The 72,089-nt window shown below is 40.2% G+C and overlaps 1 protein-coding gene across 2 annotated transcripts; it reads left to right on the forward strand.

The window, feature by feature from the left end:
• The first annotated feature begins 11,712 nt into the window (after positions 1 to 11,712).
• Positions 11,713 to 41,018, forward strand: dag1 (dystroglycan 1). Of its 2 annotated transcripts, XM_043222369.1 has the most exons (4): positions 11,713 to 12,126; positions 13,065 to 13,201; positions 30,675 to 31,201; positions 37,357 to 41,018. In XM_043222369.1, the coding sequence occupies exons 3-4, from the start codon at positions 30,881 to 30,883 to the stop codon at positions 39,637 to 39,639; spliced, it is 2,604 nt and encodes an 867-aa protein (XP_043078304.1). In that variant the 5' UTR covers positions 11,713 to 12,126; positions 13,065 to 13,201; positions 30,675 to 30,880; the 3' UTR covers positions 39,640 to 41,018. The 2 variants fall into 2 exon arrangements, with proteins under 2 accessions (XP_043078304.1, XP_043078305.1); XM_043222370.1 differs by lacking the exon at positions 13,065 to 13,201.
• The last annotated feature ends 31,071 nt before the right edge of the window (positions 41,019 to 72,089 follow it).

A 72,089-nucleotide genomic window follows, 5' to 3' on the forward strand; every position in this document is an offset into this window, starting at 1 on the left:
CCCTTAAACAGGTGCTTACGGTACTTATTTAATTATATTCATATCGCGTGATAGCGGGTACCATATGCCGATCTAATCTAGTCAAGCTCTCCAGGCCCGCCACAGATACAAGCAATCATTCTGTACAGATTGAGCCTTGATTTATCAGAGGTCCGGTACACTTCCGAGTCATTTAGCCCCTGGAACGCCAGGTGAGATCAGCAAATGTCTTCTTCAGAGGTAATTAATACGTTCCGCTGTCCCCGCGTTGGGCGCCAAGTCTCGGCCTACTTCTGCAAGCCAGAGAGTGGTGAAAAAGCACAAGGGGTGTCTTGACTAATGTTTCTCACTAGTAAAAAAGGTACGGCCAGCGTGCTTCCAGCTTCTCTGTGCGATTCCAGACTTCCCTTCCAGATCATTACAGCTTTAGGCACAGTGTCAAATTTGGCGTTGGACCCCGCATGCTTAATTTTAACCAAAGCCAGTAAGTACGAGCGGATACTCTCAATCAAATCCTCTAAGTTCAATTAACGAGAAGCCAAAGGAAATTAACGAAATTCTGAAGCAAATCTCTGCCGATATTTGGAAGTTCCCCACTGTTCTTTACTTTTATCGATTTAGCACCATCATCCTGAGTCATTTTTCAATCAGTATATACAGGTTGTTTTCATGTTTTACGCATTCCACGATTTCGAGAATGTAACATGCTCTTTTGACAAACCCTACATTTATGATTTATGCACTGGGACCCGTCTTTTCTCTTTGTAAGAATCGAAAAAGACAGAGAACTCTGGTTAAATTGTTCTTTCTGTATCTCTTACAGGTTTTTTCAATGCGAGTAGTTCTAGCTCGAAATAATGCTGCAGTGTTTGGTGCGCACCAAATTATTAAAGCGTATATGTTCATCGGAGCCCAACCTTGGTCTTGTTGGTCCCACTTGTTCTCCACAAAAACGCCTATAAAGAAAACTCTGCCTAGCAACACCAGAATAGACTTGCCGGTCTCACGAAGTTTAGCACGACCTCCGATTCGAGTGAAAAATTTACTGCTGTTCACAACTGGGCCATTTGAAAGAAAGCTAAGATTTGTGAGTCCTGGTCTGCCGAGAAAGGCTTGAAAGCATTGTTCTGGGAAAAAAATTAACTGCTGCTCGGGCGCATCTGTTTGGTCAGAGCAACACAATCAGGATTGTGGCATGAAAGGGCGGGGGAGTGCAAACCTGTCAGCACATCTAAATAACAATGACCACCCAATAACAGTCTGGAACAGAGGCGACCTGGTGGCATAGGGCCAATCTCTTCTCACTTCGCAATTACAAAGAGCACAAGGTTTGGAGTAATCACCATTGATCTACTTCAGAACGTCCAAATTTCATCGATCTGGTTCTGGGAGATTCTAAAATAACACTGTGAGGCGTGTTCATTTAGAATTCTGCATCTTTGTATCTGGTATGGAAGTCTGCAGTCTGTTCAAGGCCTCACTCCCTCTTGACTGTGGGAGTATGTGGAATTCGTTGGGTTGGGTGGTAGGCGAGGTTTCAGTGGGGGTTGACCTTTCCTCCATGGTTCAATAAGTTTTAAGCAGCCGTGACTGAGTTACTTAGGCCTCTGCGCCGTGGAGGGGGTGAACAGGTGGTCAATGGATTACCCACAACCATGAGAATGCGCATGGACGCAATGTGAAATCAATGCATTTTGATCTTGAGCAGAAAATTGCCCAAAAGCAAGTCATGCAAACAGATTAATTTCTGAGAAATGGGTTCTTGTCTTTGCTTTTAAACCCACATGACCGATGGAAAGCAATAAAGGAAATTTTCCTTTTTGAATTCTTTTAGAGAAAGTGTTCTATGTTTGTCAGAAATTCTGTTTAAGTTGCACTGTTTTTTTTTCAGGGGGTTGGGGGGTTCTTAGCTGTTTGAAATAGGAATTAAGTACAGGTTGGACATTTATGAATTTGAATGTTTTGTTTTGAAGATGTTCAACTGAATTGCATTAATTCCACCTTTTACCTATTACATTTTGTTAACCCTTTTTATGATGGAATCTTTACTTTTTTAATCAGAGGTGCTCACCATTTCTTAGAATCAGTTTTATTTTATTATTAATAATATACTGTTTATGGATATTTTCATTTAACTTTCATTTTAGTAATTTTGTTATGTGCTTTTTTTTTACATTTACATATATAGCATTAATATGCAGTTTTTGATTCGCAATTTAGTACTTCCAAAAAAAATTATTATTGAATTTTAACTTTCTTTTAAATTTTAGTTATTATTTTAAGTCAACAATCACAACACTGGCTATTATAACTATAGTATACATTGCACAAAATCAACTACACTTATAAGCAAATACTTACACTGTGGGTTACGTGGGGAGCAAAAGTTGGTAAGTATTTGTTGAAAAATAGGCTTCTTTGGTCATGCATAAAAAAAGAGTGCTAGCAACAGTAAAATAATTTTCTTGCTTCAGCTTAGTTTTTTAAATGGGCTGTTATGCATTTAGGCCAATAAATAAAATGAAAATAAATATTTTCTCCTCCAACCAACAGTATTCTTGTACGGTCTCTGGCCATTATCCTCCACGACCCTACTCATAAAACATGCACTTTTGGCCTCACATGATTCTGCGTCCACATGCACTAATTAAACATATAATTAGAATGTAGAGCCATCATTTTGGGTAATGACATGCATGCAAGATAACAGAGCCAAATTATATGTTGCCTAGCAACATTCCATCGTTTTAACCTCTAATGTTCACTCTTGGTCCTTTCCTCACCCCTAGAGCAGTGCTTCCATCCCACAAGATTTGCATTGCAAATTAATCCCAGATATATTCAATTGAATTAAATTCAATCGAATCCCTCAAGTACAAATCGAGTCTTGTATTGTACAAGGGGTGTGGCGTCAACATCCCGGATCTCTTGAATAGGCATTTGGGAATCTTTAATAATAAGGTTGGTGATTTTACATAATTGATTTGAATACATATTTATTATTCATAATAACGTACAGGAGTACAAGACGAAATACCCTTAACGCAGGGCTAGATTTAATATCAGCGAAACGGCAATGCAACTCAACATATTCATTTCAATTATCATGATCTAATGTAATTACTGTACTGTCAGCTCAGAAACAGAGACGTTACTCTCTGGCTTGTTTACCGACTGTAAGTCTGGGCCGAGTTGACATTCCCAGACAGCCAGTTTCAGCACTTTGCGTCATCCGTAGCGCTCCGGTGCATCTAGAGCCCGGGCTTTATTGTGGTCTCAGGCAAGTAATAAGTCCCTTCCTATTGAGTGGAACCACGATTTGGGAATTGATCAGAAGCTTGATACGCGCAAACAGCCCCGGGCTTCAGAGAAATGTCATAGCGAGATAGCCGAGATCCAAAGCAACTGATTTTTGTCTTGCCATTGGACAGGAGCGCTGGTGCAAATGTTGGTTTAACAAAATGCAAATGCACTTGTTTACTCTCCAATCGATGGATCATACGCTCGCATTCAAAGAGCGGTATCTCCTCCACTCCAAAGTGGCTCGCTCGCAATCTGCTTGAAAAATGCATTTACGGCCAAGAATTCCCATAAAGGATTCAAAAGAGCCAATTACTTACTATTTACTTCATGGCTCATTGAATACGCCCAACACCCAGAGAGTCCCGCGAGTGTCTTTTTTTTCTGCTTTACAAAGATAGTGACATCATATAACGCAAAACAGAGTTAAGGGCGCTGCTTTTGCAACCCACTCCAGTGCACAATGACAGTAATTTCCAGGCTGAATAATGAGATGCGCGGCTGCGAAAACTCTAACCCCTTTCATATGCGACTCGGGGAGGTGACTGTATTTTGCAACACCGTCTGGGATTGAAATGACTCTGGAATGCCTCCACGGCCCAGAGGCTTTAAGATGCTGTTTTTTGAGGCTTCTCTGTAGGGATCTTCTGGCGCTAAACAAGCATTCCCTTGGTCTCTGCTAAATGCAGGGGAATGTTTGGGGATAAACAAGCTTCTTAATGAAAGAACGACTGATAAGCAAGGTGAGCCTCTTCTAGTTTTGGTGCCCTGCAGACGTACATGCTTCTCTCAAAAGAAAAGGCCTACAAAAGGCTGGAATTCCTCGGGTTGCCTGAAAATACCAAAGTCAGGTCAGGGCTTTTGAAGGAATCTTCGAGACAAAAGATCAATGGATCGGCTCCACATGTCGCCCCACTCAAAAATTTTAGTGACCCATCCTTACACCCCAAGGGAGCAAAAAAGAGAAGATTGGGTGTTACTTGTAAGATAATCAGGTCCTTACCAACTTTCCCATTGCTGAAGGTACGCGATTAAGGGCGGGTCCTTTTACCCCCGGGTAGTTATTTACAGGTACAGGTACACATGCATTTCAATGGGAGCTAATCGTGTTAAGAAGGATCGTACGAAATAGATCCCATTGAAAAGAAGGATCTCTTTGATATGCCATTTGTTTCTTCTGCGTCCCTGGATTGTCAGACTTGACTCCAGAGAAACAGACACTTCTCTCTTAAAAATCTGCATTCTTTATTGTGTTCCGCGAAGAACCCTAAAATCCTTGGAAACGAACAAAAAAATGTTCAGCTGAGGCCCTGAAATTGAATTCAGTGGATTCATTCTAGATCAGTGCAGATTACGATACTGTAGACTTCTAGATGAAATAATCGCAGCTGCTATTCAGATTCAGTCAAATCTCCAATCAAAAGTCAGAGATCTTCAAATGAACTCCAGCAGTGTTAAGTCTTGATGATCTAAGCTATTAAGGTAACTCTTAAGGTAAAAAATAATAAGTCAACCCAATAGGAAATTGTTATATCAGCAGTAATCTGGAAATGAACTGTACAAGGACAAGTTAGAGTTAATAGAACAATTCTTGTCATTTTTTTGGAAGCTCCTCAGATACCTTTGATTCCAAAAAGTCTTTTTCGATGTACACTGAGGAATTTATTTGGAAAATGTACTTCAGTTGCAGTGTCTGCACATTTTTCTAATCGGATAAAAAGTTTATCCTACTCAAATGAGCGCATACGTTTTGAACTCATCCAGCGTCGTTTTACGCAATGTTCCAAAATGCATGAAAATAGGTGGATGAAAACACAGCTGACGTAGACGTGGAAACTCCTCTTGGTCTGCGCGTATTTTCAAAGTGAAAGTAGCCTTGTCACCTGACCCAGCGCTCTGATTCGCTCAGACTGATTTATGCTGTTCAAAAACGACAAAGAGCTTGTCGGCTTCAGCAGGAAAACGTGAACTCGTGATGTTTTGAAAGTGGACCATTTTTTTTTTCTGAAGCAGCAACATTTCTGACAACGCACTTAAAGGGACAGTACACATTATTTATTCATTATATATAGTATTATATACTTTGTTTGCCCATGCAATGAAAGTCAATGGGGTCCAAAACACATGTTTTCATTGTATGGGCAATAAAACACTATAAACATATATATATATATATATATATATATATATATATATATATATATATATATATATATATATATGTGTGTGTGTGTGTGTGTGTGTGTGTGTACACCCAATATTCCCTAAAATTTGATTATGAGGAACCAATGTCCCTACAATCACAGCAATACCAGTTTTTGGACCTCGTTGGACATTCGCTTTGATTCCTGTGCGAGAAAACAGCATAGAAATCATTAGAAAGATCTTTAATAAATAACTTTTCTCAAATAGTTTTGTGTGAGGGGTATGCTTATATATATATATATATATATATATACCTTACACCTGGAAACCCAACAAGAGACAAAACCGATTATGAAAAACGTTGATTTTTAGGCGAACTATCCCTTAAAATCAAACATAACTGATCCCCTTTGAGTACGGCGTGCAGTAAACATGTCCTCCGAACCCCCATCTCTTTCACGTCCTCTCAGATGTTTATCTCGGCCCCGTGTCATACGATATCAGAGCCTTCCAGCTACCTGAGGGTGACCCTCCCATTAGACGCGGTGTGAGGAGACGTGAGGAACGTGGCTGTGAAAGAGGCATAATCAGAGCGATTAGTTCTCATTGTTCCCTCGTTGTTTGCTCAGCTGCTTGAATGCAAGTCTTCCGAGGCGTTTTCTGAACCCGACTGCCGATGTCTACAACACCTTTTAAAGAACGAGACGACAGCAAATTAATCCAAAGGCAAATTTGTCTGAAGATTTTAAAAGGAAAGCAAAGATGTCAGCGTTCCAAATAGAGACTTTTTATGTTATGCGTACCTAAAATTACCGTAAGACTGCGACTCGAAGACTAATTGCTTTTCTCTCGCCTGGAAAAACGAGATTTTCATTTCGAAAATATTATTTGGTTTGTGCATTTTCTGCAACCCACCTTACTTTACTTGTAAAGTTTATTTTGTTCTGTTATGCTTTGGTTTTGATTAGTTTTTGGTTTTTGTTTTATTATTTATTTATTTATTTGCTTGGCTTTTCATTAGTTTCAATGAACTGGTGACTTTATTAATTTACTTTGATTGTGTGTTCTGTTGTGTTTTAAGGAAGTAGTACGCAACTTCACCCATGTTTTACAATCAATTTTATATTAATATATAAATATAATGAGCTGTGATATTATACTGTGATTGTTTTTATTTCTTTATGCTTCTACTAATTATGCTTAGAGCTTCTAACATTAATTCATTTAATTTTAAAAAAAAAAAAAAAATATATATATATATATATATATATATATATATATATATTTATTTTTTTTTTTTTTTGATATTATCTTTAATGATCATGTATGCAAAGTTTTATTTTTTTTTACATTTCTAACACAATTGATATTTACGGGTCAATTCGATCCCCATTTAATACAAGTTTTTAATATTATTTATTTATTTATCAAAAAATGTTTGTTTTTACGTATTTATTAACTATATTCATGTTAAAGGTTTTCCTGGCAGTCATGCTGAATCATATCAGGGTCGGTTTGGCCCACGACGAAGGGCTTTGACTGCACTTGTTTCACTTTGTATTCCCATCTTTTGACCACATTCTGACAAGTTAACTAGGTGAGTGATGGATTACGACAGCGTTTGTCTTCATATACGAGTTAATGATGCAGCTTCTCTAACAGTAGGACGCGTGCGCTCTAATAGGATATATAACACGCTATAGATTACATATTTATGTGATTTCTCAGCCTCTGACACACCATTTAGATGCTAATGTGATTCTGTTTTTGCGTGCACTGGAAGCGCCGGTCGGGTCAGCTGCTCAAAGCATCACAGCCATCGGGAAAAATCATTTAAATCAATTGCAATTGTTTGATAACGTTCATTTGTTTGATTTATTTGTGGAAGATTTTTCCCCTCCAAATACAATCGTAGTGTTTGTAATTTAATATGAGATATATGTCAACATCGGGTATAAAACGAAACGAATTATTTAAATAAATTAACGTCGTTGCAACACATTATTTATTGGTGAGTTCAGAAGTAACATTCGGTGCCAATCACGGTCATAAATTATGTTATTAATTAACTTGCCTTCGTTTATCCAAATCTGAAAATGCACATCTCCTCTGAAACGACGAGTCTTCTCTGATGACGTCAGTTTGACGGCTTGGGCGTGACATCGTTAACCACGCCCCTCAAACGCGACCATGTTATGGGCGTTTCCAAATCAGGCCGTTTTTACACCGTGTTACCCGATTGGCTGACGTCGCAGATCGGGGAGGGATCTTTTTGATTGCTTTGAAAACGCCCAGAAGTTGAGAAACGCCCCACTTTTGCAGAGACCTCAGTCTCCGTAAACGTCCGGACTCGGTAACTCAGTACAGAAAGACTTTGCCGATATCGTATTGCATCATTTCCCCAACACCGTAAATACATTCTCACTGGGTTAAGAAATCATAGTATTTGCCGCACATTATTTATGTTGACAGCAAGCTCTGTGTTTGCGCAACTGTGTGGAAAATACTGCGTGTCAGGACGGGCCACCCACAAACGTGTGTGTGTGTGTGTGTGTGTGTGTGTGTGTGCGTGCGTGCGTTGTGGGACTCCGCACAGATTGACGCTATGCATTATGGGCATGCCTCATCGCGCGTGTCAGCATTCATATTGCAGCTGTTTTGATATTTCAGCCGCGTCCCGGTGCGCTCCGCTGAACTCGTTTAACCCAGAGACAGAGACGCTTATAAACTGACCATCAGGGCCGCGTTTCTCTAACAAACAGATGCCGTGGAAGACGCGCGAACGCCCTAATCGAACAGTTGCCGCGGAGCGAAGAAGCCAGGTTTTTGGCCGCTCAGCTGTCCCCTCCGTGTCTCCGCTGTGCAGCCGATAAATGATTAATAAGAAAGGCCCGGTGTGACCGGGTTAACGGCCCCTGGCTCCGGTAGACGTCCGGGGGCCTCCTCGCGCGCGTTACGAGCCAAAGCACGCAGACGACGCTTCCTGGCTTGAACACAACCTGAGCGGTGAACTTAACCCGTGTGTTAGATATTCACGACGCTCTGTAACCCGGGAACAAACCCGCGCGTTGACTTCCTCGAGACAAGCGTGCTCATAATTAAGGCCATTTTCTCCGACACTTCCTTATTACTGTAGGGTTTCCGGATGATTTGCTTTTGAGTTTTGCTTGTAAATGTAATTATTTGCTTTGGTGATTCTAGCTGGATCCTCATTACTGCGAAACAATTAAATATTTTCCCATTTGTTTTAATAAAATATATTGTATTCGGCATTAAGGCAGGAGAGAGGCACTCTGTGTTAGAGTGATGGGTTTGTAAAATATGAATTAAAGATGAATGAAAATATACCTTAAAACACACACACACACACACACACACACACACACACACATATATATATATATATATATATATATATATATATATATATATATATATATATATAATAAATGTATAATATTAAGCATAACAATATAATATAATGTTAAAATAACACATTATATTTATACTTTTAAAACACATATCTTAAAACCTATAAATTATATATAAATTAAATATAAAAAAATATATATATATATTAAAACACACACACACACACATATATATATATATATATATATATATATACACATAAATGTATATTTAATTTATATAATTTATAGGTTTTAAGATATGCTTTAAAAGTCAAATATGATGTGTTATGCTCAACAACAAACTAACGCAATAATAGTAAATAATAATAACAAAAATACTAATAACTGTTTAAAGCTGAAATACTAATAAATACTATTAGGCTAAAGATGTCTGTATCTTTGGGGCATGTTCTGGGGCTCTGAGAGATGATCCATGTTTCCCGCTCGTTTCCGAGGAGGTTCCCGGGACGTGTGTACAGTACGGGGGTACAGTATTAGATATCATCGCCTCAAAAAAGCTGCATCTGAAAGAGCCGAGAACACTATTGTTTCTGGCTTGTCGTTCCTTTTTAATACCTTAAGTGAAAAAGCAAATAGGATTTGAAGCCCTGCAAACATGGCTGCTCTCAGGGACATTGCTTTGTCACTTTACATTAGACACACTCAAGTGGATTTCCTCTGACGAACCTGTAACTGTGTCCTGCTGGAGCTCCACGTCAGCCATACGGCCTCGTCCGTGTCAGTGTTTTAACATCGTATCAGCCAATGACATCTCCTCTTATTTTCATTTATTGATTTTCTTTTTGCCTTTCCTTAGAAAGATTCAAACCGTGGGGGCATCATCTGAAATTATTTAAAGGGACGGTTCACCCCAAAAAAAACGAAAACTCTGTCATCCTTTATTCACTTTCATGTCGTTCAAAACCTGTAGCGGGTCACTGACACAGACCGCGTCTGCGCTTTTAAAAATGCAAAAAGCAGGGTGCTGCAGTGAAAAAAGAACTGACTTTTACCTGAGTTCAGCTTTTTTAGAAAGCCGTAATGCCATCTAGCATAAGTTTACATAGAAATGCAAAAGCAATATTTAAAGCAATGAGGTAAAATGCAAAAACATATATATATATATATAGTGCAAAATGTTTTTGCATTTTACCTTTAAATGTTTTTGCAATAAGGTAAAATAAAATTTTACACTATATATATATATATATATATATATATATATATATATATATATATATATATATGTATTTTATATATTTTACCTCATTGCTTTAAATATTGCTTTTACATTTCACACACACATATTAGCACACACACACACACACACACACACACATGGTATGATTCTATTCGGGCATGTTAACTATCTAGTGGTTCACAGCTGCTTAAAACAAGAGTTGCATTGGTCTGAATAAAAACAGAAGTTTTTCTGATTGAAAATGCAGATTCATTCTCTACCAGCAGGTGGTGCATTTGGACCGGCGGAAATATAGCGGTGTCCACCGGTAAAGAAAAAAAGCAGCGTAAATACTGCATTACGAGTAGATAAAATGAAATGAAAACCTCTGAAGAACGTTGGTTGCCTACACAGATGTATTTACGTAAATGCTTATCGGCTTCGAAATGCGCAGCGCTTATATGTATTTAATAAAACCATAGCCTTTGTGGTTTAATCCGGACATGCTACGAACCGAGTGCCAAGGTCGGGCGTATTTCGGCACAGAATCCAAAAAAAATCGGCACAGTGCAATACAAAAAGTCATTCTGTGAGATTTTTCGGTGCACATAAAAACAGATGCTTAGCAGAATGCCCAAGCTGCTCTAATGACCTGGAGCTATTCTACAATCAAATTCAAATGTTCTTATTTGATCTAAACTCTTCCGCGCTTCTGCTGAATTTAGATGAAGTTATGTGTAGTTTTCCAGGTTAAGTGACCTGCACTGCTTTCTATTTCCAACCAGCTCTCTGGAAGCTTCCAGGCGTTACCCCATCAATCAAACGTCTGGATGTTTCTGGACTATTTCCTTTAAATGTGATCTCAGGTACTGTCGGGGACATTCGCCCTTATTAAAGATGGCCTTTATTGATCGGTGATAGCCACCCCGGGTTGTCTCTCAGATGAGCCCCCTTTATTTCCAGAAATGGCTGGATATTGATTGCAGAATGAGAAACTGTGGAGATGTTGCTAATCTTATCCTCCGCAGGGACCAAAGGTCTCCTCGTTTCCCTCAAATCTGGGTATTGGGCGTCCGGCTCTGGACTGCAGCGCTGCTGATGATATCTGAGCTGCTGCTGAGACAAACATGAGTGTGCCACTGCTTCCCTGCGTCTGAGGGGATTACGGGACCTGTTTGAGACATCCGGGGGCCCCGAGACCTCGTGAGGAATGAGAAACCTTATCTTACTCCGTCTTAGTAAGACATGTAGCGTCAAAGTCAGGGAAGACGTAAGGTTAAGCCTTAACATGAGCGTAGAGGTTATGAATGAGTGGAGACTATATCTATCTATCTATCTATCTATCCGTCTGTCTATCCATCTCTATCTATATATCCGTCTATCTATATATCTGTCTGTCTATCTATCTATCATCTCTATCCGTCTATCTCTCCGTCTCTACCTATCCGTCTGTCTGTCTATCTATCTGTCTCTCTCTCTCTCTATCATCTCTCTATCTGTCTGTCTCTTCGTCTCTCTCTCTGTCTCTCTCTATCCGTCTCTCCGTCTCTCTCTATCTCTCTATCCGTCTCTCTCTATCTCTCTATCCGTGTCAGTCTGTGGACAGTAGTCGAGGTGGAGTCGTGTGAGGGTGGAGTGTGAAGGTCCTCCTCCTCCTCCTCCTCCTCCTCTGAAGGGGCAGATCTTCTTCTCGGCTCAGACAGGGAGTCAGACAGCAAGTGCGGAGCCGCTCTCACACACACACACACACACACAGCTCACACACAGCTCACACACGCCGAGGCGCGAGGCTGGAGAAACCCTCGACATGTGACCGCTGCCGACACCTACTTTCATTTTGTCTTTCTTTTTTAATTTGATTTCCTTCGTCGTAAAGACTCCGGGCAGGACGCGTAATCGAGCGCCGCGCAGTCGTCCCGTGGATTTGCCGGGAATATCTCATCCTCGTTTTGGCGATTGTTGCTCGTTTCTCTCCCGGATCCTCCCGAAGGACGAGGAGCGAGCGTCCCACCGACCTCCGGCGATCATAACCCGCCCGCGACGACACTGCTCTGAACGGGATTTTATCGCTTTCGGAGTGAAGCCGGTTCGTGTCCAGCAGTGTGAACGGTAAATATCTGCTTGTTTTGCTGCGGTGTGGGAAACGATTCGTGAATCATCTCGATGGCGGAGAGGACAGACTCTGCTGGTCGGGTCTTGAAACTGGACAGGGGAACTTTGTTATCTGTACAAATCTGGACTCACTCTCTATTTGTACTATAAGGAAAAAAACTAAAGCTGCGGCTGGAAACTACAGCGATAACGGAACCGCTACGACTCATAATAACGACTTCCTTATTTTTCTTAAACTAATTAAGTCTATAAATAGAAAGCGTGCATACTTATTATTGCCTGAATTAAGCAGGGGGTTAATTTCAGAGAGGCCTACGTGTAAAATAAATAAATTAAGAGTTAATTATTTTTATTCAGTTAGTAAGCGAATTAAATTATGTTCGTGAAGTTGAAGAAAAACATCAAATCAATTAATAAATAAAATAAAATAAAATCCAAGTTGAAAGTTGAGGCGATATTTTACCTTAAACGTATTTTTCAAAGGAGAGAAAAAAACGGCATAGTTCAGAGTGTGTTAAAAATAAAAATAAGATCAAAATGCAATGTAAATAAATTCAGTAATTAATTTTCTAAATTTCTAATTTAAGAGTGTTTTTAAGAACAAAGATCAGCATTGGTCTCTGTATTAAATGAGGTTAACTGTGTAGGCTAATTGATGATAAAAAGCGCGGTTTTGTAAATGCAGTCAAATCAGACTCCGTTTATTCGTGTGTGTGTGTGTGTGTGTGTGTGTGTGTGTGTGTGTGTGTGTGTGTGTGTGTGTGTGTGTGTGTGTGTGTTGTGGACAGTAAAGCTGTTCGGGTCGGTGTGTGTGATCTGGGCTCGGCTGGTCGGGTCTCGTGGCTGTTCAATCGATGCAGGCGACTCCGGGCTCGGCTGCTCGGGTCTCGAGGCTGGACAGTGAAAGTGTGTGTGTGTGTGTGTGTGTTTTGCAGATTGATTCGTGTAGATGGAGAGAGAAGAGAGCTAGAAGGGCGAGATTTCTTCTCCTCCTCGCGCTCGGATGCGTTTATAAGCGTGACATCCAGGCGCTGTAATAGCTGCGATGCGACGCCGATCCGTTCCGACCGAGGTAAGGCACCGCGCGGAGGACGCCGGGCTGAATTAGAGCGATATTTTTAGGCTTGGCTCCGTCCGTGCTGCAGAGAGACCGACGCTCCCGAAGCGAAGCGAACGCAAACAGGTGTAAGACCCACGGAGCGCCGACGCGACGCGATAAAGCGCGTCGGAGTCGAACGCGCTCCGTGCGCCGCTCGGTTTGTCGCGTCGCGTCGCGAACGGGGCTTCTGCGATACGCTCGCGTTTAAAGCGGGATTCAGATTGGATTCGGATCAGCGTCGCTTTTGTTCGCGAGCTCAGTTTTGGTGGAGTTGCTAATAATAATAATAATAATAATAAACGCTGGTTATTTTTGGAGGTTTAGCTAAACGCAGATCAACGCGTCGAGTTGGTTATCAATTCAAATCGACGAGCTGACTTTTGAGATCGTGTGCTGAAAAGCCTACATAGATAACTCGCTTCCGGTGTGGCGTTCTCGTTGTTGTCATTATCCGCCGATTTATTCCGCTTATCGCTATTTTAAACGACATTATCGGGTCGTTTTGGACGCTATCGATCGCCGACGGATAAGTCAATGCCGTCAGCCCGAGCAGAACTAGGCTGGGGTCTGTTTTTGTGGATGTTGTGGTAAATATGGTGCATGGTATTTGAGTTTGGCTTCCAGTGCGTTTCTTTGGAGTTCCTAACGTTTTCTTGTGACCACTTGGGCTTTTGAAGATTGTTTTAGCACACTGTCTCATTCATGGCGGGCTTTGATGTAAATAACATGGGTGTTTTGGTGGATGAAGGGGTTTAAATCTGACTGTAACTTGTTTTGGACTCACTCACACAAAAACAAAGTGAGCTCAGTGTGCGAGACCGATGGAGCAGGATTCTTTTTTACTTATTGGCTTGTTTGGCTTTTTAGCATGTTCCTCACGTCTGGCTCTCCATGGAGACGTTTTTAAACCTTTCAGCTGTGCGAGGGGTTTTTTCCCTCCTTGTCTTCGTGTCCCTCGACCTCCAGACGCTGGGTTTCCACGCTGTCCTTCACCGCTTGGCTTCTTGGTCCTGCGCTCCTCGGCGAACTGGAGAACGCTCCCCGTGTGCGGTGGGTTTCGAGTACAGGGCAGTGGTTTGTGAGGGGAAAAAAACTGAGAAATTAGCCTCTTAGCATTGTTTGCATCTTTACAGTAGTTGTACGGTGACTCTGTAGTGACCAGACGCTCTTGAGTACAGCATATAGAAAAATAATGCTGTTTTCGTATTTAAAAGGCCGAATAATCAAACATTGGAACGCGACACGAAATATGAATGTCGTTAATAATAAAATGCCATGATATTTCTTCACAGCAAGGAGTTATGTTTAAAAATACCCAAGCAAATCAGCATCTAAGTTACTTCGGCTTTGGAGAGACCGCAGAAGCCGAACGTTTACAGTTTTTTTTTTTAAGTCGTGTTCGGTCTCTCAAAGCCGTGTTTATTAAAAACCCTCCCACACCGCTTTCTCCGCGTTGAGTCGGCCGGTCGTTTAGTCACCGAACGTCTCCTACGAACGAGGTTTAAAGTGAGTTGTTCTGGAATAAGGCCATATCTCTGCCTTGGCGTGCAGTTGAGTCTATTTTCTGCAACCCCCTCGTTTCGTCCCAAGGGAAAATCCGGTGAGTAAAGGGGGATAAAATTAGAGGACAGGTATACGTTTCCTTCCTGGCCTTTTTTTTTTCAATTTCTTGTGCAAGTCCCTCCAACGTGTTGAGTTTCGTATTGTTCCTAGCTCAGCCCGGGATCTCTGTTGAAAGTCCACGGTGGTGGGAGACTAATTTGGTCCAATTTTTTCTCAGGTGCCCTTAATTTAATTGCGATTGCAGGTATCGCAATACCCTTTGGGCTGATCGTCTTGCAGAAGATGTTCTGGCCTGTTGTACTGTTGCACTTGTCAAGTGTTATTGATTCACTTGCCCCTGAGAAGAACTCTCTCGGCTCTGTAATTGCATGTTCATTTATGCCTTAATTTGTTTGAGCTAACCAGTCCACGGAGATATTTATTCCTGGTGTACCTCGTAAAACGCCCTTTTACGGCGCAATCCTTCTGAAGGAGCGCTGAGAGAACGTTAGCGGAGGGTGACGGTATCGATTCGTTTCCTGCGCACGTGACTCGGCGGTTGTCGGGTTTTAAAAATAGACGAGGTGCATGCAGGTGCCTGAAAGTTTATCGTAGACGCTCGCACGGCCGAGTCTGCGAAGCGCCTGCTTGGGCTTTGCACAAATCTCTCGGCGCAAATAAAGACTTAGCGTTGGATTACGGCCCGCCGGCGCTGACCGCGAGGCGAGGCCGCGTGGAAAAGGCGCAGATTCCCAGCTTGTGTAGAGTCATGCACCGGACCTCTCATAACTCCCGTGCTTTCGCAATCAGACACGTAATCTTGCAGGGTGATTGGATTTGAGATGACGCCGCAGCCCGAGTCGGTGGCTGGCTGCTCCTACCGCGAGCATGTCTTTTTCTTTCTTTCTTTTTTTCCGCCGCACGCATACACATGCAGATCTCTTGTTTATTTTCCAGTAAGCTGCTTCGGTCTTTGGAGGCACTGTCTGCTGCAGTGTGCAATAGTTCACACTTCAATTGCAGCCTAACCTAGATTTCTGTAGCACTGCTTGTAAATAACCCTGGGGCTCTGTTCTGAGGGTGGGGGCTTTAAAGGCAGCGGGAAACGGCTCTAATGCAAGGCTGCGTACTATCGCTGCTGTGATAAGACTTGCATCATCAGCAGAGGTGTGGTGCTGAGAAGAAGAAAGCCGAGAAATATCCGCGCTACAGAGCGAATGGATTTTCCGTCGAATACCGTGCGCTTCTGTAATGTGCAATAACATGCAGTCCCGCCGCGGAGACGTGCGTTTGCTTAATGAGTTAATGTTCTGCCACGTTGCTTTACCCATGTGGCCCGAGCTTAGTTTGCAATCTCCTAGTGTGCCATAACGCCGAAATTGACCAGTTGTTTCGCTGAGGTTTAGCGTTGACAGGAAATCAAACGTGACCCTGTTTACACGCTCCTGGCCTTGTTGTCAATGATTTAGCAGGGCACGTTAATATTTTTCAGCTGTTGTCAGTAAACGTTTTTTTTGTTCCCTGTTGGAATTTTTTCAGTATCAATTTGCATGCAATTTTACAATTTTTACTTTCAATTTCCAAAAATTAGAGTTGCTATCATTATCATGTCGTATTTCTTTCTATTAAATGCTAAGACATTTTGAAGAATAACACTGAACCCCATTGACTACGCTAAATAAAATCTATGTATATATATATATATATATATATATATATATATATATATATATATATATATATATATATATATATATATATATATATATATATATATATATTTAAAGTAGAGAACATTTAAAAACGTAATCAAAGTTGTCGTTACACACAAGACCAAAATGCTATTATATTATATTAGTGGCACAATTTAAAAACAAAGCATATTATATGCCTTTTACGTTTGGCTACATGTTGAGCATAACCACAGTAGAGATGATTTCATTTACGTTTCTTGCGTTTTTTTCAGCTACCCTTATTTATCTGCGTAAGTTGTGTTTTAACGTGAATTTTTTTCTGTCCGTTTAAGTCTCATGTCTGTAATGTAGTACATATATAGTGTAAAATCATTAGCACGTCAAGAAATAACTTTTGTTGTTTCCTTTTTCTATAAATGATTTTCGTGTCTACAAGCTCTGCGTTTAATGCAATCCAGCAGAATTTTAATTGGCAAGGTTCAGCTGTGTGATTCGTAATTGTTAGCGATTCTTAACACTTTCTTTTTTTTTTTTTTTTTTTTTTGGAGAGACCGTACTATTTTTTGCTTTTTCTCTCCAGTGTTGGGAAGAAAAAACACGACCCGACATGTTGTTTCGTGTAGCTGTAATGCTGCTGCACAACTCGGGTCAAGACTTTCCACGGTGGCCGAGGCCTTTAGACCAAAGCTGCACTTTGACATTTTGGAGGGAAAACGGCTTTGAGTACACCGTGCAACCTTTTCCTCCGTCCACCTCGGACACAAAGCGGCGATTAAAAAATAGCAGCTTTTCATCGGCGCTCGACATGCCGGGCTCTCGCAACGGTGTTCTTCAGGTGGATTTCTATGGGCTCAATGGAGATGTCCTGGCCTGTGGTCTCGGCAGAGGGAAAGCGGGAGGGAAGATCTGTCTTACAGAGAAGACGGCGTGATTCACCAGCTCAGCACGCTGTAGAAACGCGAGTTTAATGTAGCATAGGATGTTAACGCGATGGCCTGGAGACTGAGACATGTTGTCAGATCTGGATGGGAGAAACTGGGCAGATAAAGGCCACCTCTCGCAGACACGCTTAAATTACCTGCTTACAAATGCAATAATATTGATTTTTAAAGATGTTGTTTACATATTACCATGCCTGATGTTGTGTCTGGCTGATCGATAACAGTTGGGGGTTGCGTTTAAGGATTTGAGAGGAAAATGAAACATTGGGGCTGTTTAATGTTTGCAAGCACCAATTTGTGTCCAGCAGCCTTTTGGATGAAGGGAGGCTCTCTGTTTACCCCTACTGAGCCGCTGCTTGGAGTTGATCTTTGACTCCCACACAAATTGCCTGCTGTTTACCGAAGTGCGACTCTGTCTGTCGTGATCTTTGCGAGAATGTTTTAGGAGCGTAATTGTGGAGTTGTCTTGAGCGAGCTTAGAGCTGCCACTACCTTCAGGACCGTGCCAAGACGGGAAGAAAAAACAGTCACCGTTTGTTAACAGATTAGCCCGGTAAACCGTAAAGAGCAGGCTCGGTTGTGGACTACAGTGCCAGTTGTACACCGGCCACCTGCACGTTCACTGAAGTAGTGGCCACGTGAATGCCTTAGACCTTGAAAACATCTACTTGGAGTTAGTGATTTACAGTGTGCCGTTTAAACAATGATATATTAACCTTTTATGATTTGGCCCAGACGTTTTCTTTCCATCTTCAGCTACTTATTGCAGTGGAAAGCAAATTTAGGTTGAAACATAAATCCAGGCGTCAGTTGAAGTATGTCAAGCGTGTGCTTGCTTCTGGTGTTCGTTGTCATGTGGATTGAAGCTCTGCTTATTCTATAAATTAGTGGTTCTCAACCGGAGGGCATGAAAGTTACTTAAAAACATAAAAAAAATAGATTAAAGAATCAAGATGTTTCGTGTTTTCACCTCCCCCTTAACAACTGTTTTATTCCATAGAAGAAGAATTATTCCCACGGTCTTGGAAACCATATGAAAGTTATAATTAGTGGCGAGCAACAATTTGTCACAATTAATTGCGTCCAAAAATGATTCATTACTGACCGTCATGTCTTTCCAAACCGTAAGACCTTTGTCTTTTGAACACACTGGTGTGTATCCAAAAGCTTTCTGACTCTCCATAGACACCAATGCAACTGACACATTCAAGACCCTGAAAGGTGGTAAGGACATCATTAAAACATTTCATGTGACACCAGTCAACCATAATTTTATGAAGCTACGAGAAAAACAAAACCAAGGTTGTACCACTGATATTATATGAACTATTTAAATTATGTCCTTATTGCGTTTCTGGGCCTTGAACAGGGTAGTTATGCTTTTGTCTATGTAGTGTCGGAAAGCGTTTAGATATAATGCAGGGTTATAAAAAGTAAAATATCTTAACTTCTTCTCCGAAGATAAATGAAGGCCTTGCGTGTTTTGAAACGGCGTGAGGGTGAGTTATTAATTTTCATGTCTGGGTAAACTATCCTTTTAAGTAGCGCTGTGGACATTGGGGGGGTCCTGGAATAGAGTGTAGAGTCAGCCCACCGTTTTCAGTGGGTTGTCTTTATGACGTGCAAAAATAGCACCCTTTGCCGCCCTCGTACAGTCTTAACACTCTTACAGCGGGGCCCACTCTGGAATATTCCTCTATGGTTTTACGCTTGTTATCGATCACTGTTTTAACATCCATACGTCCTTGGTCTAGGTCATTTGCTCTTTCTTCTCACATTCAAAGATGTTTCCTTTGTCTTCTCACTTTACCCCCGCATTTATAATAAATCCAAGAGAATTGCGAAACCGTAAAGTGGACCCTTCTAAGAACATTTCTTCTGATATCTTTCCAAAGTCTGTGTTGAGCTACGCCATTTCCACTGGCAATTGAAATCAGTGCGGGCAATAAGCAGGGGGTCTGATTAGAGTTTAAAATTCAGGACGTGTGCCGGGCCGCGCTCTGTCCACTCCTTGTGAATCTTAAATACGTCAATTTAATTTTCTTTGAATGGCACTGGTGTGGAGGAGGGGGTGTCCTCGTGCTGCACGACTTGTCAATTTGTGGGATGTTGCTTGAAGGGATGGTACAGAGTACTACCTGCTGAATTTTACAGTAAGCCCCAGAAACAAACCGCTTAAAATAACTGCGTTTTAGGGATGTTGAATAGACAAGCATCGCTATTAGGGTTCTATGTTATACCTAATCATCAGTATAAGACAAATTCCCTTAAAATTAAGGTAAGAAACCGGCAGGAATCGACTGCATAAAATAGTAGTAACACGCATGGTTAAATACTGTAGTTTCGTTAACTAAGTATGCAATACACATTAATTTAATACAACCCAAATAAACCTAATTGATAAGAAAAAAGAAATTGATGAGAAAAGAAAAATAATCATTCAAATAAAATATAAAATGCAATACAGGGAATTCTGATAATGTCAGTTTACGTTTTTTCCTTGTAAATTTGACAGGAATTTAATATTAACGATTTAACAGGTGTTTACCGTTAAAATCACAGATTTTTTTACTAGTGCGTATGTGTGCCAAGACTAATAATTAGCGAGGCCTCTCTAACCCAGCAGTCCTAAAATCATTAAACAACTTGGACTGCAAACATCACGCTGGCTAGAGCTCGCTTTGGTGTTAAGATCTTAGCCTCTGATAACGTGTGCTTTAAAGAGACGCATGGAGGTGGCAGAAATGGGCCAGACCAGGTGTGTTTGATGCTGACAAACAAACTAACCTTCCAACTGGTTTGTAACTTGTAGTGCTGACCTAGTAAATGCATCAGAACCGCTATGGAACCTGAGGAACGCACGTGTGTGTCATTTCTCACACGTCAACACCACCGCGCGTCTTCACACTTCCTGGTGTCTGAGGAGTGGAGTCAGACATTTTCCTCATTATGCGAGACCACCAGGTTCTTGAGTTATTTCACGTCGGTGCATGTAAGTGCTCCCTCACACAGTGTAAACTAAAACCCCAACAGATTGCGATCCCAGCAGCATCCATTTTGTTAGCCTGCAATGGAGAAGGGTGTATTCGCATTGTTCAGATTTTCTTGTGTGTGGGAAGGTAGTTACCTTGGTAAGGTAAGGCTGCTTCAGGAATGCAGGTCTGCAAGGAGAAAGACAGTGTTATCTCATTTATTCGTTTATGAATGAAATGCAGGAAGTGGGTGGTTGGAACGGTATAGAAATGAAGGCTAGGAAAGAAAGATGGGACTGAAGTGATGTTCTGTAGCCCCCTTATAATGAGGATAAAGAATTATTTTTTTTAATGTGTATATTTATTTAGTTAAGGATCTAGTTTAAGGCTTTTAGATTTCCTAACACATGTCATCTTGAGTTTTTCCATCAATGAACCGCTTGTTGGCTACAATTATTAAGTCACTGATTGATTATCAGTGAATATTAATATTACTAAACGAATCACATATTCTCACAAGTTTGGCAAATTCTGTTAGTCTAATAAGTTACATTTTCTGCACCGTCTGATGATATACACCGTTCAACAAAGCATAAAATCTTCAGAACTGGCAGTTGGTCGATGCTAAGCCAACAGAACGTTCTCAAATTTTAATGCTAAGTGTAAAGAGTAAAATATTTGAAAATCTAAATCACACTGAAGACTGAAATTTCATTTCAGTGAATGAATGAGTCTGCAAGATGATTGGGCTGAATTCATTGCAGAAACCTGTGTGAAAAGGTGTAGCGGTGGCCTGGTGCCATCACTGTAAAGAAGAAGAAAGGTCTTTTAGTACAGTGTAAGTTATTTCCTGCAAATTTTTAGCCTCTTTCAGATCGAAATTGCAGCTCTCTTTAAGCGTGCTACAAAAAGAATAGGATCACCCGGGGTTGTCATCCGAAAAGAGTCTCTGAATGTGATTATTTTTAGTTTGCGCTCACATTTGGCTTCTTGTTGTTTTTCTAATATCTCCGCGTGTTTGATTTATGTGACTTATATTTCAGGAAATGTTTTCCTGAACAAAAAGCTATGAGCTCTTCGACTGGTGTAGGCTTCTGAAGTATCACAGAAATCTCGGCACAGTGTTATCAGTGATTTGCGCTGTTTTGTGTCCGTGTCCGCAGGGTACAGTTCGAGCCTTCCTGGTTTCATAACAAACAGAAGATATCCTTGAGAGGTTGTGTTATTGTCTAACCCGAACCCACGTGTATTCCGCATCTGAGTTAAATACACAATTGGGTTGTTGATGTCTACTGCGAGGTGTTTATTGACACAGACCATTGATCTAGGACAGACTTTAACAGTTGTGTTTCTGTTAAACAAGTCAGTGGTTATGTCTCTCAGGCCATCTGTTGCCCCTCTGTTTTGGGTTAAAGGCACTACTTACCGTTCTCGCCACATTGAGCCCGTTTACTGTTTGGGAAAACGATGGCTTTGATCAATTCTTGCCATCAAAGTTGCAGCAAATGAAAACGTGTCTCACCGCACTTTCGTTTGTTCCGAACAAACACTGATCTTCTTTGAAGAGCTCGCTTTTGGCTGCTTCTTATGCAAGAAAAACATGCGCACTTTAGTTATATGGTTAAGCATGCTCTTGCGCAAAGGGTTAATAGACACCAAAGAAAACAGAACTGCTGATTGTTGTAGGCAACGAATGCCATTGTTGGCCCCTTGTGGGTTGTCCTTCATTTTCGCACATTAGCAAACTCTGGCACCCTCCCTCCTCCTCCTATTCCTCACGTCTGCCCTCCCCGGCCATCCGTATCTGTGTGCCGAATGTGACAGTCCCAGCATTGCACTGCTTCAGCCCAGCACCTCGAGACCTTGCAGCTCATTCACAGATATTGCAGATTCACTCCCTCCCTTTGCTGCCAAGCGGCGTTAGGGCCCCGGTGTGTGTGAAGGAGGGCCATCTGGCCATCTTACGGTTTCAGCCATGATATTCTGAAATCTGAATGAGATTTCTGATGCTGATAAATTCCTAGGGCAGGATATGTGTGTTTTAGGTTTGCCTCTGTCTGAAATAAGGCCTTTATCACTTAGTTTCTTTTGTCCTTAAACAGAGTTTTATTGCTGTATCTAATTTAATATTTCTTTTCTTTGGGTCAGTTTAGCATATCGCCATTTCTGAGGGCAGGTAATTTGGTTCTCCTACCTTGTGGTTCATCATTCACAGAGCGGTTTTATTCATTTTCTTTTCTTTCTTTTTTTTTTCCCCCTAGTGTCTTGTGCTTTTTTTGATCTGACCTCGTAGACAGTATTTTTCTGCTTGTGCGTTTGTTGTTTACAGTCACCTTGGTGATAAAGAGAGATTTTTAGCAACAATAACTTTTTGTCTGGGTGGCCAGAGACAACATGCTATGTGTTTATGCACTTTATATCAATATTCCAAAACCTTCCCAGAATGCAATGCATCTCTGCAAACTCAAGGGAAACCTGCTTGTCAGCTTGACTTGCAGTCAGCATGAAATAAAAATTGACCCTTTTTAACTTCGTAATACACATTAAGGGTATTACCGTGAATGATTCATTAGTGCACAAAGGAGAAAGAATAGTTGTGATCATTTCCTTCCACATTTCACTTAAAGTATTCATTTTGAAATGTGTCAACAAAGCCACTTAAGTTCTCCACAATTCATGATACTTCTTAATATGGGTATGTAATATGTCACTGGTATAGGTGAGCTGTTCTCATAATCCAATCAAAACTATGCAATGGAGTGGAAGAAATTCGTTAAATTTTTCAGAAAAGTTTAGGAAACACTCCACTATATGGCCATCCTAAACAAATCCCAGTAGATAAAACCCAAGACCCAAGGGAGGGGGGGGTGTTGTGCTAGGAAGTTCTAGCAGTTGGGGTGCATCTCTGGGGTGCTTATTGGGGTCAGGATGGTGTCCTGGTACATGTTAAGAGCCTGGGGGTTCCCAGCTGTCACTGGTGTCCTCTACCAACTGGCCTCAATTGTCTATCTGCTCCAAGATTGTGGTTTTACTGGTGGTCTTTAACAAGAATCTGATCCGCCCCTAAAAAGCACCTGCCAGAGAAGCAGGCCTCATGGGGTCCTCCATTGTTTTCCTCTTTTCTTTGTGAGAAAAGTGGCTATTCTCTCAAGGTTATCATTTTGGGTGATCAAAGTTGGAGGATTCAAGCTGAATTTATTACAAAGATTTAAGGATAGTGTGAAGTTCTATGTTAAAGTGATGTCTGGATTGCCCCAGGACAATCATTTCGATAATATAGTCAATCAAATTGATTGATTAAATGAACTCTTAAAATTCAGGGATTGCACTCTGTAGTTCGGATTTAGACCGTCGCTGTTTGAGGAAATCTCCTTTATTTACAGTGTCATAAACTAGGCAAGGTGCTTTGAAACAAGGTTTGTAAGTAGCGCTTTATGCTGAAAAGCATTATCATGCTACCTACAAAATCGGAGGATTTAACAAGTATGACCTTTTTTCGTAATCTCGTAAACGTTTTGTTGCTGTCACATAATTACAGGCAACCGAGGAAGCTCTAAAACTGAGCGCAGTCAGACTCCTCACAAGCCATACTGCCATCTGAGAGAAAGAGCTGACGTCTGACTTTACCAAGTTTTAATCAAAGTGAACACGCGTTCCTTCTCGTTTGGGAAAGCAGCGCAATTCCCTAAATTGTTTCTCACGATTCATTTTAGCTCGTCATCAAATTAAAAACGCATTAGAGAGGTGTACAGCACTGCTACCCTGGCTTTTTTCATATCTTAAAGCACAGAGGCATCAAATGCTGCTTTCCATGCAAGATACGAGCAGAAAAATCACATTGCGTCATTCCTGAATGCCGTTATTATCCGATAGCTTTGTTTTCAATGCTTCTAATGCATTCATTGCTTATTAACGCGATAAGGGAAAGCGGGGGTGTACATAATTGCGACATAATCCATTTAAGAGCTTGGTTTTTAAAAACACATTTCGCAGTGGCCTACAGGTGGGCGTTGGAACTCGAGATGGAGTCATTGTAATAAGCCGTAGGGGCTAAAGACTCCCATTGTTGTAGGCATGCATGTGGGGTCAATGTGTCCTCCACACCCCATTCTCAAGTATCGGGATGCTGACGGGTCTTTCGGTTCATGTTTGCTCTACAAGCATGTTTGGACCTGTGTGTTTGCCAGGGTATTTTCTTTTAAAAAGAACCCTGGGTGTGATGGTCCAGCCCCCAGCTGCAGTAGGCCTGCCGGTGGCTTTTTTATCTGTTTTGTTTCACTCTGTTGTTTTAATATGGATTTACCCCATGCCGTTATTTCCTGTTGTGGACCACAAAAGCTCACCCAGATTCGCTCATGCATCTCATGAATTGAATTGTTGAGGGACATAACATGGTCGCTGTTCTTGGCATGCCTGCACACTGGAGTTTACTCTGCGTCAGAGAGCAAATTCAATTTCAGGGGATAGTGAGTCACAAGGACATAGAAGAAAAACGCAATATGACATAATGCAACTAGAAGTTGTGAATTTTAACTATGCAACGTGCTTTGATGTAAACAGCCATTGTCTAATGAAAATTTTAGAGCAGCTTGCTGTATTCCTATTTGATTCTGAACTGCTGTCTTTCCTCTACTGACGTTTTCTTAGCAAAGTAACTTATTCAGTGATAAAAGATGTTATTGTCAGAGTCAAGATGTAATGGTTAGCGCACTTGCTCCAAACAATTTAGGCTATGACGCTGAAGTCAGAAAAACAGGTTTTGGGTCAGTGATGCTTCCTGGCCCAGTGCTCCTTCTCTTCAAATGATTTCTCTGCTGTCAAAGGATCAAACCTTGAAATGGCATGGAATTTTAACATGTTGATTTTTCAGATCCTGAAATGAATCATGGAAATGATAAAATCATACAATGTAATCTTTTTTTTTACTTCCATATTTTGGTCACATTTCAAGTATTCAAGTATTAATTAGCCTAACTTTTAAACATGACTTTTGCCTCAAAGTATTATCGTAGCTTATAAAATTATGGTTGCCAGAGTCAGAAAGCTCTTAGATTTGTTAAATACCTTAATTTGTATTTTAAAGATGGACAAAGGACATAGAGGTTTGGAGAAGCAAGAGGATGAGTAATTTCTGAACAAATTTTCAACTTTGGTAAACTAGCTCTCTCTTTTATAGTTAGTAAGACTTAAGTTTAGAAATGTCTAAATATTGGCGTGCAGACGTTATGTGCATTATAAATACAAATAAACAGTGTAGTAGTAAACAATTATTTTACAATTAGTGCGATTTTCGTTCTTAAGGTGTTACCTTTTTTTTTAATCATTATCTAAACAGAAATTGCTGAAGTCGTAAATGACTTGTTCAAAGGTATGAAAACCTTGACTGTTGTTTTAAATGATAACATTTAGTTAATAGTTTCAGTCTCAGTAAAATGAGAGGATGATTTCTTTCTATTAATATCTCACTGTCAAATAAACTGGCCAGAGTCTGGGCTGCATTGGCGACTTTCATCCTGTTGCCAGGCCGGGCTTGGTTTTCCAGTCGTGAATGACTTCTTTAGCCAGCCTCTATCTTCTTTTGCTCATGCCCTGCAGTTGCCATTAATAGAAGGCTCAGCTATGTCAGAGCAGGGTGGGGAAGGAGTACAGTGAGAAGTGGAGAAGGTCAGCTTTGAGCTGACCGGGGCTTAGGCAAAGCGAGCGTTCTGATTGGCTCCTGGAGGTTTTCCAGGGGCTGCGGACATCCAGGCTGACTGCTCACGCGTACAGCGTGCTATTGATGGCACCGTATCGGAGTCATTAATCACCGCAGTCAGTCTCTTCAGGGAGAGGCCCGCTCTCCGTTACTCACTCGCCAAATGAGGAGTGTGGTTATAACCTCTGACCCTGCTGAGGGTGCATACCACACTATAATGGGAAGGACTTCAGACTACCGCTGAGGGACTCTCTGAACTAATACTATGACAGTGAGAGCATCGCAGGGTTTTACTGTTTTGGCAGTACTTTGGGTCGGTTGCTATTTAAAGTTGTGGCGTCAAGTGGCTTGCCAACACCAGTGAGGAAAATACAGACATGCAGTATGAATTGACCTAAGCGAGCTGTTGTTGATGGCTTCTAATGAAATCTGGTATATCTCTCCATTTAATAATTAATGAATACCTCTCTCTCAAATCGGAAGCTTAAAAGAAAAAAAAAAAAAAAGAGGGCGTCTGGTGTACAACTCTTATCGTCACATTCTGCTTCATTCCTTCCTATAATTCTGCTTAACTGCATTTTTGCACAAACAAGAAACTGACAACATAACTTCAAGGCAGTTTGCTCTCCCTGCTTGTTTAAAAAAAAATCAAGTTTGTTTAGCTCGAATAAAATTCCTGTTTGAGTTCACCTTGCCTGTGGTCATATTCTCAGTTCTCAGCTTGAAGCATTTTAATAGCAGAATATTGCTCGAATTTTGTATTTTGCCAGGCTCTAGTTTCAGAATCCTGCAAAATAAACTTGACATCACCTTGCGTACATCGGGTTACTAGGTTTTCAGTTGCTGATGTTTATTTATACCATATTCTTCAGATCTCTCTTGCGGCGCATTTATATTTCAGCTGTGAGCTTTGGTAAATGTTTTTATGGCATCAACAGTGAATTCTGTAGGTCTACAGGACTAGTCCTTCCAGTTACAGATGAGTGAAATATTTGTCCAAAGAATCATCATTTTGATTGGGTTTTGACTTGATCTGTAATTATTTTCTGTTAAATTAAGTTGGCAGTTCTTTTTTTGTTATTGCACTTAATCACTTTGGACTTATCCACCTTGCCCCCCACACACACACATAAGTTAGAGGCTATGAGTAAACATCTGTGACTTGCTCCAGCTGGAATGCGTGACTCAATGCCTTTTTATAAGCTTGTCCAATAGCATGGGCCCCTGAGGGGTGATGGACAAGGGGTGTCACCATGGTACCAGGGCAAAGGGCGCTCTTCCCCCTTTGCCAACTTCACTGTTGTCGGCAAACCCATTACTGCTTGCCCTCTCCCTCAACCTACATACATCCCTGTCAAATCCTAATCTCCCGGAGCGTCCACTGGACTGTTTCAGGCCTCCGACACAATAGCCCTCTGTAGTTGTGCTGGCATGTGGAGACTAGCCTTCAGGATCCTCATTTTTTTTCCCACGCATGAAATGATTTCCATTTTGTCTTTAGAGCAGAAAGGTCCATTTCAAAGACTTCTTGGGTCACGTTTGACTGCTGAAAGGGTCCAGGTCTACTGCCGGTGAGACTGGCGGCAGGGTTCTTGCGACCAATGCAGCTTCTTGTGCCGTGCTGATCAAGAGAGGAATGCTGTGATAGGCCCCTTTTTCCACCTTTTTGAGAGCAGCCCGCCATTCCTGAGAGCTGAAAGGGCGTCTTTATCCGTAACCGGAGATGAGGTTTAGGTTCTTTCATGTACCTGCCAATTCCATCAGGCTCTTTGTGAATGCTCAATGGTGGGACTGTAGTGGAAAAGTGCGGATAGCTGAAGAGGGTCATGCTACTGACTGTACCTCCAGCCATACCTGTCAGCGTCAATGATGTGCGATAAGACTTCAGGCATTCTGCAGATTTAAAGAACCTTAAAAAACAGGGTGACAGGGTTTTCAGCAGCAGATGGAGTTCTCGTCTTTAGTCTACAGTTTATGTCAAGAAAGTACAACTTAACAAGTTTAAAACTGGAGGTTTGGTGGCGTTTAAAGCATGTGTTTGGCAGGTATAACAAAACGGCATGATAATCTGCTGTCTGAGGTGTGGAATGTTTAAAGAGTGTTTTTGTGATTAGAGCCTCGCTGAAGGAAGTTGTGAGTGCAGGTGTCTCAATAGTAACATATTCACGTGGCTTGCCAGAAAGTTAACTGTGTTCAGAGGCAAGTTGTTACATTTTTTTTTTTTTTTTTTTTATGATTATGAGGACACACGTCTTTGGAACAACATGCACGAATGAATAGTTCACTTTAAAACCTTAAGTATTAGGAAATTTTGAAAAAATAAACAGAAGTGTTTTGTTTTTTGTTTTGTTTTTTTTCAACATTTTAAGCACTTTGTTTGGGATGTGAAAATTGAAAAATGTTACTGTCTTTGCTCCTTGCAAAATCTAAATAACACATTTCTGGTAGATTTATTCGTTGGCCTGTGAGGTGCATCAGCAGCTATTATAAATTCTCCACAAAGTTCCTGTTGGAAACAAATGTCAGAGACTTCAGTGACTCTTTCCATATGACTCTAAACTTGAGAGCCAGCACAGATTACAGTCGGACACTAAATCCCAACGATTCAGTCAGTGGTGACTTGAAATGAATAGCTTATCGAACTGAAGAAATCTGATTTGAATTTATTTTTATTTAGAAATCTATGGCGGAAGCTTCCCTGCAGTTTGTCGTTCGTTGATGGGCCTTGGCTCACACACAGTAGAGTAAATCTAATGTTTTGTTAAGCATTTCTCTCAAATTCCTGCTCGTAACCTACAAACACACCTTATGTTCTATCACAGTATCGCAATATTATTGCTCTCGGTAGTATTCATGTTTTTTCTCACCCACCATATGTCTTAGAAAGACAACACATGATAATCTAAACATTCTCAGACGGTGTTTTGACGGCGTCTGGCTGAGACACCAAAATAAACCTGACTTTGAAAACGATCGTTGATTATTTGGACTTTGCTATAGGAGTAACTTCCCCGCTGGCTTTCAGAATGAATCTCAGACGGATAGCGAGGTGAATTGGACCTGCAGTGTTGTTGTTTGGGAGTCTTCTGAAGAAGCTCCTCTCGAACCCCCACTGAACACAGGGAGCGTGAGAGACCGCCTCACCCCTCTCGTATCCGCTTCCCTCGTTCATAGGTTGGACCCGAGGACTCGAGAGCGGTTCTCAGGGGAAATCAGCTGCATTGTACGGAGCAGCTCCCTCTTCAAATGCATAAAATCTGCGGCCCACCCTGCACTAAACCCATCCCTCTTTTCACCGCAGGCTTTTTCGTCTTCCTCTCTGAATGAAAGACCTGCATGAATAACAAACCTCTAGAGTGTAGAGCTCTCCCCCCATGAGACAATTCAGATGGTGTGCATTCCTCTGAAGTGTTTGAACCAGTCGGTCGCTATGGACCGACCCCCAGTCTCTGTCCATTTCTTTCGACACTCATGGAGCCGGTTACTCTTCCAGTGCAGGGTGTTTTTTCAGGGACATGTTCGGTGACGAATGAGGCAGGGAGCGAATGAAAGGCACAGTGTGAGAGGAGAAAAGGGAGAGAGAGCTGTGAATGGTAATCAGATTAGTCTTGATCCACCTGTGTATGTGTGCATGTGGGTAAGCAAGCAGTGCGAAACATCAGCGCTGGCAGAGACTGAAGATCTGGCTTATACCATTAACCTAAAGTGATTTACGGCACCGTAATGATACGTCACTTATTTGATACCTTAGGTGGTATTTGAATTTGGTCGTGATCTAATTGACTAATGTAATTGTCATGTAACAAACAACTAGTCAGGCCTACAAGTTTACCTCTTGTGCAGATTTTTTTTTTTTTTGTGCCATGGGCATTGCGTTTTTAATATCTTAAAGCTATTACTACAATATTAAGATTGCTGTTTTAATCAGTTTCATCTAGCTGTTTTTGAATACACCAATAGCGATCTTTTCACAACTGTTTTCATGCGCGTTTTTGAATTATTCCATTGAAAATTAGTAACGGGTAAAATCCGAATAATTGAAGATGGAAGCACATTTTTCAAATAAATTCCTCTATGCACATCAAAAGCAATCATGTGAATGCAATATGGGATGGCAAAACCTGACTATCCAGTAGACTGATCTAATTGCACAGCATCTGAAATGATATTATGGTCATTCTTAAATGCCAGAGCAGTCTTTCAGCAAAGTATTTCTGTATTGCCTGTATTTCATTCAACCACATGCTTCTGCTCTGAAAGTATGGCCGCATTTAGTGTGCACAAGTAATTTATTGTGAATAAAAATATGTATACTAAAAATGTATATATTTTGTTATATAGTATTTAATTTAACTAATTAAATTTTTTTTATTTTGTTCTCTTTGGTGTTCGCAAATGTTTCATGCCAAATTCCATTTTTGTGCAAGTTAAATTCACCATTTTGTATCGAAACCCAGCTAATGTGTCGTATGTAAATAAAGGAATCTCTGAATGCCAACATGACACATCACTCTGAAGATGCATTGGTCAGACATGTCAGTGTCGTATTTTGCTATTGAAATGCTTGTTAATTAATTCCTCTCTTTTTCTTTCTCAATGCAGGTCTTAGAGGCAGCCCCTTAACTATGGGATTTCAGAACTACTGAGGGCACTTCCACAAAAGGAGGGAAAAGGGGCCGGCGACGGGAACAAAAGGAGAGGATTGAGCTTTTGAAAAGAGGATCAGTTCTTTCGGACTCAGCGGGGTGCATGCTGCCCCCTCAACTGGACGTCCTCTTTTGTGCGAGTGAGAGAAAATAAAAGCAGGCATGCGCAATAAACTGAGAGAGTTCCGGGATGGGGGATGCCCCATGCTGGGGCAGAGGGACAGGACTCTTCTGGTGCTTCTGGCCACAGTGGTGCTGACAGTAACGGAAGTGCGGGCTTCCTGGGATCAGAACCCAGTGGAAGTTCTAGGCGACGTGAGGCAGCTGGAGGCGTCTATGCACTCGGCGGTGCTGTCGGACCTACGTGAAGCGGAAGCGGCAGTGTCACTTCCAGGCGGCTTCCCAGACTCCTCAGCGGTGGTGGGCAGGGTGTTCCAAATGCGGGTGCCCATCAAAGCCAAGAACTCCAGGTGCACAGTAAAGGTGAGAGGCTGTTTCTTCAAAGCGCATGGCGCGTCCTTCATAATACGTTGCAAATGCATACCGCAATCTCACAATATCGTGCTATTGCCGAGCATAGCCGCAATTACTTGCATGTTTAATTTTTTTAGATTTCTTACTTCTCGTTTTACACTTCGTGCATGTGTAGGCTACTGAATATTACCAAGCAGGCTTCCACTTAACAAACCTAAACAAAGGTCAACTGATTACGTGTGGTTGCCTGCATCTTTAGGCCCAAGGAAAGCGAAATTTGTCTTCACATCGACACATTGCTGGTCAAGTGAGCTGCTCAAAGTTAAAATGATTTGAATGAATCAGCGTTTTTGAATGTGTAGTTGAATGAATGGTTTAAAATCTCACTCAAACGCGTCTCTTGTTGCCATCTTGTGGCGCAGCAGCGAAACTTCATTGACTAGAACTTACATACACAAATGAGGCAGTATATAATGATTGTCTTATTTAGTCAACGCCCTGTTTCGATTTAGATCCGGTTTCATTGGTTTCTGAATACGGCCTCAATTTATTTATATATGTGAGCCACTTTAAATTACTGCAAGGGAAATTCCTTCACAACAGCCCTACTGGTATATCAAGATAGCGCCGACACAACACTCCCCAGCCAGTGTACTCAGTCAGTGCAAAAGACGTGACTTTGCCCCAAGCACTGCTCAAATCTTATTCTACGCTTTCCTTATGACTGATGGACCATAAAATGTGTTGGTCCCTGTAATAACGCAATACTACTTGCAAACACGTGGTCTGCATGCTCGATGGCGTAGAGCTCTCGAAAAACTGCGGGCTGATGCATGGGGGGCGCTTTACATTTAGATCAACGGCGTAAACAAATCTGTTTGTTTACCAGCATTTCCGTGAGGGCATGGAATTTACGTTCTGCTTTTGTGTAGCTGACGCTACTATTGGCTATTTGTATGAAGCCCAAAAAGGTGTGTGCTTCTATCAGCTTGTCAGCTTGCATTTTTTTTCTTTCTTAAAACGGTGCGAACACAATGCAGCCCTGACCAGCGTCTTTTGTTGACCACCCAGCAGTTTATGAGACATTTTTTAACCAACCCGTCCATGTCAACTGTTGTTAAAAGCGTGACCCCGTCCGTATCTGTTCATTGTGTTTCTCTGTCCCGTCTGAATGTTGGGTGGCTCTCCCAGGCCTTCTGTGTAATCCTACATTCACTGGATCATTTCTGCCCTGTCAAGCGCATTTTTAAGTTGAAACCACAAGCCCCTTTGTGCACTTTCGGAAAATCTGTCTTGACAGCTGTGCCAAAGAATCTAACGCCCAGCAGTTAAAGCTGCCTACAGCTGTTCCCTTGCATAGCCATTCAGACCTGTCCAGGCCAATAGCCCACAATGAACTTCCTCCTCTCGTTCCTTAACAGCATTTAAAATCAGCTTTGCAAATTATTTATCATTTTTTTAGCGTCATGAGTAGTCACGCTCGGGGACAAAAGAGTGGTAAATGCTTATCACTGACTGGCTCTGAGGCTTGTAGGTAATTGGGTGTTATAAAAAAAATGGTTTTGAACATACTGTCATCTGTAAATATGGTTTAATATATGGAAAGATACACAGATGAAAACTGGCCATTTTTTTTGCACCTCCTTGTGGCCCCCCTCTGGGAGTCCTTGGACTATAATTTTAAAAACCTTAAGTCTTAAAGTTGTAGACTTAAGTGTGAAAGATACCTTGGGGTTAATGGAGAAATATGTATTGGCAATCGTAATGGTGTGCTTGCCTTGACAAACGACTGTAATGAATTTACAGGTTATAATCTCTTGTTTGCACTTAATATTTTAGCTGATGATGATATTTTAATTCTTTTTGGCATAAAGTATTGCAGTTGGGCTTTACCGCTTATTTTTTAGCATCTTGTGGAGTCCAAAGCTCTCCGTTCACACCAGACCCATCAGTATGATTTCCACGAAATGCTCGGACCCTCAGATATTCATAAATAACCTACTGTGCAAAAGATCCTTTTGAAGTCACTGACCTACTTCATGCTTTTACATTTCTTGCCTCCATTTTATCAAAAGGAACCAAGGGGATACGCTTAAAAGAGAGAAGAGCTAAGCTCATCTTAACATCCCCTTGTCCTGTTTTGAACATAAATAAAAAAGCACAAAGCTCCAGTCTTAAATGTCAAAGCCAATTGTCGATTACTCAATCATTCTGAGATGTGGAGGCAGATGTTTTAGTCGCTGCTAATGTCGATACCATTTAAACGACTCTGCGATCTTCTCTCTCCCTTGTCCTTTCATTTCTCTGAATTCCTCTCCTCCTGCTCCTTCACACTCGTCCGTGACGGCAGGATTCTTCGTCTTCTCCCCAGCCCCTCCCTTTCTCAGCACAAAGACTGGCACTGAAACCTAATTAGCCTCAGCAGTGAGGCAGTGGAAAAGTTGTATTCCTGCAGCTGATAATAAAATGGCTTTGGAAATATGAGTCACTGTATGTCGAAGGGGAGACGCGTGTAACTCAAGATCGCTCCGTTTGGGTCTCGTGGATGCATTTGCCTTTTATTTGTTATGATACTGTCTGCATAGCAACCGGCTTTTGCGGTGCCGTTGTCATCGCAGGCTAGAATTACTGCCGCACCACTGGCCTTTACGCAGCCTTACGTTTTTCAGAAAGGAGGTCCCGTGATTCCTCATTTTAGGTGGGTTTGCAAACAAAAGGATTTAGCTCCTGTGATTTGAATCAACGTTGCGGTTCCTGTTATGTCCGCTAGAGGGCAGTTAGGGGTCGGCTAGTTAAGTGTCCTTGACTGTTCTCCTTGTGATTGTTTCAGGAAATGGAGCTCTGTGGATTTACACCACAAATAAGCCCCTCTTTTAGCATTTATCCCTCATTCTTTGGGCTCCTTGTTTTGCAGATGTCCTATGTTAAATTACTGCGTATTCCCATCTCCTCCTGTACGCCACGAATGACAAGGCCAGAAGAGCTGTAATCTTGGCTCTTTCATAACATGCCTGTGTTTCGATATCAATCCACGATAAAGAATACTGCTTGCCATTCATGAGCTTTATCTTCACTGCATTTTTACGTCTACCGTTTTCTCCTTTTTGTTCATGCTTGTTTCGCAGCATGGATCAAAAGCTGACATTCCCTCCTCACCGAATAGCAATTTAAAGTTTTATTATAAACAAACAGCCGCTCTCCCGGTGAGCCTTTATTCTGTTTCCTTTTCTTTTCCCGTCTAAAAAATGTCAGCAAGCAGAATCGGCGTTCATTTGATAACTTTCATTTACCCAGATGAAGGTTGAAGAAATAGACTGCCATCGGCCACTTGAAGCCTGTTTTGATTTCTGCTAGACAGGCAGCTCAGTCGCACATTTTGTAAATCCCTCTCTCAAGTGACCTGAACACACCCCACATTTCATTTGTAATTTTCGGCATAAAAATGGGTCATGTTCTACAGCCCGCTGAAAAAGGCCTGCTGTTTTCCCTAGGTAAGAGTGGGTTATTTTCAAAGATCACTCTGTCGTCATTCTGTTTCGAAATTAGAAGTGCAAATACTTCGCTCCTCAAAATGTGATGGGCCTTTATTTAAAGAAGCATGTGCAAATGTATTCAGAGACCGAGATGAGTGGAATTGCATGAATTTTTAACCAAACGAAATGGGTTAGTCGTTTCTTGTAAACATCTGCTTGGCCAAACTAAAGGGCTCTCCCTCTTCAAATTTTCCCCACCACCTCCTTTGTCTCCATTTCTCTCTCTAATATCACAAAGACATGCCTGAGCCTACTCCTTCAGAACTATGAATCTTATCTTTTCAGCTGTCTTCATATCCCAACAATGGGATCTTTTCTTCCTGCAGACTCCCCCGTAAGCGTGCCCTAACAATGAGCGGCTTTATTCGACCCACAACGAAGGGAGTTTCAATTTATCCGTGTAATTCCTTCATTTCAGTGGGGAAAAGTTTATTCTGCTCATCAGGCCTTTTTAGATTTCGCTATTACAACCCTATCACAGAGGTCCTAAAGGTTGTTAAAGGGATGGTTCATCCAAAAGGAAAATTCTGTCATCAGATGCTTACTTTATTGCTCCACACCTGCTTGACTTTGTTTCTTTTGCAGAGCTCAATGGGTTTAGAAACAGCCACTGTTTACTTTGTATGGAAAAGATTCAGTGAAAGGTGACTGAAGAGGGCTGTCATTTAGCTTAACGTGACCTTTCGTTTTGAAAAAGGTTTGAAACAACATGAGAGTAAGTAGCTAAATGATGACAGAATTTACTTTTTTTTTTTTTTCTAGTTAGTTCCTTGGTTTTGTTTCTGTGGGAAATAGAGAAGGATTTTTTTTTTTTTTCGAGGGTGGGGGTTCTACATGTGCCATTCAGAAGCATCCCGACAGGCTTGCCAGAACAACTGAAATATGAAAGAAAAACAACTCACTAATATTCTAGTTGTTGACATTCTCCCTGCACTAGATTCTGCCTTTCCTTGCTTTCTTCACTTAAGTCAAGAGAAACATGCCTTTGGCAGAAGTTATACTGTCTTTAGTGTGGGTTGCATGAATCATCACTATGGAAACTATGTGGTTCCCTGAATGTCAGTGTGTGTGTGTGTGTGTGTGGCTGTGTGTGTGCGCGTTTTGCCACTGATGCTCTAGTTTCAGAAGGCAGCATTGAAGACTTGCCTTAACCTTCCGTTTTGTTCTAAAGCAAGGTCTGAAGAGGCACCAGAAAGTAGACGCATGCCATCTGTGCCATATGTTTTATTGCAGGGATGGTATCAGTTTGACTATAAACAGAATATGTAAGGTAATTTTTGCCAGTGCTGTATAGCTATTAGCTGTGGTTTTTACAGATAATGAGGCGAAACGTAAGTATAGATTCAGCGGCAGTGCAGAATCAATTCTCTAATTGAAGGATGATTCCAGAATTGATCATAGTTTGACATGTTCTGTAATTGATAGCTGTGACCAATTTCTGTGTTTTTAAAGGAGTATATCACCCCAGAAAATAAAACTTATTTCTTTACTCTAACGTCATTCCAGGTTGGTTTGACTTTTTCATTTGTGGAGCACAAAAAGAGATTCTTTACAGAATGTTCATGCTGCACTTTTCCATACAATGTAAATTTGCACTGTGAAAGCAGACCATGTTACATTCCAGCTTTTGCTAATCTATAAAATAACTTGGTGTGAGGAACTTTACAGGTTATTGTCCCTCTGAAGGTTTAAATGTATGTGAAAGCAAATTAAATTTGAGAGCTTCTGCTGTGTAAATGATAACAGAATTGTCATTTTGCATCCGCTAAAATACAGCTGTTCTCTGCAAGCCACGTACCATTTGAAGTAAAGCAGTGTTGAAGTTTCAAACACACTATCAATCAACAAGACTATAGATCAGCCTATAATTAGACTCCCACCTGAATTATTAATGTCTCTCTAAGTGATCAAATAGGTTCACAATCAAACTCGCACACATGCTCTGACTGGTTGATGGGAACATTCTAAAGCAAGATTGTGAAAGGCAGAGAGGGGTGTGGTGCTGGTGGATTTTTGTCTTAATCTTTGAAGGCTGTCAATTGAAATGAAAAAGCCCAGCTGCCGTTGCCCTTACTCCCTTAGTGACTGCTGTGCACTGGTTTGAGTTTTAATGACCCAACTCGTGAGCACTGGCTCTACATAATGTATGAACCAGGATTTATTAACAATCAAATTAAGGGACAGGAAGCAAAGGAAGTATTTTTGTATTTGCAAAGAGGCTTGTTTGCGTTAATGGATAATCTCAATGTCATTGATTCATTATTGGTTATTTTTGACTGAGCGCGCATTGAACGGCTCTCCAGCTGGTGGAGTATCTCATGCCGCAGGGAGCTCTGAGAGCACTCATTCATTATAGTCTTTACTTCTCCTGTCTTAGTGAATTTCAAGATACTGACTTTGTGCTCACAACCAGGAAAGACTGAATGCAAAAACTAAAAATGATGCGTCAAAGACAGCTTTGATTCATGCTATTGGATATTAGTCACATTATAAAGTGGGATTTACTTTCAGGTTTTAAGCGTTTGACTTGGCAGTGCATATCTGGCATCACTATAAGCTCATTTGTCTTGTTACTTTTCAGATGCAAGTTATTCAGTTGCTGTAATCGTTATTTCGCCTCCTGTTTTACAGATCACAGAAGCAAGCAAGGATGTGCTCCCAGCATGGTTGCATTGGGATGCAGAGAGTGGCACACTTCAAGGCCTTCCTCTAGAGACAGACAAGGGCGTTCACTACATATCCGTTTCTGTTTCCAACGAGAGCCAAGTCTCCCAAAGCCCAGATGTATTCTCCATTGAGGTGCACCCAGAGGAGCATGCTGATACGGACCCTTTTCAGCTTGCAATTCAACAGTCAGCCAGCAACGATGTCCAACCTTTCATCTGTGGCAATGAGGAGCCTGTTACTGTGCTTACCGTCATTCTGGATGCTGACCTCACAAAGATGAGCTCGAAGCAGAGGGTGGAACTACTTGCTAACATGAAGAAGTTTTCTGGCATGGGGCTTCAGCACATGAAGATTTTGCCTGTGGTCAACAACCGTTTGTTTGACATGTCTGCTTTCATGGCAGGACCGGGAAATGCTAAGAAGGTGGTTGAAAACGGAGCCCTTTTGTCCTGGAAGCTTGGCTGCAGTCTGGATCAAAGCAGCATTCCTGATATCAGTAGTGTTCAGGTTCCCGCAAAAGAGGGAACCATGTCTGCGCAGTTGGGATATCCAGTCGTTGGGTGGCATATCGCTAACAAAAAGCCCCATGTACCCAAAAGGGTGCGAAGGCAGCTCAACAACACTCCCACTCCCATTCCCTCATTACTCCCCCCAACAACTTATCCTGAGCCCCCCATTCGTATCGTTCCCACTCCGACTTCCCCTTCTATTGCTCCTACCTCAGACAGTTCTGCTCCACCTGTTCGGGGTCCTGTGCCACTTCCTGTGAAACCCACCATTCGAAATCGAGATCCCATTGCCTACACTCCAACCCTAGGCCCCCCTCAGCCAACACGAGTAATGGACACCACCAGCACAATCGCAATCCAGCCCACTATGACCAGGCCTGTGTATGTTGGTGCCTCTGTGACGCCAGCAACACCCACCACCAGGAAACCGACAAAAAGACCTGGAAAGAAACCCAAGACAACTCCAATACCAAAAGAACCCAAGACCACCACAACCAAGCCACCAAGGCGCACAACACCCCCTGTTATTCTAATTGAAGGCAATATAAAACCCCAGCTGCGAAACCCGATCGACCAGGTGAATGCCTACGTTGGCACCTACTTTGAGGTGAAGGTTCCATCTGATACATTTTTCGACAAAGAGGATGGAACTACTGATAAGTTGAGACTCACCTTGCGCAAGGGCAATGATGTGGTTGGAGATGATTCCTGGATACAATTCAATAGCACAAGCCAGTTGCTCTATGGATTACCAGAGAAGGAGCATGAAGGAAAGCATGAGTATTTCATGCAGGCAACCGACAAAGGAGGTCTCTATGCGATAGATGCCTTTGAAGTCCGTGTCAATCAATGGGGAAATGGTGTAAAGTCACCGGTGGTGTTTACTGCTGTGTTTGAAGGCGATGCACGTACTGTTACCAATGACATTCACAAGAAGATCCTTCTCGTCAAGAAACTGGCCCAGTCTTTCGGTGATCGCAACAGTAGCACCGTTACGCTGAAGAACATCACAAAGGGCTCTATTATAGTGGAATGGACCAACAACAGCCTTCAGCAAAACCCCTGCCCGAAAGAGCAAATACAGCAGCTGAGCAGAAAAATCTCCAATAATGAGGGTAGACCCACACCGCAATTCATGCATGTTATGGAACCAGATTTCAAGGCCTTAAATATCACTGTCAGAGGCACAGCAAGCTGTCGCAACTTCATGTTTGTCCCATTGGGCGAGATCCCAGATCCGACCGCCTCTCCTGTTACTCCCGCTGTGGGCGCGGGAAGACAGAGCAACGATGATGTGTATCTTCACACCGTCATACCGGCAGTGGTGGTTGCAGCAATTCTGCTGATAGCCGGAATCATCGCCATGATTTGCTATCGCAAGAAGCGCAAGGGCAAGCTGACCATCGAAGACCAAGCGACTTTCATCAAGAAAGGAGTGCCCATTATTTTTGCAGATGAGCTTGATGACTCTAAGCCACCCCCATCTTCCAGCATGCCCCTCATCCTTCAAGAGGAAAAGCCTCCGCTTCCTCCACCAGAGTATCCCAACATGGCTAGTCCAGAGACAACACCTCTGAACCAGGACCTTTTGGGAGAGTACACACCTCTACACGATGAGGATCCCAATGCCCCTCCCTACCAGCCTCCACCACCCTTCTCTACGCCAATGGAGGGGAAAGGATCCCGTCCCAAGAACATGACCCCGTACAGATCTCCACCCCCTTACGTGCCACCCTAATGTTTGCCGAAACCTCTGGAGCAGGAGGATGGGGAACTTTTGTAGTTCCACACCAGTGTGTTGTTTCTTTGCATTATGGGATTTTTAGAAGGGGGGGGAGGGTGTTGCAAACTGGGAGTTGGGTTTGAATGTGATGGGATGGGATAATTTTGTTAAACTGGACTCTTAAGGAGATGTGGGAGGGTGGGGCAAGTGGATAGTCTGCAAAGGACAGCAAAAACAACCTCAGCCTCTGACTACTCTGGTTATTGCTAAACTGTTGGGGATGTACCCACCAGTCCTGGCGCTTTTGTGTCTAGATGGGCTTTTTTGACTAATTATTGGTTTTGTTTCGATTTTAATTTTCTTTTCTTTTTTATTTTATTTTGTTTCACGTTTTTTTTCTGACTCAGAATCAAAACTCCTTGCCTAACAGCACTCTTTCTATCTTCTGAATTCGTTAATCTTGAATAATATAAGCGGACAATAAAGCTGACTGCAGGTGCAAAAGGTTTCATAGAGAAATTCAATAACAGAAGGGGAATAAAAGAACGGCCTTGAGGGACTTGGACAGCCATGCAGACAGTTCTGTGGGATGTCGATTCATTATGGTTTTGCCTTTTAACACGAAATTAAACTGTTTTTATTGTTCTTCACATGTCTAGTTAAATCACTACAAGAGGTAGCCAAAACGAAAGATTTGTTTAATCCACTGTATATTTGAAAGTTGTTATGCTAGATCGTCTTTAATTTTTATTATATATTTTATTACTTTTTTTTTTAAGTATTACACTGAGAGAAACACTATTTTCCACCCCTCAAATGCTTAAAACCTATTAAATCACTGTGTGAACATGTCCAAGCGTGTGTTCTGACTTGAGATTTGTGCTGTATAGTTTCTCGCCAGCCATGTGTAACTTTCGGAGGCGGTAATCTCATGAGTGAGTCGTCTATGCAGATTCTGCCTTTGACCTGACAGGCCGGAGCCCGGTATTGATCTCACTTAATCATATTTCCCATAGGCCACGAAGAAATGTTATGATTTAATTGGTTGTGCAGGTTGACGGGGTCTTCGCATTCTTAATTCTCTCGTAAGACAGCAGGAACCGTGTTCAGCACCCTCAAGTCAAAACCACCAATATACTGTTTCACCAGTTAGACTCAAGCTACTGACAGTCATTGAGAAGGATTGCTCAATTTCAAAGACTTGATTTAATCAGAACAAGCTCGGGTTTCGGATGATTTGTAGTTTTTGTTTCTTGCTTTTTCTTTTATTTTTATGTTATTTTTTTGTTTTTAATATATAAATATATATATATTTCAGTGATGATTATGGAGTATATGCCTTGGATCCACTCGAAATAATTCAAAATAAAGACTGAAGATTTTGATAATGGTGACCCATCCTCTACACAACGGTATTGTTTATTAAATGTCATGTCATAATTATATATTTGCAGTTGAATGCCATATTTTGCCTTGGTGGTATCGCAGCAAGTGTCTTCTGTACATAATATTCTGCCTGTGGATATAACTGTATAGTCCAAACGTGTGTAAATCAGATATGGTATAAAAAAAAAAAAAAAAAGACATGGAAAAAATATTACCATTTGTTTTAGATGAGGGGTGATTATTTTTTATATATAGTGATGGTTATAAAAAAAAACAATGAGCAAGACCTGGAATAGAAGGAGGGAAGAACTGGATTCATTTACAAAATCATCAGAAAAAAAGAAAGGAAAAAAAAAAAGATTGATAAAATCACAATCTAATTTTTTACAAAGTTTTTGATACAGCCTCAAATTGTTTATTAAGAACAATAAATATATAGTGTATTGCAATTTGTAAAACTTTAGTCTTGGTAATTGATTCATTATATAGCTTTTTCTCATGGGTCTTTTTTTTTTTTTTTTTTTTAGGTGGTTTTATTTACGTTCGCTTTAAGCTTACAAAATAGAAATGGCGGACCGTGTTGTCGGGGGGGGGGGAAACGTCCAATTTATTTTATTTGAATTCTTTTTCTGATTTGTGTTTCACGCTCATTTGTTTTGAGGTTTGAATTCAAAAGTGACATTTGCAATAATAAAGGTGTGGCGTAGTCACGTGAGTAGTGTGTGAGATCTGTGTGACCTCCTCGAGTCTCACGACCCCAGAATCGTTTTGCCACACGGGAGGTCGTGTACGGATGTGCTTCTGGATGTAATCGTAACTCGTTTTTAATGCTTCCATTTAGCCTTTATAGATTTCAGTAAACCAAAATCCATGGAGGTTTGATTTGATTGTGTTTGTACGTACCCGCAGGCTGAGCGTGGAAATGGTGCAGGAAAAGGCGCGGTAGGATTTAGGTACAAAAGCATCTTAAAATGCATTTCATCGTGGTACGGCATTGACGGAGCGAAATCATTTTCAGTTGTTTATTGGGTTTTTTCCGAAGAAGCAAAGTTGTGTATTTTCTTCTTAACCCTGAATCTGGCTATATTTGGTAGAAACTAAAGCAAAAACTATCGCAGTTTGCTAATGGGCAAAATCGCTAAAAGAGAAAACGGTTATTTATCGTACACAATTTTGATTCTCACGTAAATCTGCTTTACAAGATAACTTTTTTGTTGCCTTTTCTAATGGATTAATTTGTTTTCGGTGTTATAATACGTTATTTATACATCATTTAATGTAGCAATGAGTCTGTCGCGGTAAAGTTACTGTTTTCTCATTAGCTCTGAATAAATATTTTAAGTGGAAAAACCAAAGATGCAGATTACAAAATGGCTGTCGTTTGCTACCGTTAAGTCTGCTGCATAAGTTCATGTTGTTTTTGTTTTTCTTTACAGTTTTGAATAAAAGCAATGATGAATAAGTAAAAAAAAATACGATAGTTTCACCTCCGTCCCTTTAATTTTTTAGCTTCTAGAGATGAATCTCAGCATTGTGAGTCTGTGTATCAATCTATACGGTTTCACAAACACTAGCTAATTGAGTTTATCTATTTACAATATATTTTTTTAATTCTTTTGCACAGTTTTGATTCGTCAAATCAGCCTTAAGCGTATTTTCAGCCTTCACGAAAACATCCGATTACACTTACTGTATGAATATGACTAATTCTGAGAAAAGTGGGGGAAACGGTCAGTACGTTTTCTTTTTGTTGTGTATATATGAGTTTATTTCTTTTCGTTTTTAACATTTTGTCTCGAATGTTACAGAGTGTGCAACCTGTATTGCAAAGTCAAGCCGAGCTGACGAAAGATTGAACATTTTTTTAAACCGTGCGTTTCTGAAGGTGCCGAGGTCGACCTTGGGTCCAGGTAATGACAGTGGCGTGTCGAGCGGACGCCTTAGAGCTCGGTTGCTGCGAAGAAGCGCAGCCTAGTAAAGAATACGACGCCGACGTAATGACGAAAAACACTTCATTCTCTTTCATGTTACACAGCGTTGGTTAATTTATGGCACCAAACACTGTATGTTTGAATCTTGTATTAAAAAGTGTTCTCACCGGGAATGTGTGTGGGTTCTTTGATAATTCGAGTTTTGCGCAAACCGTCTGCGATCTGTCCACCGACGTGCATTAGGTGTCGAGTGTGCAAGAGTCTAATAACAACGTTCATAAACGGGGAGTTAATAAATGTTAATAAATGTTCTTACAAACCAACAAACGAAAAGTGCAGCACTTGCAGTAGTATTCTTCGAAACATTTTAGATGAGTTCCAAAGCATAAACGTGCATTGATTAAATTGAAGGATTCACACTGTCTTGTGAATGAATCCTTTTCTATACACATGCTTTCTTTTCATCTTGAAAGAATCAAACGTTTATTAATAATATTTGTTAGATTTGTGCTTGACAAGAAACAGTATTTTGCTTAAGCGAACTGATCTCTTAAACTGCTTTTCGTAAGCGATCCTCATTAACTTTCAAACTAAAATGATGAGTTTTTATATTTTACGATGAATGCATATCGACACCGTAAAAGTCTAAAATGTTATAGCTTGAGTCTTGAGGTTCCTCTTGCGTTTTATTTTCGATTGAAAGTATTTACGGCAAGGATCCTCCTCGGTAGGACCCCCTCATTACCATCAAAGAACGTGAACCCTCCAGCAAGTGACCTTTCGGGTAGAGCACCCTTCACTAAACCCTTTCGCTTTTGAGGATCTGAAGCGCCCTCGATGGCACGGCGGCCTTTAAAACCCCCTGACAGCTGGAGATCAAGAAGAGAGGCCACGCTTTTCTTTTAATTTACTGCTCCTCTATCGCAAGCAAGATTCATCTGTTCTTCGAGATGAATTATACACGCCGTACCTGTTACGTTCCCTTTGTCTTAATTTAGAAAAAGGAACAAAGTAGACAGGGTGTCTCTCTTGTCAGACAAATTGAGAAGGCAAGAGATGAAAGACGGCGGATCTGTTTCCATCGCGAGTCTAGCTCTTGATGAATGTGTCTTTATTTAGCCGTTTTCCCTCGCAACATTGCAGGATTACAAATACTTGCACATTATTTTCAAGATAAACAGGATTCGCGTCAGTACCGCTGCGATGAAGCTTTCCTAGAAACGTGTCCTTCACCGCACAAACGAACTCTTCAGAGCTTGCAAACCTTCGGTTTCAGTAATTGCGAGAGCTCTGCGTTCTCCTTGAGGTTATCCGAAGGGTTTTTCTTCCCGTGAAATGCGTCGCCAGGTCCTCGAAGCTTCTAATGGGATGCATTGTTGCGGTTTATGGATTGTAGTTTTAGCGCAGGCTACATATGAAGATAAAAGAAGATTCTCCTCTGAGGACGCCTCCTGTTAAAACGTACAGATGGTTGTGTCTCCAAACTCTTGTGTTTACTTAACCATGGGCATTAGGATGGATGAGCCTCCTCTTCTCTCCAGATACTGCAGTGATACCCTACAAAACATCGCAGTGTTCAACTTCTTTCTTTGTGCTGTTGAGTTTAAAGTGAACATACATCAGATTTGCTATATCTTTGAGCTTCGTGTCATTTCGGGGGCATTATGCGGTAATTTTGGTACTTACGGTAAAATGTTTTTATTTGTTTGTTTCTTGCAGTTTTCGGTTTCGCCTCTTTGGATCTCTTAAAATGCATCAAGAATATGGCTGGGTTATATTTTCCTGAAAATTGTGAAGAAATAAATACTTAATGAAAATGAAGCCTTGATGCGCAATAAGATTTGCGTGACGTTTCAGCACTCTTGCCCCTAATTCTCATTACCGTAATGATAAAAACATAAACATAATTATTTAAACAACATGGCAGTAGTCGCGCTGCTGTTTTATGCAGATTTATGTATTTAAAAAAAAAAGGTTTACAAAAATGACTTGCATTAAAAAGAATAATTGGAGGAAAAATGTCTGAACGCATTATGGTAATTACAACTTTATGTAAAAAATGTGCTAAATTGCCATGAAAATAATGCAAAATTATGGTAGTGAAAGAGGCATCCTTTTTTATGAAGAATATAGTTCATTTACTCATTATTCGTTTTATAAAATTGCATTTGGGGGTGAAAAAGGCCTGAAAGATTCACCAATTACCAAAACACAATACCAAAATGATTCTATTTTTTTATTTTTGTAGCAGTCCTCGCATCGATCATTGCTGAACAAATAAGACAAAAAAGTTTTCCGAAGTGAGACTATTCCCATTTTTAAAACCGGGCAGACATGGCAACAAATGCAAAAAAACGATGTTTGTTTTTCTTCCCATTGTTCTGTCTTCTTCATTTGAGAATATTCAGGCGCCACACAGTCGACGGTGGCAATTCATCATCTCGTATGCGTTTGATGCAGCATCGAGAAGCGTGTGGCTGCGAGCTTCAAGCGCAGCATCTAGGACTCCACGTGGCAATGCAGCCAGGATTTATTCCCAAGATCTGCTCACAACGTGCTGAAAATCTGGACTGGGGCTCCGCTGGGTCTCAGTTCAACATCTGCACTGAGTACATCAGCGATACTGTATATATAATGTAGGAGAAGAGGAAGAGGTTTTTTACTTCACTTTGGATGAATCAGAATTATTCCAGTGGATGTGATTGTTGAAATGTTGGATGTGCAAGCCTTTATTAATAAATGACTGAGGTGCGATGTTATTCACCACCTGTGCTTTTAAAGTCCTGTGATAATACTAGGGTATTTTGACTAAACTATAGAATTTGCGTACGACTATATATTTAGTCTCATAAAAATACATGCCTCTGGGCACCGTTTTCACCTTACTGTAAGCTTCACTGCAGTTTCAAAGAGTGACTCTAAAACACAGGTTTAATATGTGAACCCTGGCACATTTTTTATAGTGTTGATATAGGTATGTATTGCATGGACTGTTGCTAAAAGAAATACGTCCTACACCGAACCTAACCCTAAACCTCTCGATAGTGTTACAAAATGCTAAACTTATATAAAAACATCAAAATATCGCCACCTAGTGATTTCAACTTCCTGTTACACAGATTTGAACAGTTTTGAACAAACCTGAAACTAACGTTAAAATTTCAAATATCCCAGCATGTTAATATTGTTTTGAAGTCATAACATGATATTCAAGTAATTGTGTTAAAATGACGCTTTATTAGTCAAAACTCGTGAAAAGCACGTAAAAAAGCATGTGTTCATTTCTTTTGAAAAACTGCAGAGATATGTACCTCTCGGTACATATTTTGTGTCTTGCTAAAAGGCGCACCAAGGCATGTTTATGCCATGAGACCAGGTACACCGTAAACAATTACTGGGGTTTTAACAGAAAAAAAAAAAAAAAAATAAAAACGCTAAAGTGAAAACCTGTTAAATGGTTAACGATAAAATCCTGAGAAATTTACAGTAAATAAACGGAAATTGATGTTCCCAGAATTCCCTGCATTGCATTCAACATTTTGTTTGAATTTGATGTTTTTCTTTAAAATCACTTTTCTTATCAGTTATGTTTTTAAGGGTTGTATGTCACGTCTAATGTTGGTAAATGAATGTTTATCACATATTTGGTGTTCAGTTCTTCTTGATTGACACTGTGCTCCTTCTATATATATATATATATGTTACTATTTAAAAGCTGTTTGAGGTGGGCTTTGTTTCATCACGTGATTTTGGTGGTGATCAGTGTATTTCAAAGGTACGAAACAGAATTCAGTGTAATGTTAATAAACCAACCTAATAATGAAATTACGGTATTAAACCGTAGTTACAACCATATTTTTTTAATGGTAGATTTTTTTTGGAGTGTAGGTATATGAATATGCACCATGGTAATATTTGTCGATTTAGCATACAAAGTCATCAATTGCCATTTTGGACATGCAAGACTTTTTAATTATTGTGAAGTGCCATTTAAAAACCATAGTATGTATTTTTAAGTATATGTATTTTAAGTAAGCCGACGTGCATAAGTGCAACTTTTTCCGTTAGTTTTTTTTAGATTCACTGCTAAAAAAGAACAGGATTGCTATACCTAAAGGGACAAATCATTATGAGTTAGAAATATTCATGAAGTAAATCTATGCAAATTCTAATCAGACATGCACTGTGATGGAGAGCTTATCTCAAGGACCACGTAGACAGAAATTACCCAAGTCTGTTGTCAATTTAGAGCAGACGTGTGATTTAAACCCACACGCGCCGCTTCGAGTCAAGGCTGTTTGCTGGCAGAACTCTTCACCGTACGGACGAGGAGCGCCAGTGGTGCTGGAGTCAACAGGTTCAGAGTAATATTCTCTTCCATTTATCCCTTTGATATGTGAGTTCTGAAAAGCCTCTGCCTTCTTTAATCAGCGGGAAACGCTTTAAACTTTCCTTTCCCACTGTTACAGAAGGGTTTGTTCGCGGAGAATTAAGAATGACAAGCAATTTCTCGGCGGCCGACGAGAAACCTCCGTTGACGTCATCTCTCCGATTACAAATCCTAAAACGACAGGCTTTACGAGGCCGGAGGACACCTGACGTTTTTTTATGAGGCCATGTATTCTGTGGAGGGACGGTGTCTTACACCGAAAACCAGCATAGAAGTAGCCCTCGTCATTTGGCCGCCATTTTCCAAAGCCATGAAGTCGATTTGTGTGAGGAGAATGACAAAATTGAATATTTTAATTTAATAAACGACCCAAAGGTTTGCATTGCAAATACTTGTGTGTTTTAATATATAAATAATACCTAAACTCAGTATGAACACATTACGCAAGTAACGTAACGTTTTTTGGATGCGATTAATCGCAATTAATCAAAGTCCATTGAGTTTTTTTGTTACGTTTTCTACGTTTTTACATTTTCGTACCATCTGCTTACGCCCCGCTTAAACCCCAAGTACACTTTGCTTTTGTCCGTGTTCGCTAGCGCTTAGCAATGCTAGTCAAAGCAAAGCAAGCCGGTTGGACTTCCAGCCGAAGACGCCATATTAAAAACCGTCCCACGAATGAGGTTTGACTCGACCCCTGAAGGCCCGTTCGAACGCAGCGCTGACGTCCCGTACGGAAACCAGCTAACTACCTCCTTCTGTGCTTCTGTGCGAACGAAAGGAGCTAAGCGAGGAAGGTAAAGTTTGTTTCGCGGTGAACCGTCCCTTTAAGAACGCTATTTTTAACGCAGATCAGATGTTGTCGTTATACCAGAGCGAAAGAAAAAAAAAAGGTCGGCTTGGATGGACTCGAAGATAAAAGAGCAGAGGACATCAGATGAGCGTGTTCAGATTCGTCCTCAGTAACCCAGGTGTCCCCTCTCGTTGAGCCGTTCCAGGAATGATGAAGCACTGGGCCTCGAGAGCTCCACGCAGGCTGCTGGCACAATCTATTATGCATGATGAGATTTGGCCTCTCTCGATCTCCCTCCCTCCCTTCCCCTCTTGTTGGCCGGCTAGCTAGAACTCATTACTTTGTACTTGTTGAGTGGAAGCCGTTATTTCAGGCCCATTAGTTAGCCATAAGGGATTGTTATGTGACCACAGATGCACATTTGCTACATGCTAGCATGGAATCATTTTTTAATCTTCAGAAGCAAATGGAGGTTTGGGGCAAAGTGCCTCGTTTTGTTGCTAGCGTGTGCGTCCATGTGTGCAGGCCGAGTGATTGAAATCTGCTTGGATCCAAGAAAGTGAATGCAGATACTGAATGGCAAAATGAAGGCTTTAAAGGGATAGCTCACCCCTCGTTATAAAGTCATTATTTGATGCTTGACCTCACGGTTTGTTCATTTTTTCTTTCAATATAAAGCAAGGACTTTTTATTATTTTTATTAAAATGATTATTTATCAGATTGTTGTTTGTTTGTTTACAAAGGGTTTATTTATTAAAGCATTAAAAAAAATGTTTTTTTTAAAGAAAATATTCTAATACTTTTATTTTGGAAATGAATGATTTAATTAGAAATTAAATGAAAAATATAGAAAATTTAATTAAAGTAAAATGACAAAAATAATTGCATACTTAAATTTAATCTTCAATTTAACAAAGTGTATATATTTATATTTGTGCTATGAAAGATTAATTGTGATTTTGAATCATATATATATATATATATATATATATATATATATATATATATATATATATACACACACACACATTACCCTACTAATTAATATTTTTTACTATTATTATTTTTTTACAGACATACAATTGGCCTTTTTCTCCTGAGATCTGGTTACACGCAACTGCTTTTCAATGCATTTTCTTCTATTACGCCGCAAATCAAACTAGTTTAGCAAGTCCAGCTTTAGCCTCTGTTGTGGGATCTTGCCGGCTGGAACGGTAACATCAATCTTGTCAGTGGTGGGGAGAATTAATGCAGGCCTGATAACTGCATGATGGCCCTTCAGTGTGATCGCTGGCGTTAATGCCAGCTTTCTTGCTGGGACCGCTTGAGGCATATTATTGGATCGTTGCGGCGGCGGACTGGATGACACTTCAGCAGTCTTTTTCATTACCAGGTCACACAAATCCTGACGTTCTCTCGTCACTCTCTCATAAAGCCCTCTAAATGTTATTTCCTCTCTAATGAGCTCTTTAGTGTAAATACAGAGTTTCGGGGGGTTTTCGCGTAGCGGCGATTGAGCGGGAAAATTAGCATAAGTGGGGTACGAGGACGTGAAAAGGAAGAAAACGACAGGAGTGATCAGCGTGATCGCGTGCGGTGACTTCTGAGGTCGCTCGTCATCCGTTACATTTGTGCTGCCGGCAAAATAAACACGCTAAGCGTATGTTGACACGAAAGTGAATTTAAATTGGCAAATCAAAAAGCACGCGCCATATTAAGATGGCCGATGTCCTTGTATGTATTTGAAGCGAGCTAACTGATGAAGTCTCTCAAATAAAGCATAAAGCGGGTAAGAAGCAAAGGTCCCAGTACTGAGCCCTGTGGTACACCAAACTGAACTGAACTGGCAAAACAGCTAGCAAGGACCCTATGAATATATTTATATACATACGTACACATTTACATTATCTTCATTTTCTTTTACTAACACAAGATCAGTGTGGAGTACCACAAGGTTCACTCCTAGCACCGTTGCTCATTATATATCAACATTTATATCCACGATATCGTAATGCACGAAATCTGTCCTAACTTTCTCTTTCTTTCTTTTTGAACTTTATCATTGGGTTTGTTCGGCACCCAACCGGCTCAATCGTTTTATATAGTAATGCCGCAATTATCGGTCGAACGCCGCGTTTCTCGAAATCCTCGTAAACGCCGCACACGTCTGTCGCTCTACGTAAGATCGCGCTTCTAATCGTCGGCAGAGACGATACAACCCGTGTCGTTAAAAGCGCTATATAAATAAAAATGATTGATTGATTGATGTATCGTCGATCAACTTCCACTTCCTCTCTACAGCGCGATAAAAGAAAGGCTCTAATTCCACATCATCTTTTACGACTTTATTATCCGAGCTATTGATTCAGTTCGTGTGAAATGGGGTGCCGAAGTCGTACGTTTTCACCATATGCTGGCTTCCTGAGAGATGCGTGCTTGAGTTACGACTGATAATGGATGGCTTGACATTTTGTTTTTCTAATGAAATCCTCCAAGCCTAATTTTGCTCTTTTGCTGATGAAAACACGAGCCATTACGGAGTGATTTGCAATACAATCATTTGGGAGCTATTTCTGCGTTGTCGAGGTAAGGCGTAATGGGATGTTTGTTTGTCGGTGATCGATGCACGTGTATCTGATTGGCGGCGCGTCGTGGGACGGGCTGCCAGATGGATTGTGGGACTGTAAAATCACGAGTGGTTTCGCCATCAAACAAACGCTGATGTAATTGGACACATGGACCGCAGAGCAAAATCGTTGAGCTGCATATTGCTGCACTCCGGTTCTTCTGGGATGTTTGTACGTGCTCGTTTGCAGCAACGGAAAGTACGTGCGTTCCAGTCGATGCGTCGGGAAACTTTATATTCCTTCCACGGTTTCATCATTTCTTTTTCCCCCCTACCTGACAGGTTTTTAGCATGTATTAGGACGTGCAATTAAAATCTTATCTGCGTATTCTATCAATTTCAAGCTGCCGCAGAGGATTGTGGGAAATGTAGTTTCGCGACGCATGCCCATCGCCTTTTGATTAACACTGACCGTGGCAAAAAAAGGACGTTATATAAGATATAATAGTTTTGGATAATAATAAAAAACATTTGATTAAAATGCAAACAAAAACATTCAAATATCACGTATTGTTCTTTCACAAGGCGTGTAAAAAAGCTGCAATATAAATATATAAGCTGTAAAAGCTGTAAATAAAAATATAAATAACAAATGAATAAAATACTAAATATTATAGAAAATACAATATAAATACAATTTTCCTATTATCATTATTATTACTATCTAGAAAAAATGTCAAAATATCAAGCCTCATTTGAGCCCACTGGCAACTGACTTAAATGTTTCATTAATATTTTAATGTTATTTTAACTTTAGTGGTTTTTTTCAATCATTTTATGGTAATGTATATATATATATATATATGTATTACAAAAAATATATTAAATAAATACAATTTCCCTATTATTATTACCCAGAAAATAATGTCAAATCTTATTTGATCCAGCTGGCAATTGACTTAAATTCTTGATAATTAATATTTTAATGTTATTTTTAATGATATTGTTTGCTTTTTGTTATTATTATTATTATTATTTATTTGCAAAAAAACAGCTGTAGCTGAATAATTTTCAAATATAATTTTTAAACAATATATATATATATATATATATATATATATATATATATATATATATATATATATATATATATATATATATATATATATCAGAAATATCATAAAAACAAAATAAATATATTAATGTACAGTAGTGGTTTTACCTCAGTGACAATTTCTGATTAAATCTGACCCTAATGTTTATTATCAGTGCTTTTCTCAGAGGAATAAATCATTTGCACACAGGCCTCTAGTTTTAAACGCATCTCAGAAGCTGCTTCGCGGGGTTTATGCCTAGCCGAGGCCGAGCGCTTCGTGCGTGTTTGTGACAGGACGCTGGCAGATATGGCGGGGTGAAAGAGCCATAAGAGCCCCGACACGTATCCAGGCGCTGACAGCCGCCGTCATCTCCCGTCCTCATCCTCTCTCAGTCTCTCGTTCCTCTGGAAGTCTCAAAGTCATTACCTCTCCTCGGCCCGAGTGAAGGGCGACCCGTCACCAGTCGCTCCTGATTCCTGCTGGTCCGGGAGGATGTGTCTGAGGAGACGCTCGTCTTGACGTCTGCTTATCCTCATCCTCACGGGAATAACTCGAGCGCGGCGAGGACAACCTGACAGTGAAGACGTGTGGCTTGTTTTATGTTGCGTGGAGCAGGATTCACAGGTAATAAAGTTGTTATAACATAGTATGAATCCCACCCAAACTAAACCATACTGTGAATATTTATCACATGCAAACAAGAAAAATGCATTATATTTACATATAATTTAAACAAACAATCATTTCTAAATATATACTGCGTGTGTGTGTTATGTAAACAAAAACACTTATTTTGCATGCAATGGACTCTTTTTGAAAAAGAAAATGATAATAATTATAGTTGTCCATATGAAGGTCTTTTCAATGCATGCTACTAAGTTTTGATATATTTACAGTCAAATGTTTCCACAGAACACGATCTTTACTTAATTTACTCATTATTTTTGGCGGGTTTGAGCCAAAAACTGAGCATGTCAAACTGACTAAAAAGTCCTTAGTGCTGCACAAATATCTAATTATCAGCAATAACTAAAATGGCATTAAATGATCAGTTACTGTAGCGTAATAAAAGTCTGCTCCATTTGGCGGCAAACGATTATTAAGCACAAAACATCACGACGTAAACGCAGTAGTGTGCATTTCACAACATTTTGACACTTAAACACAATTTAAACATGTAAAAATAATGCAATTTATAATGCAACATTGTTCTATTTTAAGCATGTATGAGGCGAGCCGAAGCTAGCCCCAGCGTCTCCCGGAGAGGAGGTTTAATGGGATTAAAACGAAACTATCTGTCTGTTTAAAGTCATTCGCCGGCCGTTACGTGACGAGTTGCCTCCACCTCGAAGATTTTGCGGCCCACTGCTTTATGGGTAATAAAGCTTATGTACACAGCGCAGGGTGGGCACCATTCACTTTAATGTCACCGAGGGCCATTCGGCTGTTTATGACGCCCACCTGGGCTCGAGACGAGGGCACTTTTAAGTATAACCCACACCATGATAATTAGTTTAAAGCAGAAACCCTCTCGCTGCAATTCAAATGTTCGTACGGCAGACTCTGTTTGTGCATTAAGTGTTATCAACTTTAATTTGATTTCGATTGTATGGTAATTGTTGCCGCGCTTTCCCGACAAAATCCAGTCCGGGAGCAGCTTGACTTCAGGAGCGTGTCAGGTTGACTCGTGATACTGCACTCGTTTTATTCTTTAGGATTGATTATATGAGTATTCATGTATTTTATTCTATGGTTTGATGTATTTCTTAAATGGTTTCTAGATTAAAACAGCAGTGTTCTAAAGACAGGCAGGGCATTTATTGTTTTCATTTTTAATTATTTTATTTGATTAATTTAACTTTGATTTAATTACAGTTTGCATAATTCTACATGTAGCTTTTTCTAATCGTAGCTGTGTTTTAATTAACTTTTTAAAATTAATTCACAATAATAAACAATACATTTTACAGCTTTTAAACTTCAAGCCACTGCTTTAATTTAATAAAGCTTCTTTTATTTACTTATTTATTTTACATAAATTTTATAAGCTTATGTATATATATATGTATATATATATATATATATATATATATATATATATATATATATATATATATATATATATATATATATATATATATATATATATATATATATATATATATATATATGTATATGTATATATATATATATATATATATATATATATATATATATATATTTGCTTTAAGTTTTCCTTAGTTATTATTCATTACAATTATCAATTATTATATAAAAAAAAAAAAAAATATATATATATATATATATATATATATATATATTTTTTTTTTTTTTTTTTTTTTTTCAATCATTTATTTTCATTTTGAGAATTTATAATTAATGTTTCATTCATTTTATTTGTAATTATTCATTCCACAATATTGAAACATTTTTATCATCGGTATAAATGTGTCAGACATCAAAGCACAGCTCCATTATCTTTTTTAATTTAAATATTAAATGCTACATCCAATCATATTTTTTATTTAAAATATTAAATCCTTCTTTAGTTCATGTGTACCGTGTTGTGTTTTAATAATTTATTTGAATTTATTTTTATTTAAAATTGAATTAGTTTTACTTTAAATAATTAATTTTAGGCTTAAAAGAAACGCTTTCATAACAGATGGACCACTTAAGCGCAGTTGAAGGTTTGAAATCACCCTAATTATGCAAAACCTCTTGAAGACGTTGGTCGATGAGAATATGTAGTTTTTACATCTCTGCTAAATAGCTTTCAGGTGGCAGTTATCTGCGAATCTGTCATTCATCTCCTGGACTCCTGCTTTCTCTTCCGATTCGACTCTTTTCTCTTATCATTCACGACAGAGCGGCTTCATTGATTAAGTAGAAACTTCCCCGGCACGTCTGGCTTAGCATTCTAGGCGAAGCTGAACGTTGCATGAAAATATCACAGGCTGTTCATTTGTATGTTGATAAAATGCAATCTCTCGGTACCTGACCGAATTTGTAAATGCGATCCTTTTGACATTTCCGAATGCCAAGCAACAATTACTCTACGCTGAACTCCTATGTGTCTAGGCCTGTTGATATCCGCCGGGATTTGACGGTGTTTACACCTGGCTGTCGATAAGATTTTAATACCCAGCCAGATGTGAAATATAAAGATAACGCTTAAATGCGTTAGCTGAAGCGATTAATCAGTCCACCTTTAATAATCTTCATCTGGGCACGTGCACGAGTGCAATTACGCAATCGTCCAACTCTATATGTAGAGCGTGGCTTGATGTTCAAATTATAGGAGTAACGTATGCTTGATTAAAGGCTGTTCCATCCAGCCCTTCATTATCTACCACTTGTCGTTTGTTTCTTTAAAATGACTCGTTTGATTCCATCTGGAAATCAAAGTCGGAACGGGAAGCCTTTAATACGTTGGTCCATTTTTGACTAAACGCTCTAAATGGATAATATTCATCTTCGGTTGGATATGCACAGCGGAGACCGAAAGTCTGAGAACGCTCTGAAACTGATTCTAAATCTAATTTAAATCAGAACAAATGAAACATTTTAGGATAAAAGAAACAAACATTCAAAGTTCAAGACGTATGCTGTAAAAGATTAGGGTTAGGCTTAGTTTACCCTAGGGTTAGGATTATGGTTAGAGTTAGATTAGGGTTAGTTAACCCTAGGGTTAGATTAGGGTTAGGTTTAGTTTACCCTAGTGTTAGGATTATGGTTAGAGTTAGATTAGGGTTAGTTAACCCTAGGGTTAGATTAGGGTTAGGTTTAGTTTACCCTAGTGTTAGGATTATGGTTAGAGTTAGATTAGGGTTAGTTAACCCTAGGGTTAGATTAGAGTTTTAGGTTAGATTATGGTTGGGTTTTAGTTAGTTACCTAGTGTTAGGAGTTATTAAGGTTGGGTTTTTTAGAGTTAGATTAGGGTTAGTTAACCCTAGGGTTAGATTAGGGTTAGGTTTAGTTTACCCTAGTGTTAGGATTATGGTTAGAGTTAGATTAGGGTTAGTTAACCCTAGGGTTAGATTAGAGTTAGGGTTAGATTAAGGTTGGGTTTAGTTTACCCTAGTGTTAGGAGTATGGTTAGAGTTAGATTAGGGTTAGTTAACCCTAGGGTTAGATTAGGGTTAGGTTTAGTTTACCCTAGTGTTAGGATTGTGGTTAGAGTTAGATTAGGGTTAGTTAACCCTAGTGTTATATTAGGGTTAGGGTTAGTTAACCCTAGGGTTAGATTAGGATTAAAGTTAGCTAAACCTAGGGTTAGGGCTTTATTTTAATCAAATGAGATGTTATATAAAAGCACTCAAGATACCTTCTCAGATCTTGGATCATCAGTGAAAGCCAAATGATTTTCTAGTCGTCTCATACTTTCGGACCCCTCTTTATATCCGTATATGTGTTAATATACCTTTCTTCCCATCTGTTTCGGTGTCGTAAAACATTTCACTCGATTCTTTATCAAGCCGCCTCATCTTGATTGTCAGCTTCCAGAAAGGGAGGGAATAATTGCTATCTTCGCTCCCAGTCAGAGCAGAACTAATTGGCACTGATGAGTTCGCTGAGTATCGTCAAAACATGACGTCAACGCACACATGCCTTTTTGCCTGTCAGTGTGTCCACGCAGGCAGTGAAGAGAGTGAGAGGGACGTTTTATGGGTTTGAATCAAGTCAAACGGCTACTGATTCAAGGTGGTCTGTTAGCGCTTACGTTCAGTTCAGTAAAAGCTGGCCCAGGTACAGTGGGAAAAATATAGATTGTCCATTTATTTTTTACGTTTGCAAATAAGCACTGTTTTCATCCAATGAGTCAAAGAGAAGAAAATGGTCGCTTCCTGATAAAAAAAACCCCACTGAATATCACTGAAAAAAAAAAATTGTTTTTCAACCATGTTTTTCATCCAGAGTTGCAAACTTAATATGAACAAAATTGCGCAAAATTAAAAAGAAATGTTTTTTTTAACCAAGTTTTCATTCAGAGTTGCAAACGAACGTTGGAAAAGAAAATTGTTTGTGCATTCAACTGTTTAACAAAGTTTCTATTCAGAGTTATTACATTTAACATACGCAAAATTTGAACGTCACATTAAAACATTTGCAAATACACACCATTTCCTTTCAACGAATCGTCACTTGCAGATAAACTGGCACTAAATATTGCTAAGTAGGAAAAGCCACTAAATATATAGTAGTTTTTATATATAAAAAATTGCTTTAGGAGGTGCTAAGGTAGATTCCTGCTGTTTGGGAAGGCAGTTCTAGAGACATTAATACAGAAATACTTCGAGATTTGCACTAATTAGACACAGTCACATGACTTTTCTGATGCACATGGAGCAATTTATATATAATAAATTGCTCCAAAAGTTGTTTTTTTTCCCCTAAAATTAAATTTTTTTTTAAAAATGTTTCCATCACTCATTTCTGATGCAGTACTTCAAAATGTGCGTAAAAACAGGGTGATGGAAACATAGCTGAAGTCAGACACCTGAGCTTATGCACTTTGTTTATGCACTGAAACAGAAAACAAAAAAAACATTATTTGTGGGCAATTTTGTCAATGTTCAATCAAAAACTGTGGTCCACAAGCTCAGTGGCCAGTCCTTTCCCAATTGAAACACAAAACCTGTGCTAATTTCAAGAAAACGAATTGACAGAAGATTGAGTCCAATATCTGGTAATAATGCAGCATGACAAGACATAGATTTTTATAGATGCTGGTGCTTCTAGTTTGCTCCGAGCGATTCTATCGGTAGCTGAAATCACAAGCTAATTAGCAGAAACATTTACTTGAACACACAAGAGTTTAGGGACGTGTAGAACATTGTAAATAATGAGCATTTCAAAATGGAACTGAAGGTACAGAGTCGAAATAAGATGCAGCTCAAGCTAAATTATATAATAATATTTTAAATGCATGGAAATAAGTTACATTGTGTTTCTAAGCAGTCTGACTGAATTACGCCTGGAGACGCGAGGAGCGAAGATGAAAAGATTTCATCATCTTTTCCCAAAGACGTTGACGTGACTTGAGGCCCAACTCCACACTTGGCCCAGTGTGGCATCCTCATGGGAAGTGTGTCAAACAAAGCGTGCAGAATATAAAAGAACCTGGATCCCCTGATCTATCTAGCTACTCGCGAGAGGGTCAGGATGAGTGGAATTCATTAGAAAACACACGCTGTGCTGTGTCGACGCTCTCCTGATGGGTTTTGCATTTGGAAAGAAACCCGAATACGTCATATGCGTTCCCGCGCAAGAGTGACAGCGTCTTTTGTCATGTGCAATATAAGTGCGACCCATCAATCAAAATGCTGCGGGTGCGAAGAGGGTCACTGTAAAATGAATGCACTGACAAAAGTGCTGAAGCAGTGCTTTGGACTGGCTCCACACTTCAGGCTTCGTTACGCAATCCCATGTGTGTTGCAAAGAAAAACAGACGAACGAAAGGTTAATCGGTTATATGCGACGCAAATATTAAAAATTATCGTGGCAGAGGTGTCGGTGTAACGCTCATTAGCGTGATGCAATAAGGTGCAGGGCAGTACGGCAATTGTTTCGCGGCAAATTAGAACCGATAAATATGGCAGGAAATGACCCCCTTCTCCTTTCGAAGCGGCGCTGGATGTGTTCGGCTAATTAGCAAATTGGTATTTGCGGACTCAGCCTCCATTTCCACGATTTGGTGGGAGTTCAAGTGATCATTTGCTCTGAGAATTAGGCCCAGAGGAAAGGGTAAACATCAGCAATTAATGGCTGGAAGATGCGGCTTCTCCTGGACGCCGCACTTGGACTGGCTGTTAGGAGTTACCGGGCAGCCAAGGGAAGTCTATCAACTGATGAAAGAGCCCATCTTACCCTCTTCCTTTCAGGACTATTGAACAGCGCAAGTGCATTTTCGCATTGGTCACTGTTGCCAATTTAGATGACGTCACGGCTGTCTACACGGAAATCGTTGGAGTATCGATTTATCTAAATCCTCTTGGTTTATGCCGTCCAGACAAATGAAGACAGAGAAGCGAAAGTAGGAGGGGGTTATTGATGCCGGTCTTCCCATTGCTTGCCCTTCACTCGCTCTCGTGGAACTTTAAATGCGGTTGGATCTCTTAGCAACCCGGGAGAATTCTTACATAAATTTGTGAGCCGCGCACAATGAATTTTATGAATTCTTGACGCTCAATGTACAATGGCGAACTCTGGATGGATTACACTCGCAGTGAATGTTCTCATTGTTGAATCGATTTTGCTTAGCTCAGACTTTGACAGCTGAATGGCACCGGCTGCTCCGCCGTGCAACGGAAGCTGGTCGGAGTTTCCACGTGAACCAAAATATCCCCCTTCTCAAGGACAGAGGCACGATGCGCTTGCAGTCAAACGATGCAGAGTAAACAGATAAATGGTTATATAGCTGAAACCATCAAAAAACATTTGGCAATCCTCTGCGAGGCTTAAAAAGCAATCTTATAAAAAAATGGATTGGTTGTATCAGAATGACACAGATAGGAAAGGACTCTTAAGGTTCTTTGCAATTTGTTCCACTCTAAGCGATCAAACAGCATGATGGATGATAGCTGAGAGGGATGGATGACTGTTTTGTTTTGTTTTTGCTTTTTTGCTTTTTTGTTCTCTTCCTGATCTAGGATACAAAGTCATCCTAAAATTTTGGCATGAGAGATGTGGCAGTCATTGTCAACTTGTCAATAACAATCTATATTAAATCTCTGGGGAAAGAAAACAAACAAAAACAACCTACGCTAACAAAAAAGTAGCAAAATCTACCACGGTGTTCTCTAAAGTATTACGTAAAAATGAACGTGGTGTGAATATGTTAATTAATCAGTAATTATTCCAAATAATAATTGTCTATTATTGGTCATGAAACATTTGGCAAACATTTACTTTTTTTTTGCCCCGTGGTGTTGCATTGGTGGTTTTGACACTGAATAAACCATTGTGATTTTATTACATCCCTCAATTCTGACTTTTTTGTCAGAACGCAAAACCGCAATTCAGAATTGTGGGATATAAACAAACGATTCTACATTTCTTTTTTAGATACGAAACATCTTGAAATCACCATGGATGCTTTTGTTGTACTTCTGCCATATTTTCACTTATCTCGAGGACAAGTAGGCCGCTCTCGCTAATGAGCGGGAAATGACTGATGAATATTTGTTCAAACCTCAACCCTAACTATGCTGTGTACTGTATTAATGTAACACGGTCTTAATGTCTCATATTATCACTGTCCCATTACAGCGCCGCACTACTTTTTGTGAGAGCGGTGCTGTCTTAAAAGCATCAAAGACACGCTGTTCAGGTTCTGAATTCGTATTTAAAACTAACTTCAACCTACTAATTTGCTTCTACGAGATTCCGGCCATTAACTTCACCCTTCGGGGTCTGTAGTTGTCTGAAAACAAACATTAGCTTTAGCGTTAGCATGCAGTGTGTGCATAGAGACGAGACGAGTCAAGAGCACTCTGCTAGAAAGAACTAATTATTTATACTGCTACCAAATTTAGTGCTCCCTCTCAGGGACGGTTGTCTCTATCTTAACGTCATTTTTGCTATACATCATTTTTGAGATTGATTGGACAGGATGAAGTGCTCTTGAACAGTAGTCCGTCATTCCATAACAGTCCATAACCTGTCTTTTCCATCCTGCCTTTTTCATTATTTAATTGGTTTTAAAAGGTGATGTCAATGATGCCGGGAGTAATTTGACTGTCAGCGGAATATGCCCTTTGTCTTGGTTAATGAGTGCAGGCAGCAGGGAGGAGTAATTAGCCATAATTTGCACAATACTAACTTGCCGAAGGTTTCTAAAGCTTGCCTCGACTTTTCCCCTTCCTCCGCCCCGAGAAATGTCAGTGGCCGTTGTGTTAAACGATGGTGGCGTCTAATCAGCCCTAGCTGGCATGTGCCTGGGTGAATGCTCATCATTAGCTACCCGCTTCTTTTAATACACCCCAGTTTTGGGAAGGGCAGCTCCTTCATCGCGACCTTGGGTAAAAAAAAGAGTTAGGTTTTGTTAGCACAACTTTGCGCAATCCCTATGGGGACGCATAAGCCTCTGGATTTAAACTAGCATCTATTCCGATGGCAGAGGACGGATCTATCGTTTATGCGTTTGACATAAATAAAGATGATCTTTTGGTCAGTCGGTCTTGAATAGCATTGCCTCTGACAAAAATGGCAGATTTGATTGGTCAGATCGCCTGTCAATCAAACGTCATGTGACGGGAAAATATAAAGCAGTCCGGATAGTGAATCTAGAACAATTGGAATCCACATCTTCCATTCCTCAAACCACGCAGTATGTAGTGTCAGGCAGAGTGCACACTTCAGACTAGCACACTCGACAAGATAACAATCATCTCCCTTAGCTGTTTTCTTCAAGGTTTTCAGCAGCGAAAGCCAGAAATGTCATTTTGATGCACTGTTCAAAATGCTTGGGCACTTAAACCACAGTGCTGCAGTTGAGGAGGGAGCCCATAGTCTAAAAAGTTGTTTAATATGCTCGCCATTATGATAACAGTTTGAGAAATGACTACTGGAGAGTCACGGTTTGTGAGGATTTCAAGAGCCTTATAGTGAGTGCCTGACTTAAGAGGGTTGAAGTCTCTGTTTGGGAGCTATAAGTCAGACCAAAATCACCCGCTGCCTTCTTCCTGGCTCTCGAAGAAAATAGGCCAGTCTGAGAACGGCATCTCGCCTCGCAGCTGAGTAGCTGAGAATAATAAAACCGGCAGTGATCCGTATGGAAATATGTACTCCCCTTATAATCTGAGTTATTCATGAACCCAGCGGCCCAGGAAAGCTGCGACTTTCTCTCAGATGCGTATGTTTATTTATATATGTGCGCGTTAATGGAAGGTCAGATAGTGAGATAAGCAGGGACTCTGTACTTCTGTATTTCTTATCCGATTTTATCTACTTCTGCTGACACATCGAATTAGATCCGTTGCACTTCTGCGAAGGTATGATTGTGGAGTAATTTGTTGGACTCGAGTTGAATGAGACCTGTTGTATTTGACTAATGATGCTAAGCCACTATCTCCAGCTTCCCACACATCTTCCTTCTGTCATTTCTACCATCCCTTTTCAACTTTCCCGTCCTGTTTGCCCCTCTTTATCTTTTCGGGCACGTCGCCCACCCGTTCTTTTTTTTTATCCCCAGCTTGCTCATCACCAGAATTTAGCTGTGAAATCTTTAATTAAAGTTTTACGACTCGTGAGATTTCTCACCCACTCACATTTCCCCTCTGAGGAGTCATGGCATTCTTCTTCCCAGCCGTCTTTGATACTACCGTTTCCTTCCGGAGCTCTGGATTGGCAAATGACATATGCTGCCCAGCTGTTTGGAAAGATTGGCGGCCTTCTTGTGAACCGGGCGACTTACAGCTTTGTCGTCTTCCAAGAGGCTTGTCTTCACGTCGCCTTAACTGCGTAAGTATTGCCTCCTTCCCGTGAAACGTCCCTGGGGCCGGATCCAACTGCTGGGGAGCTGATGTCATCTTGCTAGATCTGAAATTGTGGATGCATAAAACTGCTTTTTGTCTCTTCTTGGGATTTTCTGGCTCCTTCGTGTCATTCCCTACAATGGTAGCTGTAATGGGTGGTTTGAAACCATGTAATCCTATTTCCCTCTTACATTCCAGACTGTGGAGGAGGATATCACTGCAGCTCAGACTTGGACGGTTCTACACATTTTCTAACTCAACAGCTGTGCTGCGGATGGTAATCATATACCCGCATAATGTGCAAACACAGTTAGCACCCAACAGAGCCTGAACTATCAAGCTAACTCAGCAAAATAACGTATTCTGACTTGTAGTTAACAACTCGGATGGATCATAGAGAAATTTCAACGATGAGCTTGCATTCTCCCTCAATAGCAAACTTTATTCATTAAGAAATGACATGTTATCGTCCAGCCTAATACTGCTTGATTTATCTTAGTAATATTCTTACCATTGAGTAGTTTATCTTAAAACAGGGATAATTCTTTGGCCGGTCATGCCCTTATGTTTGAGATTTGGACTCGTAACCCAAAGCTCCCGGGTTTGTGTCTCAGTACCGAGTCGGGGGGAGTGAATGACCAGCGCTCTCTTTCATCTTCAATACCCATGTCACTGAACCCTCATCTAATGGTTAGAGAAGTCTGACCCGAAGTTTGTGAGTTCGAGTTTCAGTATCGGCAGGTGGTAGGTGAATACTGCCCCCTTTCAAAAATATATTTCTGAAATCATAATATGAAATTCTGCATAAATCAACACTTATGGAAAGTCTTTTCGGACTACGCTGCCGTAGCATTACAGTTGCCAGCTTGAACATTTACAAAGAAGTTTCCTTAATGCCTGTAAGAGCCATTTTATGGGTTTGCTTTGGATTGTGTGCATGTGTGTCCAGTAGGGGTCACTCTTGGTGGGTTGGGCACAGTATATAGGTGGGAACCTTCCCTCAGGTGACAGGTGTTGCTGGAGGGAAGGTGCACACAGTTTTTTGACCGCTACGCTAAGTGTTTGTACCACGATACAAGTTGTAAGGTGATGGACAGGTGGATTTATTGACTGTTTGTTTGGATTCTTGCCATATGGAAATGAAGACCAGTAATGGGTAAAATAAATCTACAACCATGAGCATTTTAATATCTTGTGTGGACATTCGAGTTAATATAAATGTAAGTGTGCGCGTCCATTTACAAGCACCGACCAGCATCCCTCAGCAGCTTAAAGTAGTGGACTTAGCTGCTTACAATGCCCATTGCTTATTTAATTTTACAGCTGTACAACATACCGGCTTCTAAAGAGGTTATTTTTGAACTTTTGTTTGTTTTGGACCTTTGCCAGAAATGAAATGTAGAGACGGAACCTTTTGGAACTTTAATTAAATACCACTGTGCCAGACCTTTTCTTCCAACTAGTGTCACTTTTCTGAGCCATTTTTGCAATGACCTTTAATAAGCTAGTCCCAAGGTGATTTTTAGTGGATGAATGAAGTCACTTCCACAGGTGTCCTAGAGGTGTAACCGCGGGTGTAATTCATCACAAAAGAATATTTTGCTAATCCACTTGGCTTGATTTTTTGCTAATACATTCATTCAGGCCTTTTGGGTGCTGTTTAAAATTAGATTCATATATATTTCCAAACTAATTCCAAATAATAACTGCCTAAAAATTGTGCTTGCTATTTTTTGAGATTCGCGATTGTAAAAAAAGACAAATGCTAAAAATCTTAAAAATCAAATCTGCCATTCATGGATAGCTTTCAAATGTATTTGCTAGAAACACACAATGTCTTATATTTATGAATGCAATGCATCGAACAATAACAGATGCAAATACTGCAGTGCATCTGTGCTTTTTGGCACATGTCGCGTTTTAAAGTTGTTAAAAAGATTCATTTCCAAATATGTGTTTTATAGAACCATCCGGAGGAGAAAATAAAAATAGAAAGTGTGTTATCTCAAAGAGTACAGCATGCACAAGGTCAAGAGTTCAGGCATACATTTAATGCACTGTAATTCACTTTGGATAACAGGGCCTGCCAAATATATTTATGAGAATGTGTATTTTCTTTGTTTATGCTTTAAAATAACAGCATAATTCCCTACAAAATCGCACCAAATGGAAGTAAAGCTTATGAATGAGAATTCCCACTTGATGGATCGCCTCCGACAAGCATTCCCTGCCTCCCTCCTTTGCGGCTCTCCACACGAAACCATCTGGACACTTGCAACAAAACAGCTCTCAGGTTCTGAGACAAGACAAAGCTGAAAGACTCCAGATCTGTGAGTTTCTTTCATGGCCGGCCACCAAGGGATTTGGTTTGGTGCGTTACCAACTGCTTGCACATTATATCACGTCTCATTTGGTCCTCATATACGTCAATGCGCACAAACGCTCATGCTCCCTCTCCGCATCTCTGAGTGTCTAAGCCTGTGCGTTTGAATTAGGAGATTTACCGGCTGATCCTTTGAAGGTTTTTGATCCTACCGACAGAGCAACGCTCGTGTCCCAAGAGAGCATGAAAACATTTAACAGCTCCATGGCCACTGAATTACACAAATGCTATCTAAACAAAGATTATGTGGGATAACGGCACCAATAAGAGTGCAAAAGAGATTTGAAACTGTTAGTTTACTCCAAACGAGTGGAATGCACTTCACACAGGTTTTGACTGTGCATGCATTCTTTGTAAGCCTTGGCGTTGCTGGTGTCTGTCGTTCTACTGGAAACCATACAAAAGAAGACATTTTGCAGAATATCCAGAGTGCTCTTTTCCATATCTCTAAGAGTTGGAGAACGAATGATGTTTTGTGCTTTAAGCTGACATAAAACCTGTTATTTTATTAATGTTAAGAAAGTCACTGCTCGACTTTTTGCCCTATTTTGCACTATTATTATTTATTGTTTTGCTTCAGATTATGATTACATCATGTGTCTCCTACAAATGAGATGCATGTTTCTGTAAGAGTTTGCCATGTTCAGAGCGACGCGCAACAGAAGTGTGTAATCCTCAGTCGTTTAGTGCATGATGGAGAGTGTTTGATCATTACTCAACTTATTCCACTCGGGATTGTAAAAACGTGTATTCTCAGACACAATTGGACTGTGACAGTCGTACATGTTGTGTGCCCCATTATTCAGTCTGTCATCTTCCCTATCAAAGCTCCATGTGCTACTTTTTCCATTTTCGGTGATCTTGCACCCGGCCACGGCCGACCCACAGGATTAATGCTCTGGATCACGAGTCAAAGAGGGCACCTGTACTTTGTCACCTGTTGGAATTGTATCCTAAAGCCTACAGGGAACAAATCTGATTGAAGCTTTCTCACCGCTGGACACATTTCCCTACCGTCACCTTCAGGTACACACACACACACACACACGGTACAGCTGGGAAAATGTAATGAGGTCTCGGATGAAGCCCTGTGCTCTCTCTTCTTTTCTTTTTCTGTCCTGTTATCGCTCCCGGAGCCCTTGTGGGTTTGACCGGCGTACAAACCGGTCATGAGTTATTTAGCCGGTTTTGCTTTTCCGCCTGCCAAATTTCCCTCTCGACATTGCCACGGGACGGCGGAGGGAACAGCAGCGGTTAAACTTTGGCTTTCCTGTTTTAACCCGCTCGGATCGAACAACATCCCTCAAGTTGGACGCGAGCGAGCGAATGCGAGGAAAACAGATGGCTAACGCATTGGCAATTGCTACCGAATAGGAAACCGGCTGCTGATTTCGCAACTGTGATTAACACCTATGACAAAATTCGTAGTCTGGACACCCTGAGATATACTGAAATATATGCTTTCTGGTTTGTGTGGGTGCGTGGGAGAAAAAGAATCTGTTTGTGTGCATTCTGAGCCCTGAGGGAAGGTACATGCCCACATGCTTTTAAGACTGAGAAAACCAAGACATGGCCTTTGGCGAAACTCTGACTGGTCAAGGGGGGTGAAACTAGACAGAACCCCATTAATTATTTAACAAAGGAGGTGAAGCAGATATAAAGAGTGCATCTGATTTAAATAGCATTATGTTGTTCATTTTCAAATGACGTCAATTTGTATGTAATTTTATGCATTTTGTGTTTTTTCTTATGCAAACATAACCTTAAAGACTTGCATGTGGGTAATTTCAGAATTGTTTTCAGACCCAAGTGCATGACTATATTTCACATATTTCATTTTAGCATGATTTTTTATTATATATATTTTTTAACTTTTAAAAAACGCGCTTTGCAATAATGTCAAATGAAACATTTTACTTCAGTGTGTATCTTGAATCATTTATTTTGATTTAGATTTTTCATATTCTGACACTTTTTTTTGCCTTTCTTCACTAATCTAAACTAACAATGTGTAAAGTATACTACAAATATAATATACTATTGTGTACACACACATTGTCTTCTTGGTTTTTAATTTATATTTGTATCTTGAATTCAAAAAAGTGCTGTTCAAAACATGTCTTTACTTTATTAATGTACTTCATTAGGCAAAAACCTTAAGAACATTAAAGACAGGATTCGAAATTGAACAGAAATATTCCTCAGATCAGATTCTGACTTACAGAATCAGTACAAAATGGAAACAAATAGTCAAACATTACATTTATTCAGCTGTGCAAATAATAAATAAATTGTTTTAACAACTCTTTAATGATTTATCGTAATAGGTCACGCAGGCTGTCTAAACATTTAGACAACATCTGAGTGAATAGAAATGAATGAATACCTGAAAAAAATTGATTGGGGTATCTTCATTTTAACCCGCTTAATTTTATTCTGCATTTCGAGTGCGACAACAAGACGGAAGCAAGATTGTTTACTTTTATTTCACAATGTTTTTGACAAAACCTGGTATGACAGATGTATTACAACTCGAAGGTGGTTTATGAGGATGCTACCAATGTCCCCATCGTTCAAAAGGCTTAAAAACATTAAAAAAAGGGTTTTTTTGGAAAATCTAAACATGCCTGTAGTAGGGCAATAGCACATACAGTTTTTATAGCATAAAAACCATTACTCTATGGAGAGTCCTCATAAACCACAAAAACAATGTGTGTGTGTGTGTGTGTGTGTGGTGAGTAATACTTGTATAAAGTCCCACTCAAAATTCATACATTATTTAAGCAGCCCAGAGACACGAGGGTTCACTGTTTTCTTTTTTTGGGTGACCTTCCCTCTCTGCTCTTTTGGATTTATCCCAACGTACCACCTGAATAACGTGTGTTTAAAACTAGCGTGGAGGGAAAGGCTTTTTTAACGAGCTCTGACACTGAATGGTGTGTTTTCGGTGTGTTTTCAGTCCCGTTCCTCAGGACCCTTATCTGACGCACTCATGTGAGTTCACGGAGCTCTTTCCTAATGAGCCGATGATCTGAATCAGATGTGTAAATTAGGAAGACAAGCAAAAAGTCTTGTGGGTTGTAGGTCCTCAGGAACAAGTGTGAAAACCACTGATCTAGATTAAAGATTTCTCTTTGTTCAAGCATCGACATATACCTTACTATTTCAGACACCGAGTCAGAAATCCAGCTGTACTCGACAATATAGTATTTGACTCATTTATCACTAAGAAAGAGCAAATAAAAGAGAGCGTCACTTCCGATATCCACTACACAGGTTAGCTGCGGTAGCGAATGTGATGTATTTTGTCTATAAAATCACACAAAGCCAAGGGGACTTACTTATAACTTAAGACAGATGAAAGTTACCACATGCTCTTTTACAAAAATACTGGAGGGCAATGTTTTATTTGATTTTATGTAATAAATACAGTAAAATGCTGTAATTGTGTCTATGTCTGTTCACAAAAACGAAAGAACATAACAGGATTATACTGTTGAAATTCTGTTGTAAATAACAGCAATTTCTAACAGTGATATATATAATAGTCACTGTTAGATTGTTGCATTCATCGCTTCAATCACTTCGATCACTTTTATTTATATAGCGCTTTTAACAATACAGATTGTATCAAAGCACTGAGCAGTCTCAAATACGACAATACAATGGTATGGCTGTTATAATGATGAGATTGAACAATTTGTTATTAAATGCAGAGACGGACTCTGTAATCAAAGTGACAATAATCGCTACAAGTTAAGTGTCCTCAACAAAGCAAGCCAGAGGCGACAGCGGCAAGGAACCAAAACCCCATCCACACAGAATGGAGAAAAAAAACCTTGGGAGAAACCAGACTCAGTTGGGGCCAGTTCTCCTCTGACAGGACGCCCGGCACTTAACTTCCAGTTCAATTTTAAACACAGCTGTGTCAGATTGTGCAACAGACTTTGTGTCTGTGTGTGTATGTTCTGGTATGATGAACGTCATCTCTGGGTGCTGATCCACCATCTGATCAAAGCTGAGAAATAGAATAAGAAAGAAACAGACTAATATTAGTGTAGATGCCATTCTTTTAATGAGTGCATCGTGTTTTATGAGTAGTGTTCCCGGTTCCAGCTGATCTAATTAATTCAGCCTAAAAATCCTTTAACGCATTTGAATAATAGAAGTATTAGTGTGTTATGTGTAGGCTAGGTTAAAAAGATGTCTAGATTTAAACTGACAGAGTGTGTCTGCCTCCTGAACAGAGTTAGGGAGATCGTTCCAGCATTTAGGTGCTAAATAGAAAAAAGGATCTGCCGCCCGCAGTCGATTTGGATATTCTAGGTATAATCAAACGGCCTGAGTTTTGAGAACGCAGCGGACTATAATGTGATAAGAACTCGCTCAATTATTGAGGAACTAAACCATTCAGGGCTTTATAAGTAATTAATAAGATTTTAAAGTCTATCCGATGTTTGATAGGGAGCCAATGCAGTGTTGACAGAACCAGGCTAATATGATCATACTTCCTAGTTCTAGTACTCATCTCTTGTCAGGTCATACTCAATTTGTGCAGTTTAAACCGTTTTGGTCAAAACCCTATTATGTTACTAATGGTGTTCCACAGGGCTCTGTCTTGGGACCTTTGTTTTATTTTTTATTACTTTTCGGAGATTGGAGTTTCAGGTCCATTGTGACGGCAATGAAACACACCTCTATCCATACTCCAAACCTCTTTCTACCATTCCTCAGCTTAACCTTGGTTTACATGTAATTTTCTCAAATTTAACAGTAGTAAAGCTGAAATTCTTCTTGTCTGAAAAACCAATCTGGCTAAATGTAATTGCTTCCCTGTGATCACTGACGACTTTCCAATATTTCTCCATATACAGAGTAAAGTATAGGTGTCATCTTTGATGGTATTTTCATTTAAAGCTCATATTAACAGTGTCACTCTATCTATACATTTTTACATACGTAACAATTAAATGATTTAGTCCTACCCTCTCAATGAAGATCGTGCTTTAGTGACACTGCTGAGGGTACTTTGTTAAGGTTAATTGCTTTATTGTGCTTATAAGGTGTACTTAAGTGTCATGAAAGACGCCTGTAAATAAAACGTAGAATAATAATACTATTCCTTTAAAAGCACACATCTGCTCATCTCTTTTCAATGGGAGGACGGCGACCATCAGTTCATGTATAATTGAGTGGCCATCAACCTCCTTCAGTTGAGCTGGGATCTGAAGTCCTGTCTCAAGTCCACACCCGAGACCACCAGAGCGCGAGCAGGTGGAGGGTCCCAACAGATGGTGACTCTCTTTGTGATTTCACAGGACGAAGCCACCCACATTGAGAGCGACGTCCTCACCCTTGATCACTTCAGCCCATGAAGGCTGCTGCCACTTTCTTCTATTCAGATGGGCATCTCTCTTCAAAGACGTCTGAAGAAACTCTACCTGGACTTTGAGAGGCAACATGCTCCTGAGTGCTGTTTTGATTCCACAGCTCTCTGTTATTAAAATGAGTTATTCCAGGTTGGGCTGCATCGGCAAGGGCTAATTGTGGGCGTGCGTAAAATTAAGTACTGTTATTTTAACCCTTCTGGTGGTTTATCAAAGTAATTATCTCAAACAGAGGCTCATATGCATAAAGTACACTAATGAGCCTCTTGTGCTAGTTTTCAAATAAGCATGTGCATCATTTGGCCGTGTTAGCTGTGCTAAATATCACTGTAAATGAAACGTGGTGTATATTTAGATAGCTGTGAAGAGGTTGTAGAAATGACTGCAATCATTTTCTTTTAAAATGACGACTATTTGCTTTTAGATTTTATTATTAGCGTTGATATTAAAACTACGCTAATGATTTTAAACAAAATCAAACTAACTAAATTATAAATATTTATTATAAACATAAATAATAACTTTTTGGGGAAAAGTCAGTCCGTGAAAGACTTATTTATACTTGTCTCGACACATTAAACTGGAATAGACAAGTATTTTAACTTCAAAAAAACGGCACACTTCACCTTTAATCAAACTGTACGTCTCTTTGTAAAGCAAAAATTAAAAGATCACAGAGATCGAGAGATCACATCATTTTAAAGGCAATGCCGCAGCTCTTTGAGAGTGAGAGAAATCTAATAAAAAAGACTAAAGAGAAGTGAGATTGTACTCTTTGAATCCTATTACATCATGTCGTGTCTAGATTTCATGATACGCTCTGACACAATAAATCAGTTTGCCTCATCTTGTTCCTTTGAGCTCTTCGGTGTCAGAATCCACTAATTGCGCCATACATATTTTCTCTTTTTCTGTTTATATATCACATTTGTTCATAATATATTCATATACTCTTGTTACTAAGGATTAGACTTCAGAAATGAAACTCTTTTATATAACATAGAATCATCTTTTACCCACCAAGGGATTCTTGGCCTAATAAAGGTTGTTGACTCATGGACTCCCCAACATCTGAGACTTCACTAATGAATAATTCACGTAATCATTTAATACTCTGTTTAATACGCTTTCTTGTACTTTATAGTAATTCAGATCCATCTGTCAAAACCTTAAATGAGCTTCATAAATATAAAGGAACGCATGAGTGAACAAGAAAAGGGAAATCTTTGATATTAACATAGCAGATTCTGAAATTCATCCTAATGATGTTCAATGTTATGACTGACTGAGTCTCGTAAAATTCCTCCAATAAATGAAATTGCTCAGTAATAAATGTTTAATTAGGCTCTGCATAATAAAACAATCACTCCTGTCAATTAATGCATTTGCATGTAAATATTTCACACTTGCCAGAAGCCGCTGAGCTGCAAAACACAACAGCAAAGTTCATTTTCTGACTAAAATAAAGGTGTACGAGCCGTTCCAAAACTTGTCAGTGGTTAATGTGATTTGCTGGCATTCTTGCTGGTTTCTAAGGTTTTGCTGAGAGTGTTAGCGCTTTAGCACATTAGCTATTAGCGTTTGCATCCTCTTTTCGCTAGCCTCCTATTTGACACCGCGCTCTTGGATTATTGATCTGAAAGTGCATTAATAGTTAATGACTACAGACAGATGGCCTTTTCTCCGTGTTGAGCGCGCGATTCAGGCTGGATAACTGTAGAGAGGTCTAAGATCTGCGTGGATGAACATCTGCAAACAGTGAAGCAAACGCAGCGGGTGGGAGGCTTAAGGGACAAAGGAACCAACGGATACATGGAAAGAGATGCACAAACATATGAATTATGGAGAAAACTATATACGTATTCGTAATGAGGGTGAGAGTTACGATGACAAGGTCGAATGTATTTATATAGTAAGGCTTTTTAATAGCTCGAGGCGGGTAACTGGAAGGTTGCTCGTTGGAGATGTGAGATATGACCCACCAGCGTGATGTTCCTGGTTTCACGGGACTTGAATAGGCTGGATTTATGCAAAACATAAAGCATGTTACGG

Source organism: Puntigrus tetrazona, chromosome 22 (genome assembly GCF_018831695.1).
Source record: "Puntigrus tetrazona isolate hp1 chromosome 22, ASM1883169v1, whole genome shotgun sequence".
Lineage (NCBI taxonomy): Eukaryota > Metazoa > Chordata > Actinopteri > Cypriniformes > Cyprinidae > Puntigrus > Puntigrus tetrazona.

Excerpts from the sequence above, each read along its gene's own strand:
- dag1 (XM_043222369.1), top strand. The coding sequence starts at position 30,881 with ATGCGCAATAAACTGAGAGAGTTCCGGGATGGGGGATGCCCCATGCTG. Across the intron at positions 31,202-37,356 it reads ACTCCAGGTGCACAGTAAAG|ATCACAGAAGCAAGCAAGGA; the intron begins GTGAGAGGCTGT and ends CCTGTTTTACAG.